The sequence below is a fragment of the Ceratotherium simum genome, chromosome 34 (genome assembly GCF_057802395.1).
Source record: "Ceratotherium simum simum isolate JZ-2026a chromosome 34, ASM5780239v1, whole genome shotgun sequence".
Taxonomy (NCBI): Eukaryota; Metazoa; Chordata; class Mammalia; order Perissodactyla; family Rhinocerotidae; genus Ceratotherium; species Ceratotherium simum.
This window is the reverse complement of record NC_141933.1, coordinates 9,692,933-9,765,021: the sequence shown is the minus strand read 5'-3', so window position 1 is coordinate 9,765,021 and position 72,089 is coordinate 9,692,933. Positions and strand designations below refer to the sequence as shown.

General features: G+C 37.2%; 1 protein-coding gene across 1 annotated transcript; it reads left to right on the top strand.

The window, feature by feature from the left end:
- The first annotated feature begins 35,320 nt into the window (after positions 1 to 35,320).
- LOC101400546 (organic anion transporter 7-like) lies at positions 35,321 to 66,045 on the top strand. Its single transcript, XM_087423225.1, has 10 exons — positions 35,321 to 35,746; positions 36,429 to 36,532; positions 51,953 to 52,107; positions 52,210 to 52,378; positions 53,976 to 54,099; positions 60,567 to 60,682; positions 61,917 to 62,131; positions 63,876 to 63,984; positions 64,473 to 64,676; positions 65,985 to 66,045. The coding sequence occupies exons 1-10, from the start codon at positions 35,345 to 35,347 to the stop codon at positions 66,043 to 66,045; spliced, it is 1,659 nt and encodes a 552-aa protein (XP_087279351.1). The 5' UTR covers positions 35,321 to 35,344.
- Positions 66,046 to 72,089: the final 6,044 nt, after the last annotated feature.

Below are 72,089 nucleotides of genomic sequence, written 5' to 3'. Positions count from 1 at the left end.
TTTCTGCTTTTTTCAGTTATTCAGAAGTGAGTCACTAAGTCCAGCCCATACTCAAGGTCATGCGGGGGCACTCCAACTTTTAAAGGGAAGTTTACCAAACTATGAGTGGATGTATTTCTTGTAAAAACAACAAACTGCCTCAGTGTTCAATTTCTACCTCTGTGTCTCTTATGAGATCACAAGTGTTGGTTCTAGGAACATTCCCTATAAAACTTCCTGTGTATACATTTCTGCCTCAACTCTCTTTCCCAGGGAACTGACAAAAAAATAAAAAATAAAACAAACTATGGCCATGGCTAATGATATGCAGTAACACTTTGGGAAAAAAAAAAAAAAAAAAAAAGGACTGCCAACAAGAGTGTTACTTAATATATACAATCAAAATAAATCAAGACAGGATAATCAACAATTTGAGAGTAGCTGCCCCAATAAAAAATCATTATCCCTTATCTAATTTCCACACAAAAGCTATTTCTCAGATTCCAAAGCCACTAACTAGAGGAGAAGTCTTATCCCCAGACAGAAGAACTCTGAAACACCGCAGTAATTGCATACATTACTGATTGTTCCAGGCCTTGTAAGAGAGTTCTAACACAATTTACTTGGGTGAACATGCACTGGAAACATTTTGTGGACTGTTGGACACAGAGTTCATGGTGACACTAATATTGAGGGAGTGAAAAAGTCATCATGTTGCCCCTCTTAGAGCAGGAGCTTGGGGGGTCAGGTAATTGAGTGCCTTGGCAAAAATCTGACACACAGTAGATCCACAGGGTCCACACTCTCAAAATGATTATGTCTCCACTTCCTGCATGTATAACGGGATTGAGTATACCGAGAGGTTTGCAGAAACCCAACATTGGTTCATTGGCCTGTGTGGTAAGAGCTATCCTAGTGGAAAAAACCAAGTAGCAATTGAAAACTACTGTCTAGCTCCCTCCCAAGGTAGCAAATCAGAAACAACAGCGTGTTCCTGGTGAATAGCAGAAGTTATTCCACCTTTAGAGGCCTAAAGCACACAGGGGTGGTAGTTTCCATCATGTCTCCATTTAATTATTTGCAGGGACAGACTTAATTCCACTTGAGTCAGGCCCTGCAAATAATTGATTGATCTTGGAGGATAGTGGTGGACTATCATAAATGGAACCAAACATTAGACCAAATTAGAGCTTGTTGCCACGTGTGGTATCTTTGCTAGAGCAAATTAACAGATTCAAGTCATGGCACATGGGTACTAATCTGTGGAATTTGTTTTTCATATTCACATGAGATGTGCCACCAGATACACTTACATTCTTGCCCCAAGACTCTGTTATCTCTCTGCCCCTTCTTTATAATATAATCCAAAAGACCGGGACTGTGTGCATATTTTCTAGAATATCGGGTTGGTCCTTTGTACCAATGACATGATATTCATCAGAGTAGATGATCAAGAAATGGCAATATATTGGAGGCTTTGGCAAGACATATGTGATGCTAAGTGGGGGAAATAAACTGCAATGTTTTGGGATCCCAGGGATCCCAATGTTTTGGGATCATCAGGGATAATTTAGAATTCCAGATGGCTGGGGCATGCTATGATATACCCTGCAAAATAAAAGACAAATTATGGTATCTTGTATCTCACCACTAAGAAGGAAGAGCAGTGCCTAAGAGGCCTCATCACTGCTATAGGTAGTATTTGCCCCGCTTGGAGCTCTTTTCAATCCATTTACTGAGTATCATGGGAGACTGCCAGTTCTGAGGATTCCCAGTATATGAAAGGGCTCTGGAGAAAGTGGGAGCAGCCTTGGACATGGGTCATACTACCTAAAAATATATCCTCCAGTAGAAGAGTCATCTGGAATAGGAAAAGATGTTGTATAACGTTTATGGCAAGTATCAATTGGAGAATTACATCATAGGACTTAAAGTTATGGAGAAAGGTCATGCCATCTGAAGCATGACTAAGGACACCAAACTGCCATGTGACCAGAGCACATGATCACAAAGCAAGTTGTCTTAAAGCCACCAAGTCATATTGTCAGATGAGCCAGCAGCAATCCATCCTAACATGGAAGTGGTTCGCTGGGGACAAGCGCAGGTAGGGACATAGGACATGAATAAGCTGCATAAGAGATGGTTCCGAGCCCCCGTCATCTACTAATGTTACACATCTCAGTTCACACCCAGCCCCTGTGGATGTCTGTTGTGACCAGATGACAGAGGAAGAAAATAATTGAGACAGGTTCACATGTGGAGTGAATCAGTGTATGGATACAAGGCACAAATGGACTGCTCCTGAACTACTGGCCCACTCTGGGTGAACTCGATAGTCAATGCTGACAGGAAATTCTCTAAGTGGGCATAGATTCAGGCATTATACCTGATCATACACTTTTCATGGAAAGAAAAGTAGACTGCCATAAGATATATACGGATTAAACATGTTTTCAAATGGCTTAGCTTGTAGGTGTGGGTCTGAAAACTGAAAGATTGGATGATAGCGGGATAGAAGGCCCTGGCAAGAGGTATGTAGAGGCACCTATAGGAGTGGTATGAGGTATGAAGACCTTTGTATATTTGTCAACCGCTTGAGACCATAGACCATAGAAGAGGCATTAAAGCACTGAGTAATCAAAATGACTTAGAGTTGATGTCCACTATCCTCTTTCATCAGCCTCCCAAGTGCAGGCAAAATTGGCTTATGTGTGGAGACAGGGATTGAGACTATGCACAAGTCCCATGGCGTAGGCTCCCGCTCACTACCTCTAAACTATCTGCTATTGCTGCCAAATGTCTAAACTGCAAGCAACAGAGACAAATGCTATGTCACCAATATGGCACCATTCTTCCAGGAAACCAACCAGCACCTTCACGACAAATTGGTTACATTAGAAGCATTTCACCCCCAAAGGGGGAGGGGTTCATACTAAATAGAATCAACATATATTCTGGGTAAAGATTTCTCTTTCTTGCCTTCATGGCCTCAACCAGCATAACTATCCAAATGTATTGAGAGTGGATGATCAACCAATATAGGATCCTTCATAACATTTCATTAAACTGAGAGACACACATGCAAGGAAAAGAGGCATGACATTGGATTCAAGATGATGGGATCTCATATTTCTATCATACACTCTACCACCCAGAAGCTGCCATCCCCAAGAGAGATGGGACAGTCTTGTGAAAGAGCAGATGAGATTCTATTCAGGAGATGATGCTCTGCTAAAATGGGAAATCATTTTCCAGCATGCAATATATGCTCTAAGTCAATGACCAATTTATGGTTGAATAAATTGGTAGAATCCCAGAGGTGGAATAAATACCCTGGGAACAAAATGGTGGAAGTTGAAAAGGCTCCATTTACCAAACTCTCAGTGCCCAACTTGGGGACCTCTTCTTTCTGTCCCTGCAAATCAAGACTCTGTGATTATAGAGATCATGGCGTACAGAATGGAAACATTTCCACCAGCAGAAACAAGGAAGGCCTCAAACATTAAGCTATGCCTACCCCTTAGTCACATCAGATTTCTGGGCTAAGAGGCTAGCAGGCAAGGAAAGGAGTCACCAATTTGACTAGAATAATAGACCCTGGCCATCAGCAGGAGGTAGGGCTGATCTTTTCAGTGTGTCTACATAATATTCTCTGCCATCAGTATTCCATAGGGGCATCTCTTGGTATTACCTTGCCTGATTTTGATAGTAAAGGGCCATGAGAATTTGCCAGGATATGAAAAGGGCATGATGATACCCAGAGATTAGATCTGTGTCACTTCTCCTGGTATGCCACCCAGACCAGGAGACTGAGAGATGCCTAGAATGGATTGTGGAGGAGAGAGATGAAGAGTAACATTTGCCCTGAGATCAGCTATCTTGGTGGGAGTGTATGTAGATCATCACTCATTTCCTCTTTTAAGTTTTCCCTGAAGGAGTTGTTCCCTGGTGAGATGAACTTATACAAATCAAGTGTATCTGTGTAGCACAAATGGTGAGCTGTAATGGAAGCTTGATACCTGTGGTGCACCACCTAGATTTCCCTTTCAGGACCAAAATACTAATTCCCCAATGCTGTGTTTGGGCAAGTTTTGGTTTATAGCTTCCCTTGGAATTGCCTTTCCCTGGAATTGCCCAAGGGAACTACATCCTCCAAGGTTACACCCCTCTACTGAGGAGCAGCAGCCTTTACCCATTTAGTCAATATGGAGTTACAATGGTTCACACTATGGCTTAACTACAGACATATCTTAATGGACATTCCATCTCCACATCTGCCTATGGACTGGCTTAAGGACTATCTATCTTGGCTCAACATGTACCTCTCAATAATCATGCTTCCCTCACACACTTACAGATTGTAGTTCTAAGAGCATGCTCTAATAAACCTCCTGTGTGTAAATTTGTGCCTCAGAGTTTTTTCCCAGGAAAGCAACCTAAGACAAATACTAAAGTATTCATGGGCCTGCAGTGAAGTACCCCAAGGTAGTGTGAATATTATTTCTTCATTTTTGACTGGAACCATATTAAGTCAGGCAATGCTACAGTTTTCCCTCTGGTCTTATTGTGATGATGGAAAGGTATTGAGTACACATACTTGATTGGACTTGGAATTGACTGAAATTTGAGTGAGTGTAAAGGGAGAGTCAAAGGCTATTGTAAAGGCTTTTGACATGGGTAACTGGTGGATGGGAGTACCATTTACAGAAATAGATAAAAGGAGCAAGTGATAGCAAGAGGAGGAGGATCTGAAGGAGATAGTAGCAATGATACATTTCGGTTTCTCCTGTGGTCTTTCCAGCCACTTTTAATATCTACTTTGCTGGCCGCATCTTCTCAATGCTGTATTTATTTTATTTATTTATTTATTTATTTATTTATTTATTTATTTATTTATTTATTTATTTTTTATTTTTTATTTATTATTTTATTTATTTATTTTTTATTTTTTATTTATTATTTATTTATTTATTTTTTAATTTTTTGTTTATTGCAGTAACATTGGTTTATATTCGGTACATGTGTGTGGTGATGGGTTGTAATCAATGCTGTATTTAAAATCAGAGTTCCCAGAGCTCATCTTTAGCACTCTGCTCTTCTCTTTTGACATAAACTTCTTTGGTGCTCCTGACACTAATAGGGACTTAACTTTCATCTATACCTGTGATGTTTGCAGCCCAGACCCTCTATTTTGTCTGGATATATACTTCAAATACCAGCTAGAAAACCCCACTTAGATATCCCCGAGCAAATAATGGAAGGGAAGCATAAATTTGCTCCTCTTATATTTTGAATTTAGAAAATGCAATTCAGATGCACAAGAAAGAAATCTCAGAGTCAATTTGATTTATTCCCTCTCCCTCTCCCTCAATTCAATATTCAAGGATTCACAAAATTCTGGTGATAAAAATATATCACCATATAATATCTCCATAAAATATCTGTGAAAATCATGTCTTTATGTTCATCTCCACTGCCAGAACTTTAAATAAGCCTTCTTCATATCCCACACAAACTATTGCAATATCCTTTCAACTACGTGTCCTTGACTCCAGTCGTATTCTGCTTCCTCTTTCCTTTTCCACTTATCTGCCAGTGACATTTTTTGTAGAACACATGGGAATATGGAACTCTTCTTTTAAAAATCCTTTAGTGGGTCCTTAATGTCTGTGGCAAAGCAGACTTATCCATTAAGCATGGTAGGCACACAGTCTGAGGCACGTAATACTTTTAAAAACATTTTAAAATAAAAATGTTTTATTTTCTTCTAAATTCAGGAGAAAAGGGAATGTTATAATAATAATTAATATTTAATGATGAATCTAACCTGAATAATTATTCATCTTTATATCAAAGCAGTCATAAAATGTAAATTTTAATAATTTTTGGAGGAAGGTGCAGACAAAGGCAAAATTTTTAGGGCCTAAAAAATCATAATCTGGCCATTAAGAAGAGAGGAATAAGAATGCCCCCAAACGACAAATGTCCTTTACACTCTGGATAGAATTAGTTGCCCTCAGCATAGGCTGGGATATTCACACAAGCTGCTCCCTTCCTTCCAGCCTCACGCCAGACACAGAATCTTCTTTCCTGATGTTCTCCTTTAATGCAATCAATGTTGTTACATGTTGTAATGCGCTAAGTGAAAGAACCTAGACACAAAAGACTGAATATTGTATGATTCTACTTCTATGAGAATATGAAAAAGGAAAAACTACATGATAAAAGGCAGATTAGTAGCTTTCCAGAATTTGATGAAGAGTGTGGAGGAAAGGAGTGTGGTGGGGATGGGAACCGAATTCAAAGGGCTCCAGGGAACTTTTTGGGTTGCTATAGAGAATAGAAATATTCTCTATCTTGATTGTAGTAGTAGTTACATGACAGAATACATTTGTCAAAACTCATCAAATGATACACTTAAAATTGATGAATTGTATTTACGTAAATTATAACACGATAGAGCTGACCAAATGAAAGTGGGATGTTTGCCACACGTTTCCAATGTCTCTTGCACATTTTAAATGGACGAACAGAGGGTACCCTGGCTGGGCAATGGTCACATTTCTCCTGACTCATCTCCCTGAGCCCTGGGTGGTTCTAGAGGCCCTGAAGTTTAGGGAGAAGTTGTGATAATTAAAAAAGCCTGCTCTTAAGAAGTGAGAGGAGAATCCTGCTGCACAACACCAGGATCTCATCCCTTCAATTATCTCCTGATAGTTAAGAGACTGTTCAATGGGATCACATACTGGCCCTGAGTTTCACATTGTCCCATGGAATGATCATATCAAAGTTTGACTGTGTTGATCTCTCATTATTAGGAACATGGAGCAGCTAGAATGCACTACCCCACCCCAGAGTCTCCCATTCCTCATCTACTTTACCCTGGGTCTTGACTGTACCTTCTTTCTCACTGAAGACACAACAGACAACCACAAACTGATTCACCACTGTGTGTCACAGGCTACAATTTTCCCAACCAGGATTAAGGAATGGGGGTCTCACTGACTTTTGACTCATCTTGGCCTGAAAACAATTCCTGAAAACCAAACAGGGTTTATGTTTGTTTGAGTCCTTCACACTGCAAGCAACAGAGCCAGCCAGCTTATGTGGAAAAAAAAGGAGCGTTTTGTGAAGGGATATTGGGGCAGCTTAGAAAATCAAAAGAGAACCTGAAGGTCAAGGTCTCAGGCAGGGAGGGACAAGAGCATCTCTGGAGCCTGGACAGCAGGAATCCAGAATCTTTTCTCTGAAGCCATTAAAATGACTCAGCCTCAATTGTTTCCTTTCTCTGCATCTCTTCAGTCAAGTTTCAAACACTCAGGAGAGGGCCGTTCACTGAGAATGATTTTCCAGCAACCTTATATGTGTTTCCCACCCCTGCCTTCCTAGCCATGAGTGATTCATCCAAGGGTGAATTTAAACTAGGTCAGTTTAGGGCCGGCCCTGTGGCTTGGTGGTTAAGTGCGCGCGCTGCGATGCTGGTGGCCCGGGTTCGGATCCCGGGTGCACATTGAGGCACCACTTCTCTGTTCATCCTGAGGCCGAGTCCCGCATGCAGCAACTAGAAGGATGTGCAGCTACGGCATGCAACTATCCGCTGGGGCTTTGGGGGGAGAGAATAAAATAAATAAAATCTTTAAACTAGGTCAGTTTATTCATCCATGGCCAAGGACAAATGGAATTGGCTCTTTCTTCTCTGCATAAATGTTTTTCCCTTACTTCTTGCCTATCAGAAGACTAATGTATTTCTGAGTAGCTATTATGATGAAGGGAATAGCCTCATCTTTCATATACTTGAGTTTCATACAATCTGCATCTTTATGTATTATTACATTAATTCCCCAAATCACTTTTACATGCTGATGTTCAAACACCAATGGATAGAAATTTTGAGCTACCTAGCAATTGTTTTACTGTGCACCAGACTAACAGTCCCATTTTGACAGCAGCACCATCTTTAACTGTATAGAGAGTTTGTGCACTTATACTTGACATCTTTTTATACTTTTATCTATGTAAATAAAATCTACCTTCTGTCTGTATATAAAAACACCACACAAAACTGGTGGATAGGTTCCACTAAATTTTGAGTTTACTTTTAGAATGGTCTGCCTGAAAATATAGACCATTCAGAGCCCCAAAATTTTCTTTGATAGACTTTTGGAAACACCTCAAAGGCATGGGTAGTCACTTTCTAGAACAGCAGGATCTGAAGCCCAAAAGGAAAACAAAGACAAAGAAAACAATGTGCTTTAAAGTATAACTTAAAATATAGAGAATTGCATTGCTTAACAATGGGGTTAAATTTTGAGAAATGCATCTTTAAGCTATTTCATCATTGTGAAAACATCATAGAGTATATTTGCAGAAACCTAGGTGGTATAGCTTACTATACACTGAGGCTATATGGTACTAATCTGATGGAACCACCATTATATATGTGATCTATCATTGATTGAAACATCATTATTCGGTGCATGACTGTAATCTCAAGTTGAAGGGCAGAAAAAAAAAATGCTCTAAATGACAAGTGTTGGAATTTGGAATCCAGCTGCTTTTCACAGGGTAAATCCTGGTATTAAGCTCCAGGTTAAGTAACATCATGGACTGACTTATTAAAGAATAGTTAATGAATTTCTTGAGCAAAGTTGGGAAATCCAGCAAATAATTTTATAAAAGTGAGTGGGAATGTAAAAATGAAAATGCTAGTGTTTGGTTAAAGAAATATAGGGTCTCAGTAAATTATTGCCAAGGAAAGGAAGAAAATCATCTGGCATTCTTGAAAACTAGAAGTATCAACTAATGTAGTTGATACTTCTAAGCATTTAATACAAAGTGAAAGAACGTAATTTGAAATAATATATGGAATGCTAGAACTATATCATCGAAAATGAATTTAAAAGGCCTGGGGTATTTAGCAATATTATGTGTTATATTTTTATGTGGAACAAGATAATATTCTTAAGTAATAACAGATACATTTTATGTTTTCTCCAGCCCCAAATACACACAAACACACACCACTCTTCATTTAATTTCTTCACTTATGCACTAAGGTGATCATACATCATGGTTTGCCCAGGATGGGCCCAGCTTACATCCATTATCTTGGCATAATTATTTAGAGGATTCCCTTTCATTACCAAAAGTGCCACAGTTTCATTTTTTTGATCCCACCTAAGTCCTTTCTTTTCATGCCAAGTATCTGGAAATGAATCATTAAACGTAGTCACAAGTTGTCATGGCACAGGAGGAAAATTGTCGAAGTGAAGCAAGCAAATTGTTTATTTGGGTTCTAAAATCTTTGTCCAAGTGTAATAAAGATTTAAGAAGACATTTAGCTAGTCTTGTCATCCATGCCTTCCTCTCAACCCCAGCACTAGCTAAAGATCTTCTGAGATGGGCAAGGAGTGTCTGAGAGGAAACAATAAAAGAGTAGGAACTGATAAAGAACTTTAATCAGGATATATACCCCACCATCCAAAATGGAGAGAATGAACTCTCCGAATCAGTAGGAAACCAGGGGTATAAGAAGGTACACTTATGTAGAGAATTTGAAAGCACTCATAAAACTTACCAAAAGTCTTTGTTTTGTTATCACCAGACATCAGCAATATTAAACAATGTAAGTGATAAAATCCTCCTAAGCACCCATAAAAATATTTTGTTGGTCTAATTTCTAAAAAACTGGTGTGATTACTGTTAAGCTTTAATAATATATCTGTAGCCTTCAAACTAGCACATCTTAGTTACTTATCACTTAATAAATATTGTATTCTACTTGGACATTGATTCCCTATTATACAATTGGTCCCAGGCATCTGTGGACCCAGCTACACACATTCTTTTCAAGAATAAGTTTGTGAGGGTGATGTCAGCATCATGGTGGAGTGAGTTGTTCCTTTTGTCTCTTCCCTCTAAGTTACAACCAGTAGGATATCCATTGACCAGCAAAAGCTTCCCTGCAAAGCCCACCAGAATGCCTGAGAGATCCATATATCTGTACAACTGAAGTTGGGTTGGCTGTACATCTGGGAGGCAGAGAAACTAGGTAGCATCTCCTCCTCATCTCCTGGTGGCAGCATTCCAAAATGTGGATAACCCTGGCAGTGGTACTGATGCCCTGGCCAGAAGTTTGAAAAAGCACACTGGCATCTGCTGGCAACCAGAAGCTACGGGAGCAACAACAGCATTCCTGGCTCATCTCCTGCCCCTCCCCTCCCCGAGCAGTGTTGGGTAGTGCCCATGACCTGAGGCTTCAGGAAACACAGTGGTGCCAGAGACCCAGCTCCCCCCTCCCCCAGCAGTGGCACCTGTCTCTCCAGCAGCATGGACAGTATCCAAAACATGGATACCCCAGTAAGGGCAGTGGTGTCCTGGGTTGAAGTTTCAAAAAGTACACCAAAGCCAGAGACCAGAGGCTGCAGGAGCAGCAGCTGCACTCATGGGTGCACTTATACTTGACATCTTTTCCCCCAGCAGTGGTGGGTGGCACCTGCCACCGGAAGCTTCAGGAAGCACAGGAGAACCTGTTTTCTACTCCCAAATGGTGGCATCACCAATTCCTATTCTACCAGCAGTGGGGGCTGCATATGAGATCCTGGGCCCCTGACAGTGGCAGCAACACCCATGAACCCAACACCCCTGGCAGCAGTACTGCCAGCACCACTAGTAAACCCAAAGAAGCAGTGCATGTGGTGCATGCGCAGCAGAACCCAAACCCATAACGTGCCCATGAAGAGCCAATTGTGGAACACAAAACCAAGATGACCCTAGAGCACCAGATGTGCTCGCAACATGGTGATCCCATTGGTGACACACATAATTGCAACAACACTGTAAGTAGCAAGGTACCAGAACCCTCAGAGGCCCAGAGAGCACATGGAGGACACTGATGATGCCTCTGGCAGAGGCAGTGGAGGGTGAAAAGTGCAGGCTCACAAATAGAACTACAAGCAGCTCAGAATCAAACTAACCAAGGCTTTACCCAAATAAGAAAGGTGTTTACTCACACAAATGCACTGGCAGAGGATCAATCAAACACCATTAAGAAGTACAGTAACACAGCACAACAGAAAGAAAATGACAACTCTCCAAAAACTGAACTTAAAGTCACAGAAGATTGCAATCTGACAGAGAATTCGAAGTAGTTATCATGAAGAAACTCAACAGGTACAACAAAACTGAGAATGATAGTTTAATGAGCTCAAGAATAAAACTAATGAACAAAAGGAGTATTTCACCAGAGAGACTCAGACTCTAAAAAAAAAATTCTGAAGATGAAGAACACAATTAATGACACGAAAAAATAAAGTCAAAAACACTGGAAATAGAGCAGTCTATATGGAAGAGAGAATTAGGGAGCTCAAAGATAGAAATCTAGAAATGATTGAGGTGGAAGGGAACTAAGATTTTTAAAGAGATATTTAAGAAATGCATAAATTCTATAACAAATATCCAACCCAATTAAGAAAAGCTATGTAAGGATAATGAGTATCCCAAAAGGAGAAAGAGAGAGAAAAGAGCAGAGAGTTTATTCAAATAAATAATAGCTGAGAACTTCCCAAACCTGGGGAATGAACTGGATAAACAGCATATGAAGCACATAGAACTCCTAATTATCTCAATGCAAAAAGCCTTCTCCAAGGCACATTATATTACAGCTGTCAAAAGCCAGTGACAAAGAAAAATATTAACAGTTGCCAGAGACAAGAATCTAACTTACAAAGGAACCCCCATCAGCCTATCAGCAGATTTCGCAGCAGAAACTCTACAGGCTGGGAGAGAGTGGAATGATATATTCAAAATATTGAAAGACAAAAACTATCAGCCAACAATACTCTATCCAGCAAAGTTATCATTCAGATATGAAGGAGAAATAAAGACTTTCCTAGACAAACAAAAGCTGAGGGAGGTCATGGCCACTAGACCTGCCTTATAAGAAATTTTGAAAGGATCCCTCTTACTTATAGCAAAAAGGCAAAGATTTACAAAGCTTTGCGCAATGCGATAAGTAGACAGAATTAGAAAATTACAATTCTGTATCAAAATAAGTCAGTAAAAACTTAAACACAACATAAAAACTAAAGGGAAAGAAATCATCAAAAATAACCATAATGGCTTCACTTTGGTAACAAACTGACAACACAAAAAGGATAACTTGTGACAATAAAAACACAGAAGGGGAAAAGGAAAATGATGAAACCTGCATAGGATAAAGGAGGCAAGAGGTTTTCAGCAGAAAAAGTACTATCTCACCTATGAGATCTTTGTGTGTGTGTGTGTGTGTGTGTGTGTGAGGAAGATTAACCCTGAGCTAACGTACACTGCCAATATTCCTCTTTTTGCTGAGGAAGCTTGGTCCTGAGCTAACATCTGTGCCCATCTTCCTCTATTTTGTATGTGGGATGCCTAGCACAGCATGGCTTGATCAGTGGTGCATAGGTCCATGCCCAGGATCCAAATCTGTGAATCCCAGGCCACAGAAGTGGAGCGTGTGAACTTAACTACTATACCACTAGGACAGCCCCACCTATGAGAACTTTTATACCAACCTCATGGTAACCATAAAACAAAAAATCAAAGCAGAGCCACAAAACATAAAAAAGAGGAAAGTAAAAAAAAAAAAATCTCACAAATAACCATAAACTGAAATGGCAGACAGATACATAATGAAAAATAAACAATGGAAATATAGAAAAACACAGGAAACAAAAGATAAAATGGGGTGTTACACCCTCATCTATCAATAATCACTGTAAATGTAAATAGATTTAATTCACCAATCAAAACACACAGAGTGGCTGGATGGATTAAAAAAACAAGACCCAACAATATTCTGTGTACAGGACACCCATCTCAGCTCTAAAGACAAACATAGGGTCAGAGTGAAGGTATGGAAGATGATACTCCAAGCAAATGGCAACCAAAAGAAAGGAGTGTAGTCATACTTTTATCAGACAAAATGGACTTCAAGCAGAAAAGATGACAAGGACAAAAATAGAGATTCTATCAAAATAAAAGGGACATCCCACCAAGGAGACATAAAACTTATTCATATATATGCACCAAACATAAGAGCACCAAAATTTATAAAGTAACTATTAAGGGAGATATGGATAGCAGCACAATACTAATTGGGACTTTAACACCCAACTTATCTCAATGGAAAGATTATCCAGACAGAAAGTCAACAAGAAAACATTGGCCATAAAGGAAACATTAGACCATATGGACTTAGATATATATATAGAACATTCCATCAAAAGCACTGGAATACACATTCTTCTCAAAGGTATATGGGATATTCTCAAAGATAGACCATATGTTGAGAAACAAAACATGCCTCAATAAATTTAAGAAGATTTAAATCATCTCAAGCATCTTCTCTGACCACAATGGTATGAAACTAAAGTCAACTACAAGAAAAAAGCTGGAAAAGTCACAAATATGTGGACGCTAAGCAACAAGCTACTGAACAACTATTAGATTAATGAACAAATCAAGGAGAACTCAAAAATTCCTGGAGGAAAATGAAAATGAAAACACAACTTACCAAAACTTATGGGATGCAGCAAAAGTGGTACTAAGAGGGAGTATATAGCCATAAAGGCCTACCTCAAGAACCAAGAAAAATCTCAAATAAACAATCTTACACTATACCTAAAAGAATTAGAAAAAGAAGAACAAATGAAGCCCAAAGTAAGCAGAAAAAGGAAATAAGAAAAATCAGAAAAGAAATAAATGAAACAGACTGAAAAACAATAGAAAGGATCAATGAAACTAAGAGCTGGTTCATTGGAAAGATAAACAAAATGGAAAAACTCTTAGCTAGATACTCTAATAAAAAAGAGGGAGACTCAAATAAATAAAAGAGGAGAAATTACAATGGACATCACAAAAATTCAAAGGATTATAAGAGAATGCTATGAAAAGCTATAAACTAATAAACTGGATAACCTGCAAGAAATGGATAAATTATTAGACATACAACTTCCCAAAACTGAATCAAGAAGAAATAGAGAATCTGAATAGGACAATGACAAGAAAAAAGATTGAAACAGTAATGAAAATATCCCAATAAACAAAAGTCCAGGACGAGACATCTTCTCTGGTGAAATTTACCAGATATTCAAGGAAAATTTCAATCCTATCTTTCTCAAGCTATTCTGACAATTCATTAGCCTGAAACTCATCTAGACAAAAACAACATAAAAAGGAAAATTACAGGTCAATATAGCTGATGACCAAAGATGCAAAAATCTACAAAGAAATATAGGCAAACTGAATACAACAATAAATTAAAAGGATCATACACCATGATCAAATGAAGTTTATTACAGGGATGCAGGGATGGTTCATCATCTGCAAATCTACCAATATGATACAACACATTAACAAAAAATTAATAAAAATCACATGATAATCTCAACAGTCACAGAGAAAGCATCTGACAAGATCCAATAACCATTTATGTAAAAACTCTCAAGAAAATGGGTAAAAAACGAAAGTACTTCAACATAATAAAGGTCATATATGACAAACCCATAGTCAACATTATCACATTGATGAAAAACTGAAAGCCATTCTTCTAAGAACAGGAACAAGACAAGGCTGCCACTCTTGTCACTCTTATTCAACATAGTACTGGAAGTTTTAGCCAGATCAATTAGGTAAGAAAGAGAAATAAAAGGGATCCAAACAGGAAAAGAAGAAGTGAAACAGTCAGTATTTGTGGATGACATGATTTTATACAAAGAGAACCCTAAGGAATCCACCAAAAAACTATTAAAAATGCATAATAAATACAGAGAAGTTGCAGAGAACAAAATCAACATACAACAATCAGTCAATTTCTATACATTAACAAAGAAAAAAGAGATAGTGAAATCAAGAATACAATCCCAGGGCCGGCCCCATGGCTTAGTGGTTAAGTGCGTGCACTCCGCTGCTGGCGGCCTGGGTTCGGATCCCGGGCACGCACCGACACACCGCTTCGCCAGCCATGCTGAGGCTGTGTCCCACATACAGCAACTAGAAGGATGTGCAGCTATGACATACAGCTATCTACTGGGGCTTTGGGGGAAAAAATTAATAAATAAAAATTATAAAAAAAAAAGAATACAATCCCATATACAATTGCAACAATCAGAATAAAACACCTACGAGTAAATTTAACCAAGGAGGTGAAAGACCTGCACACTGAAAAATATAAAACATTGTTGATAGAAACCGAAGAAGTCACAAAGAAAAGAAAGACATTCCACGGTAATAGACTGGAAGAGTTAACATAGTTAAAATGTCCATAGTTCCTAAAGCAATCTAAAGATTTAATGCAATCCCCATCAAAGTCCCAACAACATATTTCATGGAAATAGAATAAAGATCTTAAAATTTGTATGGAACAACAAAAGACGCCAAATAGTCAAAGCAATTCTGAGAAGAAAGAACAAAGCTGGGGATATCACACTCCGTGATTTCAAAATGTACTACAAAGATGAAGTGATCAAAACACCATGGTACTGGCAGACAAAAACACACACTATAGGCCCCAAAAACTATAGGCCCTGAAACAATGGAACAGAATTAAGAGCCTTGATCAAGAGCACAATACTTGAGGGTATTGTGCTAAGGAAAAAACCCATTTATCGCTGGACAGATAATTTTCAACAAAGGGGCCATGAAAATACAATGAAGAAAGGAAAGTCTCTTCAATAAATGGTGTTGAGAAAACTGGACAGCCACATGCAAAAGCATGAAAGTAGACCATTCTCTTACATCTTACAAAATAATTAACTCAAAGTGGATTAAAGACTTGGATGTAAGACCTGAAATGATAAAACACTTAGAAGAAAACATAGGCAGTATACTTTCTGACATTAGTCTTAGCAGCATCTTTTTTAATATCATGCCTCCTCAGGAAAGAGAAACAAAAGAAAAAATAAACAAATGGGACTATATCAAACAAAAAATCTTCTGCATGGCAAAGGATCCATCAACAAAATGAAAAGACAATCCAATAACTAGGAGAAAACATCTGTAAATCAAAAATCCAATAAGGGTTTAACATTCAAAATATATAAAGAACTCATATAAGTTAACATAAAAAAAATGAACAACCAGATCAAAAAATGTGCAGAGGATATAAACAGACATTTTTCCAAGGGAAAAATACACAGAAGGTCATCAAACACATGAAAATATATTCAATATCACTAATTTTTAGGGAAATGAAAATCAAAACTACAATGAGAAGTCACCTCATACCCATCAGAATAGCTACTGTTAAAAAGATGAGGAATAAAACGCGTTGGAGAGGATGTGAGAAAATAGAAACACTCATACACTGCTAGTGGGAATGTAAATTGATGCAGCCACTGTGGAAATTAGTATGGAGATTTCTCAAACAATTAAAAATAGAAATTCCATATGATCCAGCTATTCTACTTCTGGGTATTTATCAAAGGACATGAAAACACTAATTCGAAAAGATATACGCACCCCTAGGTTCACTGCAGCATTATTCACAATAGCCAAGTCTGGGAGGGAAACTAAGTGCCAATCAACAGAAGAATGGATAAAGAAGATGTGGTAAATACACACACACACACACACACACACACACACACACACACACAATGGAATACTACTTAGCCATAAAAAAGGTAAAATCATACCATTTGTGACAACATGAGTGGGCCTTGAGGGTATTGTGCTAAGTGAAATAATTCAGATGGAGAAAGACAATTACCATAGGATTTCATTCATATGTGGAAGATAAACAGACAAACACATAGATACAGGAAATAGATTAGTAGTTAACAGAGGGGAATGGGGGGAGGGAGGGTGAAAGGTGGAAAGGGGAACACATGTATGGTGATGGATGAAAACTACGCTTTTGGTGGTGAACACAACGCAGTCTATACTAAGTCAAAGTATAATGAAGTGCGTCTGAAATTTACATAACATTAAAAACCAATGCGACCTCAATAAAATAAATTTTTAAAAAAGAATAGAAAACTATAGGCCCTGATGTGCTTAGATGCAAAAACTCTCAACAAAATACTGGCAAACTGAATGCAACAGCACATTAAATGGATCATTCACCATGATCAAATAGGATTTACCTGTGATACAAAGATGGTTCAACATACACAAATCAATGAATGTGATACATCACATTAATGGAACAAAAGAAAAAAATAAGATGATCATTTCAACAGACATAGAAAAAGCATTTGATAAAATTCCACATCTGCTTATGATTAAAACTCTTAACAAATGAGGTATAAAAAGACTGTAACTCAACTTAACAAAGGCCATATATGACAAGCCCACAGCTAGCACCATACTCAATGGTGAAAAGTTGAAAGCTTTTACTCTAAGATTGGGAACAACACCAGAGTACCCACACTCACCCTCCTATTCAACATACTACTGGAAGTCCTAGCCATAGCAATTAGGCAAGATAAAGAAATAAAAGGCATTAGAATTGGAAAGGAAGAAGTAAAATTATCTCTTTTTGCAGATGACATGATTTTATATATAGAAAATCCTAAATGCTAAATCCAAAAACCCTAGATCTAATCAACAAATTCAGCAAAGTTGTTGGATACAAAATGAAGGTATGAAAAATCAGTAATGTTTCCATACACTAACGCCAAATTATCTGAAAAAGAAATAAAGAAAATGATTCCATTTACAATAGCATCAAAAGCAATAAAAATATTTAGGAACAAATTTAAGCAAGGATGTGAAAAATCTCTATACTGAAAATTTTAAAACTTTGATGAAAGAAATCAAAATAGACACTCAAAAAATTAGAAAGGTATCCCATGTTCATGGATTGGAAAAATTAATGTTGTGAAAATGTCCATACCACCTAAACCCATCTGTAGATTCAATGCAATCTCTATCAAGATTCCAATGGCATTTTTCACAGAAGCGGAGAAAATAATCCTAAGATTTATATAGAACCACAAAAGACCTGGAATAGCTGAAACAATCTTGACAAAGAAGAATCAAGAGCCCAGAAATAAACCCATGCATGTATGGTAGCTAATATTTGACAAGGGAGCCAAGAATGTTCAGTAGAGAAAAGACAATCTCTTCAAAAAATGGTACTGGGAAAATTGGATATTCACATGTAAAAGAATGAAACTAGACACCTATCATACACCACCTAATTTAATTCACAAAAATGAATCAAAATATGTTAAAGACATAAACACAAAATGTAACTTGAAGTCGATTAAAGACTCAAATGCAAAATCTGAAACCATAAAACTCCTAGAAGAAAACAGGAAAAAATCTCCTTGACATGGGTCTTAAGAATGATATTTTGGCTAAAAAATCACCTACAGCAACTAAAGCAAAAATAAACAAGTGGGACTACACCAAACTAAAAGGCTTCTGCACAGCAAAAAATTTGATCATGAAAATGAGAAAGACAACCAACAGAATTTGGAAAAAATATTTACAAATCATACATCTGATAAGGGATAATATCAAAACTATATAAAGAACTCATGGAACTCAAAAGCAAAAAAGCAAATAATCCATTTAAAAATGGGCAAAGAACTTGAACAGGCATTTTTCCAAAGAAGTTAAACAGATGACCAACAGGTCCATGAAAAGGTGTTCAACATCACTGATCCTTAGGGGAATGCAAATCAAAACGACAATGAGGTAACATCTCACACCCGTTAGAATGGGCTGTCACCAAAAAGAGAAGAGATAACAAATTCTGGTGAAGATATGGAGAAAAAGGAACACTTATGCACCATTGATAGTATTGTAAATTGATACAGATACTATGGAAAACAGTATGGCAGTTCCCCCAGAAGTTAAAAATAGAATTACCATATGATCCAGCAATTCCACTTCTGGGTATACATCTGAAGGAAACAAAAACAGTATGTCACAGAGATATCTGCACTCCCATGTTCATTGTAGCATTTTTTACAATAGCCAAGACGTGGAAACAAACTAAGTATTGATCAATGTATGAATGGGTAAAGAAGTTGATTATATATATAATTTAGCCATAAAAAAGAAGGAAATTTGCCATTTGTAGCAACATAAATGGACCTTGAGGGCACTATGCTAAGTGAAATAAGTCAGACAAAGACAAATACTGGATGATCTCACTTAATATGGAATCTATAAATAAAAAAACAAAACAAAACATAAACCCATAGAAGAAGAGATCAGATTTGTGGTGGCCAGAGACAGGGGAGATTAGATAGGTGGTCAAAAGTTAAAACTTCCAGATATAAGATAAACAAGTACAACATGATGATTATAGTTAACGCTGCTGTATGATATACATAAAAGTTGCTAACAGAGTAGATCCAAAAAGTTTTCATTGCAAGGAAAAAATTATTATTTCTTTGTCTTTTTGTATCTATATGAGATGATGGATGTTAACTAAATTCACTTTGGTAATCATTTCACAATATATGAAGTCAAGTCTTGATGCTGTACACCTTAAACCTATACAGCGCTTTTTGTCAATTATATCTCAATAAACTGGGAAAAAAATATATGCACCAAACATCAGAATACATAAATAAATTAAGCACTTGCTAACAGATATGAAGGGAGAAATAGACAACAATGCTATAATAGTAGGGGACAGATTTATACAGAGGATTCCACCCAAAAGCAGCAGAATACCTATTCTTCCTAAGTGTAGGTGGAATATTCTCCAGCATAGGAGACCTATGCTGCATCTGTTAGGTCACAAAAAAAACTCAGAAAATTTAAAAGGATTGAAATCGTGTCAAGTATCTGTTCTGACCACAATAGTGTGAACCTAGAAATCAATAATAGAAGGAAACCTTTCATATCACTTTAGTCTTAGCCTGCAGAGCCCTGGAGTCTCAGAACAGACTTAGATCCACTGTGTTCTAAACACTATACAGACTTTCTACTACGCTAAATTCATCTGTTACTACAAGGGATATTTATGATGTGTTCGAATTTCCAATATTGAAGCCTCTCTTATTTTGTTTCAATTGATGTCAAAGATCTACCAGTAACAGATTAGAGAAGAAGCTTTGTTGTACTCAGTAGCAATTTACAAACAGGGAGGATTGCTTCTGAGAAGATGTATTGTTGATTATCTGTTGATTTCGTAAGGTTTTAAGTTCAAAGTTTCATTTGCTAAAACATTCCCTAAATTTCAAAATGTGCCTTCTTTTTCACACTTATTTTTACAATAGGTTGTTATTGTTCCCTAATCTAACTGCACATGTTTCTCAGGGTTGTGAAGAGGTTAGTACTCAGACGGTATTTTCTCCAGTGACACCTGTGCAGTATTTTGTCCCACGTTCCTCATTTACTGCTCACTATGCTTCTTGGCTGGACTTTCTATCATGACCATCATGTTAAATAGTGTTAGGCTCAGTGGGTCAGCACTTTTGATCTTGTACATTTTCCAATCCTTGACTTTGATTATGACATTCTTCCTTTGTTTAAAGTTAAAATTCTGTTTGTGTTTTCTTTCAGTTCTAGAATGGACAGTGCCCCAATTCCCCTCCTACATCCTATTGGTAGTGTCTATATTAGTCCTTTTCGTGAAGTCATGGCCATGTTGACCTGCCACTTTACAACTAAATACCAGTTTGAAACTTTTATGAAAATGCATCCTGCGTGTGTTCAATGTAAGTTCTCTGTTCTGAAGAGACATGACTGTACTGAAAACCATGCTTCTCTGGAACACTTTCTTCCTTTCTGGAAAAGTTCTTACTGCATTATAATCCTCACCCTGGCTCAAGTAAAACTCACCTTATTTCTCTTATCTATAGAATGGTTATTGGTTATTTGCATTTACAGATCTTGGCATAGTGTGGCAGGATTTCAGAGAAACCCACTGGAGACCACCTGGAATCTACTCTGAACCAGCCCTTGGTACCATTCGGCCCATTGAGCCCCTCTGGCTTCAGGTGCCACCAGTCAATTTATCCTGAAACCTGCACCTCCTTATCTAAGTTGTAAGTCCTGACTTTTACTTGAGCTGTTTCAAGTCTTAAGACTAGGTGTCTTAAAGGGGTATTGGTACCTTTCCTAGGTAAGAGAAAGCTAGGGGAATTTCCTAGGCCAGGCAACCCTAGGGAGAACTTTGGAGCAAACGGTGCAAGCTGACTTTTTAAATTTGTCTTTAAACTTGAAAGAATTGTGTCTATAAAGTCTGAAAAATTTGTTTAATAGCAAAATGAGAGACTGAAAACACATTCAGCTCTGAAGAGAAGGGACACCAGCTCCTCCCAGCTGTAAGGCATTCTCAGGCAACTGAGAACCTAGTGGGAGTGTCTGAGGTGGAGCCTCAATACTTGCAGCAGTCCCACAGGGAATTCAAACATGATCTTTCACTTTAAGTAATTTACAGCTTATCCAGGGATGTGCACATGTGGGTTGGTCATCCACACACCCTGAGCCCCCATGGTAGTTTTAGACTGCCATAAGGAAAAATTGAGACACATAAGAGAGTGCCCATGACTATTTTAGGGAGTTACACAAGCAGCACACTTCTGACGCACTACACTGTCTTTAGATATTGTTCAGAATTTATAGTAAAATGAAACTAAAAGACAATGGGAAACCATACTTCTAAAAGCTGACCAGCTCCTGGATGGGCAGCCTCTGCCTGGAACCGTGGCTGGCTTCATGAGCAATACATCTGGTGGAGTGGATACTTGTAAGCGCTTAGCAAATATATAGTTGGATCTTTGCATCAAGATAACCCAGGATAATTTAAAAATACAGTGGCCACTTTGGGGCTCCTTTGAGCCTCCAAAACTCATACATTGGCTATTAGAAGGAATGTTCCAATTAGGTAAGATTGTTTAAGAGGTGTACTTATTAAGTCATGGCTTTATGGTCACCCCTGTAATCTACCTTCCAAAGAGGGCTCAATATGAGCTCCTCCCAGGGTTAATGAAACTCTGACAGATTCTCCAGGAAACTGCTACCGTAAACAGTCAAAGGGTAAGTAAAATTTAAAAAATTAATGGAATTGTTTAATGCTGTCAGGAATAGTTACTGTTTGTCGCAGCTGAAATCTGACAAGCTATTTGATAAGATTTAGTAACTTATGATCTGAAATCAGCCAAATTGGGAGTTGATATTCAAAGCCTGATAGGATTTTTTTTTTTTAGGCCTTCTTCCCTAAATTAAGATAAAACTAAGTACCTGGAGGGAAAGAAGCAAATTAAGGAAAATGTAACTGGATGGATGTTCCAGTCCTTTGATAAGTAACTAAACTCCCCTCTGTCCCCCCAAAAAACTTGAGGCCTCTCTGGGAGCTATTATCTAGACCATCCCAGATTCATAAGTCTGAAAAAAAAGTGAGTGAGGGGAGAAAGAAGATTTTGGAGGTGGAGACTGCCATGAAAACACCCTTGCCCAAAAATCTAAGGAAAAATTTTAAAACAGAAACTATAAAATCTTTGTTGCATCTGTCTGTGTTTTTATGGATGTGTCTATATATAGGTTATATATGTGATATTTTCCCACCTCCAGATAATTTAAATTCTAAAAGAGCTCTATTTAATTGGCTTAAAGTAAGTCCTTACATAAATTACTTTTAAATGTAATACAAACTAACCCAAATGCTTTTCAAGTCAATGTGATAAAAAATTAACCTTTGGTAAATGAAAGCTTGTTTAAGTTTGTTGGTTTGATTGAAATAGGCATGTCCTCAGAGTTTTCATCATTGGATATGATGTAGTCATGCATCTTGGGTTTATTAGTGAAATAAGTTCATGTATCTCTGTTACAAAATTTGTGAGCAAAATAGCTTAGAATGATAGCTGATTTTGTCTAATGTATCATGAAGTTTTTGTAGGCAGTCTAAACATAATTATTGGAAACAAGTAAACTAAATGTGAAAATACAAATTTGGGGGGTAACTTTTTAACAATAAATATATGTTACACTCTATGTACTTAAAATAACTTACAAAATCTTTTGGTAACTTGAAAACTTAGAGTTTTGTTAAATTAAGTTAAATGATAGAAATTTATTGAGTATCTAGGTCATTTACACATAAGATAAGATATTAGACATTAATTACTAAACATAGGTTTATTTACTTTCGGCTTCTTATTACAGAGAAACTAAAAGATGTTTGGATCTACTAGTAAATAGGTCTTGTATTTTATTAAAAGATTGTACTATGAAGTAGTATGTTTCTAAAAATTATAAAAAGTATTTATAAATTTGCCAAGCCACAGAATGCTAATGTAAAAGATAGTTTATAATTGCTTACTTCTTAGTTTTCATTAAAAATTAAGATTCATAAGGGTTAAGAATTCTAATTAATATATGTGATTACAGCTACTAAAAATTAGTAAGGAAAGTATCGTTATATTCAAGGAAAGTAAGATGTATGTCTTCAGTAAAGAAGATATAAATAATGGAAATATTTCTGTTTGTTTTGTTAAGAAAGATAAATTTGTCTTAAAATACTAAGGAAGGGGTGAGCCCAGTGGTGTAGTGGTTAAGTGCGTGCATTCCACTTCAGCGGCCCAGAGTTTGCACATTCAGATCCCGGGCGCACATCGATGCACCGCTTGTCAAGCCATGCTGTGGCAGCGTCCCATATAAAGTGGAGGAAGATGGGCATGGATGTTAGCCCAGGGCCAGTCTTCCTCAGCAAAACAAGAAAAAAAAAAAGAGGAGGATTGGCAGATGTTAGCTCAGGGCTGATCTTCCTCACAAAAATAAATAAATAAATAAAAAATAAAAAAAAATAAAAGATTATGGATCTAAAGGGCAAAATGACAAGAGATTTTCACCTATTGAGGTATATGGCTTATCTATTTGAGTTCAAAACTGATTTGCCTTGAATGAAAGAAACCTGACTTATGACCTATCAAACACATACTGTACATCTGCTTTAACCATTAAAGTAAAGAATGCACTCTCTTAAGATAAGAATACCTACTTCCCCTCCTACACTCTATCAGTAATGCCTATATTAGTCCCTTTCATGATGTCAGGGTCATATTGATCTGCTACTTTACAACTAAATACCTCTTTGAAACTTTGATGAAAATATATTCTGTGTTCAGCATATACTCTTTGTTCTAAAAATATATGACTGTGCTGAAAACCATGCTTCTCCAGAATAATTTCTTCCTTTCTGTAAAAGACCTTCCCAGGTTATAATCCTCACTCTGGCTCAAGTAAAACTCACATTATTTCTTTTATCTATAGAATGGTTATTGATTATTTGCATCAACAACTGTGAAATTTCTACCTGTCTGAGAGTTCTCTATTTTTAAGTACTAACTGGTAAAATAGAGAACGTCCCATTACATTCAAATTTTTGATAAATAACAGATAATGTTTTAGTATAACTATGTTGCATGGAACATAGTTATACTAAAGAGTTATTCACTGTTTATTTGAATACAAATTTAGCTAGGCACACTGTATTTTTAGTTGACAAAATTGCACTTCCCATGAATAAGGGGGGAGATAATATGACTCCAACTCTCTGTTCCCAGCAGAACAGAGACTTTAATTTAATTATACAATATAATTCTATTCTGACACTATCTACCTTGAGTTGGCATCAGATCTCGCAGGTTAAGGGCTTAGGCCCACAAGACTGCCTCCCTCCTACATCAGATGCCAGTTGCAAGCCCTGGTTATTACCTGTGTTCTGACCAACTGGTTATAGATTGGAGGTTCCAATGACCTCCTCACTGAATTCTATTAATTTGATAAACTGGCTCACAGAACTCAAGGAAACATTTACTTACGTTTACTAGTTTATTAAAGCATATGATAAAGGATACAAATGAACAGCAAGATGAAGAGATACATAGGGTGAAATCCGGGAGGGTTCCCCGACAGGAGCTTCCGTGGCTGTGGAGTTGAGGTGTGTCACCCTCCTGGTGAGGATTTGGTTACCAATCTGGAAGCTCTTCAAACCCAATCCTTTTAGTTTTTTATGGAAGTTTCATTACATAGGCATGATTGATTAAATCTTTAATCATTGACAATTGATTCAACCTCCAGCTCCTCTCTTCTCCCTGGAGACCAGAAAGGTGTGACTGAAAGTTCCAACCCTGAAATCACATGGTTGGTTCTCCTGGCAACCAGCCCCACCCTTGGGTGCAGCCCAAGTCACCTCACTAACATAGTGGAAGATACCTTTTTGGCTTTCACGACTTAGGATACTCCAAGGGTTTTAGAAGCTCTGTGCTGGAAACAGAGACAAAGACTAAATATATATTTCTTATTATAAGTTTCAATATCACAAGGAAGAAAAAAATAATCACACTAGAGAAAACTGAAGCCTCTGTCACCTGCAGCTGGTTTTTTGGGTGGTGATAAAGATGTTCTGTAATGAGATAGTGGTGATGGTTACACAACTCTGTGGTAACTAAAGCCCACTGAATTGTACACTTTAAGTAGGCAAATTAGACGTGTTACAAAGGAAATAATAGGCACAAATGGCCCCCACGACAGCAAACCAAGACTTGATTACAGTTTCAGCCCCTCCCAGGAATGTCACCTTTAAACAGTCAACCTGAAATTACCTGAGTTGCACTAATGAGATAATCTGTATGATAAAACCCATGCCAGTTCCCTTCCACCCAAAATAGAAGATTTCCTGGCACCAAATTACCCTTTCTTTTCTTTTGCTAATGACTTTCTTGCCCCACCCTCCTTCCTATCAAAACCTTCCGTTTTCCCAACCTTCCAACATCTCAACCTTGGGAGTACCCTTCTAGTTGTTAGGTGGGATGCTGCTCAATTCATGAATCACTTAATAAAGCCTATTATATCCTCAAATTTATTCTTTTAAATTTCATTTTTTAACAGATATGGTGACAGTGGTGGGACTAAAGCAAACTTCTGAAGGCATTCTGGGACAACAAGAAACACAGACATGGTGCTCCATGAACCCCATTTTGAGTTCACCATCTTTGTCAGTATTTCTGAGGGCCTTTGGTCAGTTCCTCTCAGTTTGGGCTCTCTCTTTTTACATTCACGCTCCCAATCTAATTGGCTTTCCTTCACAGAGCAGGTCACCTGTAGAGGTGGATGATAAAGAATTCTGGTAAAGAATTTGGCCTGGAGTCAATTGAGCTGGCAGAGGAATCAGCCCAGGGCCAATTGAACTAGCAAAGGGTTCTACCAAGAGCCAAAGACCTACTCTTTCACATAATAATTCCTTCTCTTTCACAGATTCCACATTGGGAACTGCTGATGGTTTAGTCTGCAATTCTCCACTTGTTTGGATTCACCCCCAGATTCCACGCTGGGAACTATTGGTGGCAGCTGCAGTTCTCCATTTTGATTGGAATTGCTCTGGAGTCTCCATTCTTTGGTGTTTGCTGGTTCAATCCTTTTTCTCAGCTTAATCTTCCATGAGAATTCTTAGTGGTTACCAGCTGGAGTTGGACTGGGTCTGATTTAAGCTGGAAAGGGGCCAGTGAGAGGCCTCATGTGAATATTAAATAACGGCTAATTTGTAATAGGCATCTCTGAAAAAAAAGCTGCAAAATTGGTGTTCATGGGTCAAACATTTAAAGGCTGTTAAAGCACTTGCCGCTTCCCCACCCTACAGCAAGTCCCTCTTAAGTATTAGTTTGGCTCAGAGGAACCCACAGGCTAAAAGAAATGAGATCATCAAGCTTCAAAAAATTGAGTGCACCACCTTCTTGCACAACTGTTTATTTTATAACTAAGAACTGTGGTCTCACATGTTGTAAATATCTACAAAAATGGCAAAATTTGTCTAGAGACAACGTAGAATTACAATGTCATTATGAGAAACATTCCAACTAGATAAAATCAATTCACAATGTTAGAAAAGCCTTCAAGATTCAACATTGAAAGATTCACTGCAAAAGATATTAAAAATTAAAGAGATAAGAGGTACATAAACAAAAGACAATAAGACTGATATAACACTGACTTAACTCCTACTGCCTCCTCTATCCTCCTCTACTTGAGTACTTATTCTAATAATCTTCTGGCTAAATTGTTTTTCCACTCTGAAAAGATCAGATGACCATACACAAAAGTTTCCCAAGTTAATAGCCTACAGATACACGCATATCTACCTGTGACAAAGAATCCCAATGTGGGCTCCTATCAATATTAATAAGACTCTGAGGGATTTCCTGGTAAACTGCTTTGTTATAACCTTAAACAGCCAAGAGGAAACTGAAATTATAACTAATAAAGTTACTCAATTCTGCCAGATATATTTACTGTTTCTTCTGGCTGCAAACTCACAAGATATTTCTGAGGATTTAATAACTAAATAAATCAGAAATTTGGCCAAATTGAAATTTGATATTTAGTACCTGATAGGAAATTTTCTGTAGTCCTCCTCCACTAAGCTAAAATGAAACTATAACTCAGAGGGAAAGAAACATTCCAACAATAGGTGAAAGGGTGTGTCAGTCCTTTGTGTCAATCACAAAACTTTCTCTATTTATGTCAAAATAATTGTATATATTGTAATGTTAGAAACAGAATAGTCCTGCAAATATACCCCAAAATCCACATCATGAAGAAAACTTGGATATATGCTCTGTACCTTTGTGATGTAGATTTTCTACCCACATATTCTCTAGGAGCTAAGAGTCGTTTTTTGAAATGCAATGTTTCTCATCAGAAGCAAAAAAAAAAAAAATGGAGAAATTATTTGCAAATTGGGCTAACGAGAAATCTTACAAATCTTCTACACAGAAATTAGTAACTATAAGTTCTCTATGTCTATGTATTTTGTTGTAAATAATATATATAAATCGTAGATTTGTGCTAATTTCTATGTCCAGATGGTATTGCTGAAATTAATTTGTAGAAGAGCTCTATTTAGTTGAGTTAAAGGTCAAACACTTGTAAGAACTGGGCATTTTAAAGTTCTTAGAAATATAATGCAATCTAACCCAAATTCTTTTCAAGTTCAAGTGATCTAGGAAAATATTAGATATGAAAGTGAGCTTAAATTTCTTGGTTTAATTAAACAGATATATCTCTAAAGTTACCAACATTGAATATAATGCAGATAAACAACTTTTGTTCTACCTAGTTTTACCTGTCAAATTTATGTTATCTCTGTTGCAAAATTTGTCAACAAAACATAACTTCAAATGATGGCTGATTTTGTCCAATGTCTCATGAAGTTTTTGTGGGTAATCTAAATGTAATTTTTGTGAGTTAAGTACCTTAGATAGATGTAATTGGGATGAGAATTAATAGATAAACTTTTTGGCAACATTATATTTTATGGCATGTTTACTTAAAAATAGCTTCCAAAATGTTTTTGGTAACTTGAAACTTAAGTTTTGCAAAGTTAAATTAAATGATAAGAAATTTATTAAACATCTAGATCATTTTCATATAAGATAACATAGTGAAACATTAATTATTGAACATAGGTTTCTCAACTTTTGGCTTCCTATTGCAGAGAAACTAAAGATAAATTTGGGTCTATTAGTAAACATGTTTTATGCCACACTGAGAAATTTTCTATGAAAAAACATATGTTCTTAGAAATTATAAAAAACATTTATAAATCTCCCAATCCACAGGATGCTAATATAAAAGACAGTTCATAATTGTTTATTGCCTTATTTTTCACTTAGAAATGAAGGTTTTTAAAGGTTAAAAATTCTACTGTGAAGGTGCATGCAGTTAAGGGATGTGAGAGTAATTTTGTTTCAGAATGAGAAGGAGAAGAATGACAGACAAACTAAATATATATGGAAAGAAAGAGAGAAAGAGGGTTATCAATTGTGTGATCAGGCAGACAAAAATTAAATTATTATAAAGGTTTTAAATTAACCTATAGTATCATGGTGTACTTATGCAAAATTGACCTTAATTTTCTTTTATCTGCTAAAGAACAAGGTTTTCTTGGACTATTAGGTCTGCTCCTGATAAGACATTATGAAAGAAAAACAAGGAATTAATATTGTATCAAAATAATCTTCTTTAGTTTATCAGGCCTTTGATTATGAAGGAAAAACAGTCTTCTTAATATTTAAAGAACCAAAATTTGCTAATAGGAAACTAAATGTTAAGTTTCATATTGATTTGTGATACAATTTAGTCTAGTGGCCAAACTTTTTGATATCTTTGACAAGCTTCCCAAAATCAAATTCTAAAAATGAAGTCTTTTTGACTTGGAAGAAATTGGGAATTTCCAGATGGAACATTTCAAAAGATTTGTTAAACTACTTATGCTTATTTGTTATGTTAAATTACATAGGAAGCATTGTCAGATAAGGGGTAATATTATGCCTTTTTTATGTTGTATTTGCATACATATATGTGTTCAAGAAATTGTGTGAAATTCCTGGAAATCTGATATGTCCTGGTGTAATGTTTTTACTTGTAATTCTAGCTATTATCTTAAATGTTGTAGGACATCCTCTGGGACCCCAATCAAAAACAGGCAACAAGGATATGATCTCCTTATTGTTATTCTCTTACCTTATGAAATAGCTGTCATCAAAATTGAGGCCCAGATTAAAAGGAGTGAACCCGAGTATCAGGAAAATGCCCCAGTTGACTTTCAGACAGAGGCAGCAGCAACACAATCTATAAAGAGAGTGGCACATGTGGATGAAGTGCATCCTTCTTATGCCAAAAAATGACCCCTCATTGCTAGTCTTTTGCCATCCTGATGTCCTTGTAATATTGCAACAGGCTGCTCCTGAATCAGAAAAATTAAGATGGGTAAACACCGGCTGTAAATTAAACCAACAGTTGAGACTATAGGAAACACAAGCTGGCCTCTTGGTTATTCCTAGCTCCCTGGCAAACCCCACAGTTTGGTTTTTACATTCCTTCATACACCATTCTACACTTAAGAAAAAATTGTTTTTATCCCCAGAGGTTTCAGATCTCCTCCTTCTGGACCATTTGAACATCCACAGCTGGACTTCACTCAAGTGCCACTTAGTATGAGTTATCAATATGTTCTTGTTAACATATGTATGGTTTCTGGATGGTTTGAAGACTTCCCATGCCACAAGGATGATGACTTCACAGTGGCAAAGAAACTGTTAGAAAGTGTCTTTTCCCACAAAGAAGTGGAAAGAGATTCTCTGTTCTTGGATTGGAAGAATTAACATAGTTAAGATGTCCATACTTCCTAGAGCAATCTATAGATTCAATGCAATCCCTATCAAAGTTCTAACAACGTTTTTCACAGAAATATAATAAAGAATCCTAAAATTTATATGGAACAACAGAAGACCCTGAATAGCCAAAGGATTCCTGAGAAAAACGAACAATGCTGGAGGTATCATCACACTTCCTGATTTCAAAATATGCTACAAAGCTATAGTAACCAAAACAGCGTGGTACTAGCACAAAAAAAGACACATAGGTCAATGGAACAGAATCAGAAGCCCAGAAATAAACACACACATCTATGGACAGCTAATTTTTGACAAAGGAGCCAAGAACATACAATGGAGAAAGGAAAGTCTCTTCAACAAATGGTGTTGGGAAAACTGGACAGCCACATGCAAAAGAATGAAAGTAGACCATTATCTTACACCATACACCAAAATTAACCCAAAATCGATTAAAGACTTGAATGTAAGACCTGAAACCATGAAACTTCTAGAAGAAAACATAGGAAGTATGCTCTTTTACATTGGTCTTAGCAACATATTTTCAAGTACCATGTCTGACTGGGCAAGAGAAACAATAGAAAAAATAAATAAATGGGACTACATCAAACTAAAAATCTTCTGCACTGCAAAGGAAACCATCAACAAAATGAAAAGACAACCTAACACTTGTGAGAAGATATTTGCAAACCATACATCTGATGAGGGGTTAATCTCAAAAATATATAAAGAACTCATACATCTCAACAACAAAAAAACCAATAAACCAATTAAAAAATGGACAAAACCCCTGAACAGACATTTCTCCAAAGAAGATATACAGATGGTCAACAGGCATATGAAAAGATGTTCAACATCATTACCTATCAGGGAAATGCAAATCAAAACTACAATGAGATATCACCTCATGCCCATCAGAATGGCTATAATTAACGACACAGGAAACAAAAAGTTTTGGAGAGGACGTGGAGAGAAGGGAACTCTCATATACTGCTGGTGGGAGTGCAAACTGGTGCATCCACTATGGAAATAAGTATGGACATTCCTCAAAAAATTAAGAATAGAACTACCATATGATCAGGTTATCCCACTGCTGGGTATTTATCCAAAGAACATGAAAACACCAATGTGTAAAGATATATGCACCCCTCTGTTCATTACAGCATTATTCACAATAGCCAAGACTTGGAAGCAACCTAAGTGCCGATCAAGGGACAAATGGATAACGATGATGTTGTATAGATACACAATGGACTACTACTCAGCCATAAGAAATGATGAAATCTGGCCATTTGTGACAACATGGATAGACATTGAGGGTATTATGCTAAGCAAAATAAGTAAGAGGGAGAAAGTCAAATATCATATGATTTCACTCATAAGTAGAAGATAAACACAACAACAAAAACCCAGAGACAGAGATTGGATTGGTAGTTACCAGAGGGGAATGGGGGAGGGAGGAGGGCAAAAGGGATGATTAGGCACATGGGTGTGGTGTTGGATTGTAATTAGTATTTGGGTGGTGAACATGATGTAATCTATACAGAAATAGAAGTACAATGATGTACTAAATTTATACAATGCTGTAAACCAATGCAACCACAATAAAATAGGTAGGTAGGTAGATAGATAAAAATAAAATATAAATCTGGCATAAAAAAAGGAAAGTCTTTTCCACTTGAGGTACATCTTCCACAATCTCCAGTGATTGAGGCACCCACTTCACTGGGCAAAACATACAAGGATCAATGAAAAACTTGCAAACTTCTTGGAACTAGCACTGCTCCTATCACCCATTATTATCAGGCAAGGTCTGGAGAACTAACGGCTTTAATATCTTTCCAGATTTAAAGAAATCTCTTCATTTAAGCTATCAACAATTTGGTAAGATATACTTTTGACAAAAAAGATAAAACATGACTTTTTCTCTCTACTTTATCCCTCAGAATTCGGAAACCCTCAGTCAATGTTCTTAATTCACTTATATAAACAATCAGGCCAAGTTTTAATATAAAAAAATTAGTTTTACTGCAATCACCTTTAGTAAACGGCAGAGGTAATTGTAGAAAGAAAGATTATGATTGCACCTTTGCAGATTTTAGAATCTAGTCCTATTAATTTTATATGAGGTTTTGTTATACACCCATAGACTGGACTCCTCTGGCCTAAGGGATTTCCTTTGGTCATGTTGACTGTTTGCAGTACCCCCGTTAGAAAACATAAACTTACTCTATATGAGATAGTCACTGGCAGAACAATGTCTATTGGTATACAACCTTCTGCTGATCCCTTGTTGTCTCATGCTACTATGACCAGATACTGAAGTCTCTAATGTCTTATGCTCAAACCTATCATCAACAGATTAAAGAACCTTTCCCAGAACCCCATTTAAAGCATCCTGTTAGTCACACTCTAGAGCCTGGTGAATGGGTATTCTGGAAGCATCATCAGAGGAAGACAGCCCTCAAACCCCATTGGAAGAGACCATACCAAGTTCTCCTGACCACCGACACTGCTGCAAATCTTGAAGACATTGTATAGGTCTGACATCTGATCATGTACAAATACTGGAGACCTCCAAATCAAATTGAATAGGAAGAGCAGTAGCTGACATAAATGTAGACTGCTTCTACCCAAGATGCCAGATCAAGACTTCCTACTTTAGCTAAATACGAAACCCTTTTCTTCTTTTCTCTCTTTCTTTCCTTTACTCTGGCATGAACCTGGAAAGATGATGTCTTCACCTGTATTGCCCAGGCCATTCCTAAGGGGGGTAAACTATGGAATTTAGAACAAATTTTTATTTCAGGCTAGGAGAAAATTCTAACTGGCTCCTGGCTTGAACAGGCAAGAGCAACAATTCTTCTGAATGAATCCAATAATGGTGCCACCTTAGTGGAAGTAGTTTGTGACTCAACAGGATGTATCTATGTGTGTGATGGTTATCATTTGCCTTGGACTTAAGAATGCCTAGTGGCTGGCACACAGCTGGGCAATGCCTCTTAGGTTATCTAACTATGCCCATAACTATTCTAGATAGGGCCTACCAGGATGCATTCATTAATTCAAAATTAGCTCCTTTCAACAGGTCCCTATTTCTCTAGCTAGAAGTGAATTTAAATGAGGCAGTGATTAGAAACCTCTCCTTAGCTCTCGAAAATATTACTGAATCTGCTGTTAAAGCAATAGTTGCTCAACAAAAATTCTTAGAGTCTCTGGTTGCTCTTGATAATATATTAGCCCTTGATTTTCTTTTAGCTGAGCAAGATGTCTTTGCTGTGGCTGACACCACCTGCTATACCTGGAACAACACTCTTGGGGAAGTTGAAACTCAATTACATGTGATCATTGAGGGAGCTACTTGGCTTTAGTTGGTCACTCCTTCAATGAGTTCTTTCTTTCTTTTTTTTTTTTTTTTTAATTTTTTGTTTATTGCAGTAACATTGGTTTATAACATTGTAAAAATTTCAGGTGTACTTTCTTTAATGGGTTTGGTCTCAGAGACCATGGCTCCAAAGTGCACTCCAAACATTGAGAATTATCCTGCTTATTGTAATTATAATAATCTCTCTGGCATGTTATGTTCTGTCAAGGGCTTTAAATGCATGTTTGCAGGTACTAACAACCATGCAAATGATTTCCCTGAGACTGGAATGTCAGAGAAGGAACAAAGAATAACCAACTTAAGGACTCTGAAAGTGAAGATATGTCCTATAAATATCACAGGGATTAAGCAAAAACATCATGACTTGCAAATATCACACAGATGATCAGAAAAAGCCATGAGAACTATGGAGCGGTGGCTGAGAATGGCACTAATGCCTTCATTTTTTATCACATCTCTCACTTCGATTGACAGTTTTAATCAACTGAAGATAATTGGTAAAAGTAAGAAAAATCAAACATAAAATGGCCCCCATGACAGCAAGCCAAGACCTAATTACACTTTCAACCCTCCCAGGAATGTGACCTTTAAACAGTCACTCTGAAATTTCCTGAGTTACACAAGTAAGGTAATCTGCATGATAAAACCCATGCCAGTTCCCTTTCCCCCAGTAAAGAAGACGTTCTCACCCAAAATAACCCTTTCTTTTCTGTTCCTAGAGATTTACTTACATTATAAAAACTTTAGATTCTGTAGAACTCTTCATAGTGCCCTTCTAGTAGCTGGATGGGATCCTGCTTGATTTATGAATTCCTTAGGGAAGCCAATTACCACTTCAAATTTACTCAGTTGAATTCTGCTTTATAACAGATGGTATGTGAATTACATCTCAATAAAGCTGTAAACAAAGAAATTTTTAAAAGATGATTTAGTGCTAATCCATAGTGCTATGACATTTGATCCCATATTTTCTCCTCAATTCTTCTCTAGCACATTGTGCATGTACCAAATAGTAATTTTATGACATCAGAGTGTAATTATTTATCTGCTTCTCCCTTACTCACTGGAGTAGAAGCCATGAAGTCCTTGTCTGAAACATTGTTTTTATTCCTTGACTTAGCACAGACATGGTCCTCACAAATGTTGTCTGGATGAATCAATAAACCACTACAAATACGCCTCTATATGAGCTTACCATTGGTTTAACCTTCTGCCCTCCATCACTGCCCAATCTACCCCGATTTCAAGTAACATAATTTCTGTGTGAATTTGTGGTATGATTTTTAACTAAAGCAGAATGTCAGTTATGAAAAGGAAAGGATTGCCCCATATTTCACTTGCTTTATTTAACTCATGACTGTTTTCATTAACTCTATTAATCAAAATTCAGTAGTAAACAAGTAAAATGCTTTCTCATCTTTTCAAAGGAAAATCAAAAAGCATTTCCTTTTGAGTCTCACCAGTTAAATTTTCTGGGAAGAATTTCATACTGTAGCAGGTTCATTTTAGGTTGTTTACTAAGATTCTATAGATTAAAGTCCAATGCTGACTTTGAAGCATTGCTGAGGACAAGAATTTTACAAAGTAGATCTTTAACAGATTTAATTGTCAACTGTTGGAAGTACTTCAGCAAAATATTTCTCTCTGTGACTAATGAAAACAGCTATCTACCTGACCCTAACACAATTTGGAGAAACATCTTCCACGACCCTGCTTTGAAGATGAGATAGGGCCAATTGAGGAGAAAGTGTTGTCATCACACATTTAGTGTGACATGTAAAAGGAAATATTTTCTCTCCTTGAACTTTTATAGAGACAGTCATTTTGCCTCATCTTTGGGATCACCTCTTCAGCCTCAATGGTTTTTAAGGACCTCCTGGATCAAGTTGGAGGCCTGGGGAGATTCCAGATCATTCAGATGGTTTTCATTTGTATCTCCAACATCATAGTATACCCTCATATACTATTGGAGAACTTCACTGCAGCAGTCCCTGGTCACCGCTGCTGGGTCCACATACTCGACAATGGCACTGTCTCTGCTGATGCTACTGGGATCCTCAGCCAAGACACCCTCCTGAGAATCTCCATCCCACTGGATTCAAGCCTGATGCCAGAGAAGTGTCGTCGTTTCCGCCACCCCCAGTGGCAGCTCCTTCACCTGAATGGGACCTTCCCTAATATGAGTGAACCAGACACAGAGCCCTGTGTGAATGGCTGGGTGTATGACCGAAGCTCCTACTCCTCCACCACTGTGACTGAGGTAAGAGTCCCCATGGAAGTCCTGTGAGTACATGGTGTGGATGTTTATAGGTAGAACACATAATGAAGATGTTTCAAGTCTTTAGTCACTACATAGGTGCTCATTCTTCATTCTTTCAGCAAATAGTAATTGCTTCTCTATTAAATGCTTCACATTTAAATAAATGATGACACTATTGAATTCAAAATAGACACGAACCCTGTTATTCTAGTGCTTTCATTCTAGGAAAGAACCCAGTTTAAGCAAGTAATTGAGGTAATGTGTTAAAAATGTTTTGCTAAGTCAGTAATGCTTACCATTGGTTGCAAATTATAAATATTTGGGAGATTGATGAAAACCTACCAGCTCAGACTGTACCCCAGAGAAGTCATGTAAGAAGGTCTGTGATTAAATTCAGGCATGAATAACATTTTAAAACTCAAGTAATTGTGCTCTATGGCCAAGATTAAGAACAAGTTATCATGGAATAAAACAGAGCATTAGTAAAACCTACAGTTTTAGAGGAGGCGTCCAGAAAAAAGTTATCTTTAACTAAATGAGAATGTCAGGTAATGTAGAAAGGGAAGCTGGAAAAGAAGATAGGGGTCTGATGTACTAAAATTTGCAAGTAATGCTAAAGGGTTCCAATGAGGGGTTATAAGCTGCCATGGAGCTCTCCTTTGCAAATTTCCTTCTCTTCCAGTGGGACCTGGTATGCGAATTTCAGTCACTGATCTCAGTGTCTAAATTCTTATTCGTGGCTGGAATGCTGGTGGGAGGCATCATATATGGCCATTTATCAGACAGGTGAGTGTCTCTGGATCACAGCTCTCTTTCCCGAGTATTTTCATCATTTCATGAATAATTCTTTCCTTCAGCAATAAACATTGTAAGATACACTGCCTTGGTCTCCAGTGTTCCAGAAATACAAGTGGGGAATTAATCAGTGTGGTGAGTGCTATTTTTTCAACACTGAGCTTGATGTACAGGACACAGCAATGACATTGCCATCAAATCTGAAACCACATCAGAACAAGATATACAGAGGAGGTTCTGTAACATGTGGTTTGGAAACATGAGAAAGTGTTACCTATGGGAATGCTGAGGAAAAAGTTTCATGGATGAGATTCAGCCTGTTTGAGATACAGGTATGGAAATCTTCTGTGTTGGCCTTGACCACGTGTGCCGTGTTGAGTCCTCCCTGGAGCCTGTGAGCTGAATGGTTGTGGCTTCCCGGAGAATAGTCATCACAGTCTACTTGCCCTAGTGTGATGAGTAGATTTTGCTATAAAACCTGTCAGGTATAGAGCAATGTGTCCTTGGTGGTGTGTTGAAAAATTATGTCAGGAACCTTGATTTTTGTGTTTGCAAAAACAGGTTTTTAAAGGTAAGTTTTGCAATAGTGTAATGTAATTAATCGAATCACAACTTCTGTCACAGTTTGTCATGTGAGAAGTTCGGGGTATTCTGTGCCAGACAGTACCTCTTCTGAAAGAGACCTTTTCTGAAATCATTGCCAACACCAACCATGTCTCTCCTGAGAGAGCTGGAGGGTATGAGTTGTCTCTTGCCATTTGCCAGCATAATACTAACTGCTGTCTCAACTGAGAAATGTGAACACTAAATATATCACAGTAAATGTAACATATAAATGAGTTCAGAGTCAGAGTGTTCATTTTTAGCCACTCAGTAACCCAGCCTTCTGTGACAGTGTCTTGAGAAATTCTTGATATATCAATTTTTATGGATCACAGGGTAGTAAAGGCAGGGGATGGGAAAGGTCTAGTAGCAGATTACAGTGGAGAACTGGCTGAAATTGAGGGGGAAAAACAATGTAAGGATTTATTTACTTTGTTTTATTTTATTTTTTGTGAGGAAGACCAGCCCTGAGCTAACATCCATGCCAATCCTCCTCTTTTTGCTGAGGAAGACCGGCCCTGAGCTAACATCTATTGCCAATACTCCTTTTTTTTTTTTCCATTTTTCTCTCCAAAGGCCCAGTAGATAGTTGTATGTTATAGTTGCACATCCTGCTAGTTGCTGTATGTGGGAGGCTGCCACGGCATGGCCGGAGAAGCGGTGCGTCAGTGCACGCCTGGGATCCGAATCAGGGCCGCCAGTAGAGGATTTTGAATTTCATCAGAAACCTGAGAGGAATAACTAAAGGATTATGTGTAGGAGAGGGGCATGAACAAATTGATACTTTTAAAATAACACCCTCAACTCTTCATAATATCCAAATACTTGAAAAAATCTAGGGTCTATTAATAATAGAATAAGCTGCAGGATATTAACATAAAGAATTAATATACAGCAAATGGAATGAACAAACTACTTTATTCAGTAACATGAATGAATATCAAAACTATGTAGTTGAGCAGAACAGCAAAATACAAATGATTGCATACTGGACGATTACATTTTGGTAGAGTTGAAAACAGGCAATCTCTACCATGTTGTTGGAAGTCAGAAAATTGGTTCTCTTTAGAATTTTATCAGGTTTGCCTTGACTCTACAGAGCAGTTTGAATTAAACAGCCATTTTTAACATATTGAATTTTCTGATCGATGACTATTATGGAGCTCTCTTTTTATTTAGATTTTCTTTAATTTCCTTTTTCAACATTTATAGTTTGTAGAAACAGTCATGCATTTTTTCCATTAAATTTATTTCTAATTAACTTTCTAATTAACTGGTTTTTGAGGCTATGTAGTTGTTTCTTGTAACTTTAATTTCTAATTATTCATTGCTGTTATTTAACAATGAAATTGACTTTTACATACTGACTTTACCAACTGCCATCATGATAAATTTACTTTTTAGTTCTTGTAGCTTTATTCTAAATTCCTTGTAGTTTTCTACAGCACTACCTTTTCATTTGCCAGTAAGGATACTTTTACTTATTATTTTCTTATCTTTTTCCTTTTACTCTTTTTCTGTCAACAACTAGAACATTCACTATCATGTTTAATGAAAGTGGTGAGAGATGGTAATGTCTTGTCCTTTTCTGAACTTAGGTAGAATGCATTGATCCTTTCAAACTTGAGTATAATGTGAGCTATAGGATTATAGTCGATGCCCTTAATGAGATTTAAGAAATTTTCTTCTATTTCTGGTTTTCTGAGTATTTTATTTAAAAAGATTTTGACATGCAATAAGCACTGCTGAACACATACTATAGACCACCTAAGACCTGAAAGAGAAGCTTGGTTGAGACCCTTTGGGAAATTAAGACTTTCAAAAACAGCCATACATAAGGGGGAATTTAGAAAGCCATGTAGAAGGCCAGGCAAAGCACATGCTCAGCAAAGACATGGGAACGACTAAGGCTTTTACCTCAGGTTGATAGCTACCCACAGTGCAAGCCTAGCTAAGTCTTTAAGGAGTGTCTAAAAACAGATGCAATCTAGAAACACTGGGAGACCCCTGGGCACTCAACAAAATCTAAGTGCAAACTTCATTGAACATAAGCTAATAGTTTTGCAATGTAGTTTGGACATGTCTGAAAAAAAAATAGACTACTAAACCCTTCAAAAATTTAAAAAAGAATGAGCAAACCATGGGGAAGAAAGGATACATGATTTCCAGAGTTACCACATTACAAATTTCAAATGCTCAATTTTCAACAACAACAACAAAGTATCAGAAGGCATGCAAAGAGACAGGGAAATATGGCCCTTAAAAGGGAAAAAACGACTTGAAAGAGACTGTTCATGAGTAAGCCCAGAAGTCAGACATTCAGACAAAGGCTATAAAATAACTGTCCTAAATATGTTCAAAAAATTGAAGTAAAACACGGAAAAGGAGCTAAAATAACTCAGAAAAATACTACAGGAACAAAAAGAGAATATCAACAAAGTGATAGAAATTCTAAAAATGGAAGCAAATAGAGTTTTTGGAGCTGAAAAGTATAACAAATTGAAATTTTCTTTAAAGGGATTCAACAACAGTTTTGAGCAGGCAGAAGAAATAGGGAACATGAAGATAGTACCATTGACATTATTGACTGTGATGAACAGACAGAAAAAAGAATGAGGAAAAGTGAACATGGCCTAAAGGACTTAGGGAACACAGCAAGCAACCCAGGTACTAATTATGGGAGTCTCAAAAAAAGAAGAGAGAGAAAAAGGGGCAGAGACGTTATGTGAGAAACAATGTAGAAAACTTCCCAAGTTTGATGAAAGATATCAATTTACAAATCACAGAGCCTCCAGGAAATCCAGGTAGGATGAACTCAAACAGACCCACACTAAGACCCAATATAATCAAAACATCAAAAACCAAAGACAAAGAGAGAACCTTTGTTTTGTTTTGTTTTGTTTTTGCTGAGGAAGATTCACCCTGAGCTAACATCTGTTGCCAGTCTTCCTCAATTTTGTATGTGGGCTGCCACCGCAGCATGACCACATATTGACATGTGACGTAAGTCCATGCCTGGGAACCGAACACAGGCCACCAATGTGGAGTACACCCAACTTAACCACTAGACCACTGGGGCTGGCCCAAAGAGAAAATCTTATAAGCAGCAAGAAAGAAGCAACTTGTCACATACAAGGGATCCTCAATGAAATCATTTGTTAATTTCTCATTAGAAACTTTGGAGGCCAGAAGGCAGTGGGATGATATTTTTAAAGTGTTGAAAGAAAAAAAATGTCAAACAAGAGTTCTATATCTGGCAAATGGATCATTTAAATATAAGTTAAATTTAAGACACTTACAGATAAACAAAAGATGGTGGAGATCAATATCACTATAATTACTCTACAAGTAATGCTAAAAGTGGTCCTTCAGCTTGCAATTAAAGGGCACTAGACAGCAGCTCAAAGAAGAAATAGATATAAAGAAAAAAGTCATCTGATAATGGTAAATACATAGGCAAATATAAAACCAAGTATTATTGTGATTTTGGTGTGAAAATTTACTTTTTATTTTCTAAAGAACTTAAATGCATTAAAAATAATTTTAAATCTATGTTTAAGTATATAAAGATGTAACTCATGATATCAATATCATAAACAGGGGGAACATATAGCTGTGTAAATGTAGAGACTTTAATGCAATTCAAATTAAGTTGGTATCAATTCAAATTAGACTGCTATAACTTTAGGATGTTATACAGTAACTACAGAGAAAATATCTATAGAGTATACATAAAAGGAAGTGATAAAGGAAACAAAGCATGTCACTGCAAAAACATCAACTAAACAAAAAAGAAGTCAATAATAGAGGGAATGAAAAGCAAAAAAGCTGTAAGACATTCAGAAAACATAACAAAATGGCAGAATTAAGTCCCTCCTTATCATTAATTACCTTAAATGTAACTAAATTACACTCTCCAGTCAAAAGGCAAAGATTGGCAGAACGGGTTAAAAAAATAGGATCCAACTATATGCTATCTATAACAGACTTATTTTGGACCTAAAGACACAAATAACTTAAAAATGAAAGAATGGAAAAAGATATTTCATGTAAATAGTCACCAAAAGAAAACTTGGTTGACTATTCCTAATATCGGATAAAATAGATTTTAACTGAAAAACTGTTGTAAGGGCCAAAGAAGGAATTCATATGTTGATTTTAACAAAGTCAATTAAACAAGAATATATAACAATGATAAACATAGATGCACAAAACAACAGAGCCCAAAACATGTGAGGCAAGCACTGACAGAGTTGATGGGTGAAATGGACAGTTCTATAATGACAGTTACATAATTCACTAATGCACTTTCAATAATGCACAGAACTGCTAGACCAAAGAGCAACAAGAAATAGAAGACTATAACACTATTAAAACAACTAGACCTAGCACACATATATAGAACCCAACAATAGCAGAACACAAAATTCTCACATGCACTTGGAATAGTCTCCTGGGTAAATGACACTTTGGACCCAAACAAATCTCATGTGAAGTAAGACAGGCACAAAAGGACAAATATTTTATAATTCCACTTACATGATTACACAAATTCATAGAGAAAAAATGTAGATTAGAGGTGACCAGAGACTAGGGGGAAGGTAGGAAAGGGGAGTTATTGCTTTATTGAGCACAGAATTTCTGTTGGGAGTGATGAAAAAATTTTAGCAATAGATAGTAATGATATTTGCAGATACTGTGAATATAATTAATATCACCTGTTTATACCTTTAAACATGATTAAAATGTCAAATTTAATTTTATATGTATTTAACTATAATTAAAAAAGAAACAAATATTAATATAAAAAGACAAAACAATTATGAACATTGATAGATAATGTAAGTGGCTCAAAAAGCATAAAATATTAATTATCTGGTCTTTACTGGAGACATTTGCTAACTCCTGGTGTAAGAGTATACTGAAGCTCTGCGTTGATTTTTTTTAAGCGTTGTTTCTCTTGGTTCTTCAACTTCTATAATTCCTATTGCTCTATCTTCAAGTTTACGTAGTCTCTCTGTTGTGTCCACATGGCTGTGCAGTATATATAGTGAATTTTTATATCAGAAACTATACTTTTTCAGTTCTAGAATTCCAATTATTGTGGTTTGTGTCAATTTATCTGCAGAGAGTGCCTATTTCTCAGCTGTTATTTTCGTGCAATATTAAATCATATTTTATTTACATCTTTTAGGGTACTTATACTACTTCCTTAAAACAATTAATAGTTAATTCAAAATTTGTCTCATCTCAGGAGAAGATTTGAATGATTTCCATTCTCTTGAAAATGGGTTTCATTTTCTTGGTTCTTCACATATCAGGAAATATTGAATTCTATCTTTAAGAATATAAATATTAAGTTGTGGAGATTCTGGATTCCATTATTATTTATCAGTAATATTGATTCTTTCATTTTAGTATGTAATGTTCATGCCTGGGGTTGAACTAAAAACTGTTTACTAGGCAGTGGCCTCAGTTCAGATCTTTGTCTTCAGCTGACTGTCTTTGAGCTTATTCTGCACATGCATGTTTCAGGGGTCAGTCAGGGATGCAATAGACACACTCTAGAGATCCTCTCTTTGACACTTTCTGTTACTGGAACTCTCACTCTCTTCAGTGTTCCCAGTCTCCCACAGTCAGTCAACTGGTTTTGCAGGCTACAAGAGGGCAGGTTTTGCACATGCACCCCAGTCACTGTACTTACTGTGTGAATTGCGCCTTACTCCAATTTAAAGCCATGGAAACAGGATCTTCGTTACATTGTTCCCTATCTGCTCTCCTCTGAGGGGGCCGTACACTCCCCACCAACAGACTACTTGCTTCTGTTCATTCTCAAACACACCAATACTCTCTTTAGGTAGCTGCTTTTTTTTTTTTTTTTTTTTTTGCCAGGAAGATTAGCCCTGAGCTAACATCTGTTGCCAATCCTCTTCTTTTTGCTGAGGAAGATTGGCCCTGGGCTAACATCCGTGCTCATCTTCCTCTCCTTTATATGGGATGCTGCCACAGCATGGCTTGATAAGTGATGTGTGGTCTGCGCCCAGGATCTGAACCTGCAAACCCTGGGCCTCTGAAGCAGAGCATGTGAACTTAACTGCTACGCCACTGGGCCAGCCCCCAAGTAGCTGCTTTTTGTGTTATGCACAGGCTTCATACATTTTTTCCAAGGGACTGGAGGGCAGGTTGTAGAGTTAAAGTCCTTTATCCCTGGAATCTGAAATGCACCCATCAAAGGCTTTTAAGAAAGGTATTATGATAGAATTTTAATCCACATTATTAGTACTTCATTGATAATTAACTGGGGGAGCAAAGTGGTGGTAGTGATATTATTTAAGAGACTACCAAATAATTCTAAGGAAAAATGATGGAAATCTTAATTAGGAAAGTGACCATGGACATGCTAACAAGAAGCTGCATTAGGAAGCTATCTGTAGAAAAATGCAATAAGACTTCCTGATGGTTTCAAATTTTTAAGAAGAAGTCTTTGATATGGCTAATGGAAGATCAAGGATGATGTCTATAACTTCAGCGTGAGCAAATGGATGAATGCTGATACCACTAAATAAGATGAGGGAAGACAGGAGAAAGAACCCATATGTAGGAGAGAGTCAAGACTTCTGTCTTGCACATAATAAATTGGAAGCGCCTATTGGTCATGCAGCAAGAGAAGTCAGGTAGGGGAAAGCAGTACTAAGAATATGACCTTCTTGGAAAAAACCAACCCCAAATATAAACCTCAGCCAGACTGATATTCAGCTCATAAATACCCAAGCAACCATCTCCCCATTACCCATTCACTAAAGGGGAAATATATGGCCCAGCAGGCAACTCTATGTGAACACTTCAAGTGTTAGGGCCAATGTCCATTACTAATGGTCAATGATCCTCATATACTGGTTGTTATACCTCTGGAATATTCTTTCTTCCCATTAGAACATCCCTCTCAGGCAAAATTTTAAAATATGCAGTCCCATACGTTTCTCTGGAGGCCTCATTTCTTTCAAATGTTGAATATCTTACTGTTCAGTTGTAAATAAAGAAACTAAAATCTTCATGGTTTGAATTTCTCAAACAAACCAGACCTCACCTTTGTTCCATTGCAGGGGCAAGAGCCATGCTTGTGCCCTTGTAGAAACAAGTTATAAAAACTTTTGATGAGGGTGACACAGGGTACAGACGTGGACTTCTGGTACTCAGACAGCTACCTTAGTGATTACAGTCTTGTACTGATTGAACACTAGTCTGAGCTTAGACAAAACTACTCAGCATCAGTGCCTAGAATCCCTTCCTTTTGCATATCCAATGCAATAGCCCAACTTCCCTTATCCTTTGGGTGACCAGTCATCCCATGTGCCCAGGCATGCTAGGCTTAATTATGAATAACAGCCTTTTTTGGTCTCAAAAGTATCCCTTTGAGGATAAAAATTTTAGGTCACTCTATGCATTCATGATAGAAAGAAGAGAGGACTCCTATAGTTCAGAGTTTGGAGAAAGGCAGTCATGGCTAATGCGTTCAAGCCTTTTGATAGTGATGGAGAAGTTATTATGAACCTTGATGTAGGACACTGACTTGGAAAATATAGAGAATGTCATCAGATTCTTTTCTGCCTAGGCTCTTTCAGAATCATAGAAGCATTAAATAATTGAGGTAAAGAGGAGGAAGTGATAAGCCATGCTCACTGTCATAGAATAGAAACTGTTTACTGGCGGCTCTTTGCATAATGTCAAGGAGAAAAGCCTTTCCCTATTTCTACTGTATATTAAAAGGACTCCCAAGATGTCACTTCTTCCCAACTTGATCTATAGTTTCAATGCAATCGAAATCAAAATCCCAGCAAATTATTTTGTGGATATCAACAACTAATTCTAAAGTTCATATGGAGAGGCACAAGACCCAGAATTGCCAACACAATATTGAAGAGGAAGAACAAAGTTGGAGGACTGACTTCAAGACTTACTATAAACCTCCAGTAATTAAGACAGTGTGGTATTGGTGAAAGAATAGACAAATCAATAAATGGAGCAGTATAGAGTGCTCTGAAATAGACCCACATAAATAGAGTCAATTGATCTTTGACAAAGGAGCAGAGGCAATATAATGGAGCAAAGATAGTCTTATTAACAAATGGTAGTAAAACAACTACACGTACACATGCAAAAAAGTGAATTTAGACAGAGACCTTACACCCTTCACAAAAATGAATTCAAAATGGATCACAGACCTAAATATAAAATACAACACTATAAAAATCCAGGAAGATAACATAGGAGAAAATCTAGATAACCTTGGGATTGATTATGACTTTTAGATACAACACCAAAGTCATAATCCATGGAAGAAAAAATTATAAGCTGGACTTCATTAAAATTAAATTTTCTGCTCTAGAAAATGTACCGCGTAGAGAATGAAGAGACAAACCACAGATGGGGAGAAAATATTTGCAAAGAAACATATCTAATAAAGAATTGTTAGGTAAAAAATACAAAGAACTCTTAAAACTCAACAATAAGAAAACTAAACTAATAAGCTGAATGCAAAATTGGCCAAAGACCTTAACAGAGACCTCACCAAAGAAGATATACAGATGGCAATGAAACATATGAAAAGATCCTCAACATCATATGTTATCACAGAAATGCAAATGAAAACAACAATGAAATACCACCACATATCTCTTAGAAAGGCCAAAATCTAGAACACTGACAACACCAAATGCTGGTGAGAATATGGAGAAATAAAAACTCTCATTCATTCCTGGAGGGAATGCAAAATGGTACAGTGACTTTGGACAGTTTGGTGGTTTCTTACAATATTAAACCTACTCTTACCATATGATCTAGCAATTATGCTTCTTGGTATTTACCCAAAGGAGTTGAAAAGTTATGTCCACACAAATACCTGTACATGGATGTTTTTATAGCACCTGTATTTATAATTGACAAATTTTGGAAGCAACCAAGATGTCCTTCAGTGGACGAATTGATACATAAACTGTGGTACATAAGACAATGAAATATTATTCAGTGCTAAAAAGAAATGAGCCATCAAGCCATGAAAAGACACGGAGGAAACTTAATGCATGTTACTAAGTGAAAGAAGCCAATCTGGAAAGGACATATACTGTATGATTCCAACTATACGACATTCTAGAAAAGGCAAAGCTATGGAGACTATAAAAATTCAGTGGTTTCCACGGGTTGGGTTGGAGGGTAGGAAAAGTGAATAGACAGAGCGGGGAGGATTTTTATGGCAGAGAAAATACTCTGTATGACGCTAGAATGATGAGTACATATCATTATACATTTTTCCAATCCCATAAAATGCACAACACCAAGAGTGAACCCTAAGGTAAAATATGGATTTAGGATTATTACAATGCCTCAGTGTAGGTTTTTCAGTTTAAAAAATGGACCACTCTGGTGGGGGATGTGATAATGAGGGAGGATATGCATGTGGGGGTGGGAGGGCAGGAGGGGTATGGGAAATCTCTGTATCTTCTGCTCAATTTTGCTTTGAACCTAAATCTACTCTAAAAATTAATCTATATTTTAAAAAAGCACTCTCAAAGCCATCAACAAGGAAAATGCAAATATATTTTTTAACATTTTGTTATTTTCTGGACAAAACTGCATCATGTAAAAGTTAGAATATAGATAAAAATTAAAAATACATTTTAAATTGTCCTTATTTCACATTCTATAAGACAACTGACCTGGAGTCTTCAAAAAGATGATGTCATGCAAAAATTAAGTGAAGTAATCATTCTAGATTTAAAAAGACTAACAAAACACATCAGTAAAAAGCAATGTGTAAACCCCAACTACATTACGGATGGAATAAAGAAAAATAACAGCTAGAAAGAGATTTTGAAGACTTTTGTGGCAATTTGAATATGGTCTAATAGCTGATACGTTGGAATTGTTGTTAGCATTCTTAGGTGTGACAAAAGAATTGTAATAATATTGGAAACTATCCTTAATACGTCGTTTAAAACTTTAGGCGTGATGTGTCGTATGATTTGTAACTGCCTTTCAAATGATTAAACAACAACAAAAAAGAAAAAAACAGTGTGCGTGTGTTCACATACATACAAAGAATTAAAAGCAATGTAGCAAAATGACATCTATTGGTGAAACCAGTTGAGTTTTATACCTTGATTCACTATTGTATTCATTTAAACTGTCTTTCATCGTTTCTTATGGCTGAGTAGTATTCCATTGTGTCTACTCAGCCATAAGAAACGACGAAATCCAGCCATTTGTGACAACATGGATGGACATTGAGGGTATAATGCAAAGTGAAATAAGTCAGAGGGAGAAGGTCAAATACCGTATGATTTCCTTCATTAAGTAGTAGATAATAACAACAATAAACAAACACATAGGGACAGAGATTGGATTGGTGGTTACCAGAGGGGAAGGGGGGAGGGAGGAGGGTGAAAGGGAGAATTCGGTACATGTGTGTGGTGATGGGTTGTAATTAGTATTTTGGTGGTGAACATGATGTAGTCCATGCAGAAATAGAAGTACAATGATGTACACCTGAAATTTTTACAATGTTATAAACCAATGTTACTGCAATAAAAAATTTAAAAAAAAATAAAAAAAAATAAACTGTCTTTCATATTTGAAAATTTTCAAAATAAAGAGATGTTGGGAATAAATCCACCCACGTGGGAGGCAACATGAACATCATTTTGTTTTATTTACATACATCACAAGTACATTTTTAATTAAAATTAGGATATGTGTGATATGTGTATGTGTAATTGTATAACTTCTTTTGACATATTTCTTTATAGATACATACTATCTTTTCTTTTCAAATAAAATATTTTTTCAAATAAATTTCATAACTTAGAGAAAAAGAAATACACACTAAGTTTCTTTAGTTATCATCTTTATAATTTTTTATTTATTTATTTTTCCCCCAAAGCCCCAGTAGATACTTGTATGTCATAGGTGCACATCCTTCTAGTTGTTGTATGTGGGACGCGGCCTCAGCATGGCCGGAGAAGCGGCATGTCAGTGCGTGCCCGGGATCCCAACCCAGCCGCCAGTAGCAGAGTGCATGCACTTAACCGCTAAGCCACGGGGCCCGCCCCTAGTTATCGTCTTTAAACATCACTATAATCACAGCATTACTGTATTAGCCAAGGTAACTGGTTTCAGTAAAAAATCCAGAATCATAATTTGTTACCTCAATAAAAGAATGATTCTCACTGATGTCATGATTTGGTGTCAGCCAAGTAGCCGTCCAGGCCCCCAACTTCTAGGCAATGACTCAGGAAACAACTCCTTCTGTTATGTGACTTTTTCATCAAAAATTTCTTTGTTTCCAGCCACATTGTCAATTAGAATGTGTAGAATCAAAATAGATCTTGTACGGACTGGCCTGGAAGTGGCCTATGTCACTTCTGTCCACAGTCCATGGTCAACCCAAATGTGCATAGACCCTACTTAATTATAAGACTGGGAAGTATAGTCTTCCTCTACGTCCAGAAAAGAAGATGAGGAATGGAGCACGTCTAGCCAGATAATGCAATAATTAATAACGAAACAAATAGACAATCAATAAGAAAAAGGAGAATTTGAACAACATTAAGGACAAAATGGACATAACAGACATACACAGAACATTAATCGAACAACAGCAGCATACACATTCTTCTCATGTGCACATGGAGCGTTTTCTAGTATAGAACACATTTTAGGCCCCAAAACAGGACTTAGCAAATTCAAGAAGATAGAAAGCATCTTGTCTGACAACAATGGTATGAAACTTGAAATCAATAAAAGGTGAAAAACTGAAAAACTCACACATACAGGGAAATTAAGCACCACTCTCCTCAATAACCAATGGATCAAAGAAGAAATTAAAGGGGAAATAAAAAAGTATCTTGAGAGAAATGAAAGTGGAATCACAACATACTAAAATTTATGGGACGCAGCAAAAGCAGTTCTAAGAGAGAAGTTCACGGCAGTAAATGCCTACATTAAGAAATAAGAAACATCTCAAATACAAAATCTTTTAATTCAATGCCTCAAGGAACAAGAAAAAGAAAAACAAATTAAGCCCAAACTTAGCAGAAGGAAGGATATAATAAATGAAATAGAGAACAGGAAAACAATAAAAAAGAGTAACAAAACTAAGCGTTGGTTCTTTGAAAAAATAAACAAAATTGATAAGCCTGTAGCTAGAGTAACCAAGGAAAAAAAGAGAGGGCCCAAATCAACAAAATTTTAAATGAAAGAGGAAACATTACAACTGATGCCACAGAAATACAAGAGTCCACCATAAACAACGGTATGCCAACAAACTGGACAACCAAGAAGAAACGGAAAAATTCCTAGAAGCAAACAGCCTACCCAGACTGAATCAGGAAGAAATAGAAAATCTGAACACTCTAATTACTAGGAAGGAGATTGACTCAGTAATCAATAATCTATGAACAAAGAAAAGACCAACACCAGATGGCTTCACTGGTGAATTTTACCAAAGATTTAAAGAATAATTAACACCAATTCTTTCCAAACTCTTCCATGAAATCAAAAAGCAAGGAGCATTTCCAAACTCGTTTTGTGAGGCCAGCATTAACCTGATACCAAGTCCAGAAAAGAACACTAAAAGAAAAGAAAACTAGAGGAGTGCCATCACCATCATGGCAGGGTGAGTTATTCCCCTTTCTCTCCCCTGTAAGTTGCAAGAGGTAGGACATCCATTAGCCAACAAATGACTCCCTGCAGAGCACATCAGAATGTCTGAAAGATCCATGCATCTGTACATCTGAAGGTAGGTGGACTGGACCTCTGGAAGGCAGTGGAACTAGGGGAGCAGCCCCAACCTCTCCAGTGGTGGTAGTGATCCAAAATGCAGAGACCCCCAGCAGTGGCAGTAGTGCCCTGACCTAAGGTTCAAAAATGGCAGTGGCACCAGAGACCAGAGGCTGCAAGAGGAGGAACAGCAGACACGGCTTACCTCTTGCCCTCCCCCTGATGGCAAAGTGTGCCCACAATCTGAGGCTTCAGGAAAACAACAGTGCTGATGGCCCAGCTCTCTCCCTCTTCCCCGGTGGTGACAAACCAAAACGTGGAAACCCCCAGCAGAGACAATGTTGCCCTGATCTGAGGTTTCAAAAAGTGCACCAGCGCTGGAGGCAGAGTCTGCAGGAGCAGCAGCAGCACTCATGGCTGAGCCCCTCCACCTCCCACAGCAGTGGCTTGTAGCACTTGTGACATGAGGCTTCACAAACCACAGCAGAACCTGTGACCCAGCCCCTAGTTGTAGCACCACCAACAGCAGCCCTATCAGCAGCAGGTGAAGCATACAAGACCCCAAGCCCCTGGCAGCAGCTGCAACATCTATTAACACAGCCCCCAGCAGCAGTACCATCAGCACACCCAGGTAACCCAGAAGAAGCACTAGCCCAGGTAGTGCATGGGAAAGCAGCACCCGAGCCCATGGGGAACCCAAAGAGAGCCAGTTGGGGAACATGAGAAGGCTACCCCAGAAGCAGCAGAGATGCTCACAGCCTGGTGACCCAGGTGGCAACACTCAAGACTGAAGCCACATCATAAGCAGCAAGGCACCAGCAACCTTGGAAGCACAAACAGCACAAGGAGGGCACTGACAATGCCTGCAGAGGGCAGAAAGTGCAGAATCTCAAATACAACCAGAAGCATATTAGAATTAAAGTAACCAAAGCCTTACCCAAATAAGAGAGATGTGTACTTCCACAAATGCTCTGGCAGAGGATAAACTCATCAAGCACCGTGAATAATTTCGGTAACATGGTAAAAGAGACAGAAAATGACAACTCTCCAGAAACCAAACTTGAAGTCACAGAAGATTGCAGTCTAACTGACAGAGAATTCAAAACAGCTGTCATGAAGAAACTCAATGAGTACAAGAAAATTCGGAAAAACAGTTCAATGAGTTCAGGAAGAAAACTAATGAACAAAAGAGGTACTTCACCAAAGAGATTGAAACTCTAAAAAAGAAAACCAACAAACAGAAATTCTGGAGATGAAGAACACAATTAATGAGATGAAAAAACAAAGTAGAAAGCATTGGAAATAGAAGAGGCCATATGGAAGAGAGAATTAGTGAGCTCAAAGATGGAAATCTAGAAATGATTCAGGTGGAAGAGGAGAGAAAACTAAGATTTTTTAGAAGTGAAGAAATTCTATGAGAAGTATCCAAATCAATTAGGAAAAGCAACATAAGAATGCACATTCTTCTGAAGTGCACATGGAATATTCTCTACCATAGATCATACGTTAGTTCGCAAAAAACTCTTAGAAAATTTTAGATAATTGAAATCATATCAAGTATCTGTTCTGACCACAATTGTATGAAACTAGAAATCAATAGCAGTAGAAAAGGTTTCACATCACTTTAGCCTTAGCCTGCAGGGCCCTAGAGTCCCATGTAGAGACTAAAATCCACTGTATTCTAGACACTATACAGACTTTCTATGGTGCTAATTGCATCTGATAGTAAAAGGAATATTTACAATGTTATAAAATTTCCAGTTTAGCAGCCTGTCTTATTTCATTTCAATTGGTGTCAAAGATTGACGGGCAACCGATTAGAGAAGAAGCTTTGTCATACTCAGGATCTATTTACAAACAGGGTGGGTTGCTTCTGAGATCTATTGTTGATTATCTGTTGATGCTTTAAGGTTTTAAGTGTAAAGTTTCACATGTAAAAACATTCCCTAAATTTCAAAATGTGCCCCATTTTTCACACTTATTTTTACAATAGGTTGTTCTTGTTCCCTAATCTAATCTGTACCTGTTTCTCAGGTTTGGGAGGAGGTTAATACTCAGGTGGTGTTTGCTCCAGTGTGCCATCGCTGACACCTGTGTAGCCTTTGCTCCCACCTTCCTCATTTACTGCTCACTGCGCTTCTTGGCTGGCCTTTCTGTCACGAACATCATGATAAATAGCACTATGCTCAGTAAGTCAACACTTTTGATCTTGTACATTTTCCAAGCCTTGACTTTGATGTTGACATTCCACCTCTGTTTAAAGTCAAAATCCCGTTTGTGTTTTCTTTCAGTTTTAGAATGGACAGTGCCCCAATTCCAAGCCTTGGGAACGACACTGACATCTTGTTCCTATAGTGTTGGACAGATAATATTAGGAGGTCTGGCTTACGCCATTAGAGACTGGCGCACCCTCCAGCTGGTGTTTTCTGTGCCAGTATTTGCCATCCTTCTGTCTTCAAGGTATAAGCTCTCTCTCTCAGTCTTAGAGGATCCTGGAATGAAAGATGCATGGATTCAGGAGACATTGATTCTGTTTTGTCCTTGGTCAATACTTGAGCACGTGTTCTACTAATCTGTGCAATTCCAGGAGCTGAACAGTTAAGGTTGCCAGATAACATCATGGACACTAAATTAAATGTGAACTGCAAATAAGCAACACATATTTTTGTATAATACCATCCCAAATGTTATACGTCATATAGTTACACCAAAAATTATTCATGGTTTATGTGAAATTTCTATTTATCTGAGAGTTCTATATTTTTATGTGTTAACTGGATGAAATACAGAATGTCACATTAAATTCAAATTTTCAACAAATAACAAATAATACTTTAGTATAAGTGTGTACCTAATATTGTCTGGAACATAGTTATACTAAGGAGCTACTCACTGTTTATTTGAATACACATTTAGGCACACGGTACTTTTAGTTTACACAATTGGCATTTCTCCTGAATAAGAGGGGAGCCAATATGACACTAAGTCTGTGTTCCCAGCAGACAAAGTGCATTGCATTAGCATGGCGTCCTCATATTTTCCTATTTATAGAAAAAAGAAAGTAAATTTATATTTTTTGGTATAATCAGTGGTACTTATTAAATAGGATGGGAAAAGCATCTGCAGAAGAGGAAAATTTTCCTCTACCCTCTTAGGTTCTGTGAATGGCCTAAGAATTAAACTGACATAAGAAAGATTAACAGAATAAACACATACAAATTTATTATTATTTTTTGTGTGTGTGAGGAAGATGAGCCCTGAGCTAACATCCATGCTAATCTTCCTCTTTTTGCTGAGGAAGACCAGCTCTGAGCTAACATCTATTGTCAATCCTCCTCCTTTTTTTTCCCCAAAGCCCCAGTAAATAGTTGTATGTCATAGTTGCACATCCCTCTAGTTGCCGTATGTGGGACGCGGCCTCAGCCTGGCTGGAGAAGAGGTGCATCAGTGCGCGCCCAGGATCCGAACTCAGGCTGCCAGTAGCGAAGCATGCACCTAACCACTAAGCCATGGGGCCGGCCCACAAATTTATTTACTGTTTGTACACGAGAGTCCTCAGAAGGAAAATGAAGACTCAAAAAAGACATTAGGCCCAAAAGCTCATATACATTTTTACACACAAAAAACCCCCCATAAATTATGGGGATGTGACTAGACAAAGTGGCTTGCACCAGGGGCATTAATTTGTGGAATAGTTACTAGGAAATATACAGGGAAACTAAGAGAAAATGAGTTATTTTAGTAAGTTTGTTTATACAAGTCCATTTCAATGTCAACTCCCAGTCTCTGGTGATAAGAATTTTCTTCTCTTCCTGGCCCTGGATGGGCATTTTTAATATGGGAAATGTTATGACCTACTTGTAGGTAGAAAGGGAGAGGTCAGAGAGATCTTTCTGCATCTGCAGTTTCTCAAGTGCCTTCAGCTCAATATTATCAATATGTCAAATCAACATATTTTCAGTGGCATATTCTAAACCCCTTCACATCTCTAGACAAAGATTATGTGAAAAATGGGCAAGTGAGAGTTAACTGCACCTCTGTTCTGTTCTTTGATCAGGTGGCTGGCAGAGTCTGCTCGGTGGCTTATCATAGCCAACAAACCCGAGGAGGGCTTAAAGAAACTTAGACAAGTAGCACACAGAAATGGAAGGAAGAATGCTGGAGATGCCCTAACCCTGGAGGTGAGGAGGATGGAAGATGGTAATGGGATGTATGAAAAACATGACCTAACATTTTATCAGTCAGTATCCATAACAGGAATGGAAGGTAAGATCTCAGGAGTGGTTGTGGGTCCTCTGAGCTCACTGTCCTCATTCTCAATGAGTGTCAACATTGTTTGGGTTAACATTAGGAAAGGACATGCTATTGCTGAAAGTATTGGACACATATTTTACTCAATGATGGCAGAAAGCACTGAGTATTTACAGTTACAAAGTCTGTAAACTCACTAAGAAAAAAGAGAAAAGACTCAAATAAATGAAATCAGAAGAGAAAGAGGAGAATATACAGCATACACCAGGACATACAAAGAATTATAAGAGATAACTATGAAAAACTTTATGCCAAAACATTGGATATTCTAGAAGAGATGGATAATTCTTAGAATTATACAACTTTTCAAAACTGAATCAAGAAAAATAGGGAATCTGAACAGAACAATCCCTAGTAAGGAAACTGAAAAGGCAGGCAAAAACCTCCAAAAACACAAAAAGTCCAGGAGCAGATGGCTTCCCCTGTAAATTATACCAAATAGTCAAAGAAGATTTAATACTTATCCCTTTCACTCTTCCAAAAAATTGAAGAGGAAGAGATGCTTCCTAAGTCAGTCTGTGAGGGCAACATTACCCTGATGCCAAAACCAGACAAGGACAACACAAAAAGGAAATTATAGGCCAATATCACTGATGAACATAGATACAAAAAATTGTCAACAAAATATTAGCAAATCAAATACAGCAATACATTAAAAGGATCATACATCATGATCAAGTGGGATTTATTCCAGAGAGGCAAGGATTGTTCAACATCTTCAAACTGATCAACATGGTTTACCACATTAACAAAAGGAAGGATGAAAAACGCATGACCATCTCAAGAGATGCAGAGAAAGCATTCAACAAGATACAGCATCTGTTTATGATAAAAACTCTGAATAAAATGGGTATAAAAGGAAAGTATCTCAACAGATGACTTTTTCATGTCATAGAAAACCCTAAAGAATACACAAAAATCTATTAGAAATAATCCACAAAAACAGTAAAGTTGCAGGGTATAAAATCAACATACAGAAATCACTTGCATTTCTATACACTAACAATGAAATAGGAGAAAGAGAAATCAAGAATATGACTCCAGCTACAATCAAAACAAAAAGAATAACATACCTAGGAATAAATTCAACCGAGGATGTGAAAGACCTGTACCCTAAAACCTATAAAACATTGTTGAAAGAAATTGAAGAACACATGAAGAAATGGAAAGATACTCTGTGCTTATAGATTGGAAGAATTATCATACTTAATATATCCATTCTTCCTAAAGCAAGCAACAGATTCAATCCAATCCCTATCAAAGTCTCAACAATATTTTTTGTGGAAAGAGCACAAAGATCCTAAAATTTACGTGGAGTAACAAAATATCCCAAATAGCCAGAGCAATCCTGAGAAAAAAGAACAAAGCTGGAGGTATTACACTCCCTGATTTCAATATATACTACAAAGCTATAGTAATCAAAACAGCGTGATACTGGAAGAAAACAACACACACAGAATCAAGAGGCCAAAAATAAACCCACACATCTGCAGACAGCTAATTTTTCACAGAGGAGTGAAAAATTACAATGGAGAAAGGAAGTCTATTCAATAAAAGGTGTTTGGAAACCCGGGCAGCCACATGCAAAAGAATGAAAGTAGACCATTATCTTATGCCATACATAAAAATTAACTCACAATGGATTAATGACTTGAAGGTAAGGCTTGAAGCCATGAAAGTCATAAAAGAAAATAAAGCTATTACACTCTTTGACATCAGTCTTAGCAGTATCTCTTTGAATATCATGTCTCCTCAGGGAAGGGAAACAAAAGAAAAAATAAACAAGTGGGACTACATCAATCTAAAAAACTTCTGCACAGCAAGGGAAATCATCAACAAAAAGAAAAGACAACATAACAATTGGGAGAAGACATTTTCAAATCGTATATCTGATAAGGGGTTAATATCCAAAAAATATAAAGACTCATACAACTCAACAACAAAAAAACAAACAACCCAATTAAAAAATGGGCAAAGGATCTGAACAGACATTTTTCCAAGTAAGATATACAGATGGCTGTGAGAAACATGAAAAGATACACAATAGCACTAATTATTAGGGAAATGCAAATTAAAACCTGAATGAAATATCACCTCACACCTGTCAGAATGGCTATTCTTAAAAAGACAAAAATAACAAGTGCTGGACAGGATATGGAGAAAAGGGAACTCTCACATACTGCTTGTGTAAATGTAAACTGGTGCAGACACTATGGAAAACAGTATGGAGATTTCTCAAAAAATTAAGCATAGACCTGCCATATGATCCAGCTAATCCACTTCTGGGTATTTATCCAAAAAACATGAAAACACTAATTTGTAAAGATATGTGCATCACTATATTCATTGCAGCTTTATTCATAATAGCCAATATTTGAAAACAACTAAGTGGCTATCAAGAGAAGAATGGATAAAAAGATGTGTGTATATATATACAATGGAATACTACTCAGCCATAAAAAATGAAATCTTGCTATATACAACAACATGGATGGACTTTGAGGACATCATGCTAAGTGAAATAAGTCAGACAGAGAAGGGCAAATACCATATGATTTCAATCTTATATGGAAGATAAAACAATAACAACAACAAACAAACACATAGACACAGAGAATAGATTGGTGGTTACCCAAGGGGAAGGGGGATGGGGGAGGGCAAAAGGAGTAACAGAGCACAGGGGTCTGGTGACAGATGGCAATTAGACTTTGGGTGGTGAACACAGTGTAGTATACACAGAAGTCGAAATATAATGATATACACCTGAAACTTACATAATGTCATACACCAAAGTTACCTCAAAAATTAATTAAATGAAAATAATTATTTAAAAGAAGATTGTATATTGGTCTCACTCTGTGTAAGTGAAAGTAATTAAAAGTAATCCATTTCTTTCCGACTAATGTTCAGATGGCCATTTTTCAGAACAGTGATGCCAGTAGAAGGATTAGTGACCATGCAGAATAGAGCGTAAGGAGGTTCTCCTATTCGTTGATTCCCCCATACACTTTCTTTCATGTTATATTTAATGAGTGCCGACCGGTGGCAGGTTTTGTTCCATCCCTGGAAACATGGCAGTGACCACAACAGTCCAAACCCATGTTGTGTGGAGTTTACATTCTCCTTATTACAAGTTCCAAGAGCATGACTGAGTGGAAATGCCCCAGAGAAGTCTTTCTCCTTCTTATTTTCCATCCCAGGTGTGGAAGGCAGATATTGCTGTGCGTCCTTAGGTAAATCATTCTTCATGTCATGCACATGCATAAAGCATTTATTGAAAAGTTATATTGTGCCAGGCATGGCGCTAGATCATGTATAATAGAACAAGTCAGAGTCTCAGCCTTCAAGGAGCTTTCACATTAATATGAGAGAGAAAAACTCATAGACATTTTTAAATCCAAATGTTTAAAATGATAAGAGAATGTAAAGAATACTAACGGAGATAAGAAAAAAAATCTGCCTTCCTTGTATTGGTAAAGGAGAGGATTACAAGTTGACCACTCAAAAAGGAGAAATAGAAAATTTCTGGAAACATGCACAGTGGCATATCTGATGGAAGATTTTACAGTCCCAGAAAAAGCAGAGGTCCTTTAGAAGATTTCAAATAATGCTCCTGAGAATTCAGATCCCTCTGAAGATGGCTGGAGGAAATCAGGTTTTCCTCAGAGGTGAAACATTATGCAGACAATGGCATTGAGGATTCCTGATATGATGGGGAGAACATTGCCTCATGCTTAAAAAAAAAAGGATGGAGGTGGACCTTGAAATTTAGGTGGAGCTCTATGGCACTTCAATATTGTGTCAATATTTGCCTAAATTATATAAAATTCTTTTGGCCAAACTAACTTCTCAGAAGTTATATTTGGTTCCAAGCCCATATCTAGTATTTTGCCTACCAGACTGGCCCAATCCAGAGAAGGAAAGCTTAAAGATTTACAGGGGCCAGGAGGATACAAAAGTAAGTGATACTAGCTGAAAGCAGGGAAAAAACAATGCGTAATCAAAGTGAATGACAGCTGACAATCACCTCATGCCAGTGGAAGGAATAGAGCATGGCACACGGGTAGCAGTTAAAATGTGGTCTAAGCAAGAGATTCTATCCATGAATGGCCAGCTAATATGCTTTCACTTGATACATATTTTTGAGTTCTGTAAAGATAATACACAAATTTGTGGTCTTAGTCATGTTTTCACCTCCATCTGATGGATGGCCAAACAATTCTCCTAACAAAGCTGCTCCACTTTATATCAATACCAACCTGTTGATTGCTCTAGACCTCTGGGTAGAGTGGCCTTTCATTTTTCTCAATTCCCTTCATCATGAAATTTTCTCTAAGCAGCTTCATGGTAATGTTTCATTTGTGAAGATGGGATGAGAATGGAGTTAATATTATTTAAATAATTAATAAATCAATAACTGCTCACCTGTGCTAGCTACAATTCCACAGGCACATTTGTGACCTCATGTATGCCTTGGAAATCCTTGTGAGAGAGACATTATTTTTTTTCTCCTACTCCTTCTTCTCTTGATCTTGATTTTCTTCTCTTTTTTTTTTGAGGTATAATTGACATATAACATTATATTAGTTTCAGGTGTACAAAAGAATGATTCAATATTAGTATATATCGTAAAATGGATCAACATAGTAAGTCTAGTTAACATCCATCACCACGCATGGTTACAAAATTTATTTTTCTTGAGATAAGAACGTTTAAGATCTACTCTCTTAGCAACTTTCTAATATATGATAAGGTATTATTAACTATAGTCACTATACTGTACACTACTTCCCCGTGACTTATTTTATAACTCAAAGTTTATACTTTTTGACCCCCTTCTCCCATTGCCAACCCCCTATCCCACACACATGGTGACCACCAATCTGTTCTTTGTATCTATGAGCTTGGTTTTGTTTCATTTTGTTTTGTTTTGGTAAAGAAGATTGGCCCTGAGCTAACATCTGTGCCAATATTCTTTTATTTTGCATGTGGGATGCCACCACAGCATGTGTAGGTCTGTGCTCAGGGTCTGAATCCGTAAACCCTGGGCTTCTGAAGTGGAGCGCGTGAACTTAACCACTATGACACTGGGCCTGCCATGTTTTGTTTTTGTAGATTCCAAATATAAGTGAGATCATACAGTATTTGTCTTTCTCTGTCTGACTTATTTCACTTAGTATAATGTCTTCAAGGTCCATCCGTGTTATCTCACATGGCAGGATTTCTTTTTTGTTGTTCAATAATATTCCATTGTACATATATGTACCACGTTTTCTTTATCCACTCATCTATCAATGGACACTTAGGTTATTTCTGTATGATGGATATTGTAAACAAATCTGCAATGAACATGGAGGTGCATATATCTTTTGAAGTTAGTGTTTTCATTTTCTTCAGATGAATACCCAGAAGTGGAATTGCTAGATCATATAGTAGTTTTATTTTTAATTTTTTGAGGAACTTCCATACTGCTTTCCAAAGTGACTGCACTAATTTACATTCCCACCAACAGTGCATAAGGCTTTCCTTTTCTCCACATCCTCATCAACACTTGTTATTTCTTGTTGTTTTGAGGATAGCCATTCTAACAATGTGAGGGAATATCTCATTGTGGTTTTGATTTGCATTTCCCTAATTATTAGTGATTTTGAGCAACATCTTCTTATTCTTATTCATCTTTTTAATGACAAGGAAATGGAGGCTTAGAGATGTCCTGTTACCTTCCTCAAGGTACACACCTAGCGTGTGGCAGAGCCATTGTATAACATTGGGTTATAAAGTTTGGGTATAAATCATACTACACTAAGGTCTCCCGATTCCATCCTCAGATTTAATTATTGGCATCTCATTCATGGAGGCACAACATATGCTAAGATTTCCCTGAAAGAGGCTGACCCAAGAACCAGAATAAAAGCTGTCAGGAAATTATTCTCCTTCCTGAAAAATAACTGTTTTTCTACTAAGAGCAGCCAGCTGAGAACCAAACTCAGTTGCCAAATGTTTCGTGCCCCTCTGATATAAATAAAGCTTTGGACCATAATCCAAGCAAATCCCCTCAATTTGGCTGTAGGACATCAAAACCAGCTGGGTAGGTTAGAGATTTATATCAGGTTTTGATGCCCTACAGCCAAATTGAGTCTCATGTTAAAATGTCTTTGTCACTTGAAAATTTCCCTCAGGCCCCTATGACTCCCTAATTCACCATTCATACCACTTTTACACCTGTCTTGCATCTTCCATGGCTATGTTTTCCAGTGGACAAAAAGAGAAGTTATCTGTCTTGTCCTCTACTGGGGCTTCATAATGTCTGAACAGTTTGCTGTTGTTGTTGTTGAAGGTTTTGAGATCCACCATGCAGGAGGAGCTGGAGGCAGCACAGAACAAACCTTCTGTGTATGACTTGTTGCGAACACCCAACATGCGTAAAAGGATCTGTATACTATCCTTTATGAGGTAGGCTTCACATAGTACACGAGGAACATTAAAATAGTGGAGACATTAATCTATTTCTTATTTCAAAGTTATAACGTGCTATAGGGACAGACTTGAGATAAAACATGAACAAGTAATAAAGATAACAGTTGTTTGGAGGTAGTGAAAGCGTTATAAAAGACTAACATGGAGCTAATTGTACAGTTAGGTGTTTTGTTATCACATCCCTCTACCAGGCTCATCACTGGAGATGAGGCTGAGAACTTCAATCACGGTACAGACTTTGGCTTTACGTTTCTTCACTTGTTTGTTTTCATTTTAACTGAGGTAAAATTACAAACAGTCAAGTGTTCAAATATATGCAGCTCAATGAATATTTCCACATGTAAATATATAACCATCACCCAGATCGGAATATAGAAAAAACTCTAAAACTCGAGAAGGCTACCTCATGCATCCTCCACAAAAACACTCCCCACCCCCCAAATAACTTAGCAACAATTATAAGCTCCATTATCATAACATTATTTTATGATAGTTTTTAAATCATTAACTTGCAAGGAAATTGTGTTTAAAATGTTCCCAAGATTTGTTTAATCATATAAGTTAAGACACACAGACTCAGGAATGACCATCATCAAGGAAGTTTACACTCACAAATCCCTAGAATGTGGAGGCATGAAACAGCCCACAAGGCTGTACAGGAAGATGCTGGGGCCAATCGGAAGGACCAAGATAGAAGAAAAGGAAGAGTATGGCCCAGAGCCTTTATTGGGGTTTTTGTGGGAAGGAATAGGAGAGGAGGGTAGGTAACATGAGTAAGCTTAGGATTCAATAATTTGAACGTTCAGTGGACTCTGGGCTATAGTGATGGTCCATAGTTGTCCAGTAGCTGGCCCTGGAGTGATTTAGTGCAGGGGGAGTATTGGCTTGGTGTGTGAGTTTGATAAGGGAGATGGTTGGGAGTGTGGACTCTGGATTGGTGGCTTGTATAAGAAAGATACACTCACAAGGGAGTCATTTGCTTTCTCTAGGGATTAGCTAGCCCTGGGAAAGGCAAACTATCCAGGATCAAGGCCCTAAATGTCAGAGTATCAAAAATAAAGAAAATAAGAAGATATAATCAACACAGAAATATTCTACAAATCACACCATGCATTTATTCTTTACTCCTGGTTTTCTGGCTCAATATTATCATTTGTAGGACACAGAATCAAAACCTGATAACATCTTTCTTTCCTCTTCTTCACCACAGATTTACCACCTTCATTCCTGTTTTGGGCCTGAGTCTCCACATCCAGCACTTGGGTGAAAATATTTTCCTTTCCCAGATTATTTTTGGCATAGCAACACTTCCAAGCAATTATGTTGCACTTTTGGCACTCAATCACCTGGGCCGTCGAATTAGCCAGATGCTTTTCCTGTTGCTGCTGGGAATCTCTATTCTGACCACCACATTTGTTCCTCAAGGTGAGAAAATAACACAAGTTGAAGAAAGAAGATGTGTTCCTCCCATTCCTCATGAATTGTACTGGTCACACCTATTCAAAGCCAAAAGTAAACGCAGATTGGGTTCTAACAATATTCTGAAACCAATCTGAAAGTTTAGTACATATTCTGCCATTAAGTTGGTGGGAAAAGAGCTTAAGGCCAGTTAAAGTTGACGCTGAGATATGATGTATTCATTATATCTGAGAAGTGTCTGGAAACTGGTGCCATCTTTTACTGGTAGTTTCTCTACGACAGCAATTGCTCACTTACTTTTGGCCAATCATAGTTAACATAGCAAGCATGAAGGGTCTAGACCTTGTCATTGTATCCCATGTGAGGACACAATACTGTCACTCCCCCTGTCTGGGGTCTCACTTATTACTACAGCTTCAGTGACAATTTATTCTCTGATCTCTATGTATCCACTCATGTGTCTCATATCAGGTATCCATAGCTGAAATTCTAGTTTAGAGGAATCAACTTGACTTCAAGAAACAAAAATTCCTTCTCTTCAGACAGAGAAATGACAGCAGGAACAAGGCACTAAGCAGTTAAGAGCCTCTCTCAGAATCTATGGATGGACATTGAGGGTATTATGCAAAGTGAAATAAGTCAGAGGGAGAACGTCAAATACCATATGATTTCCCTCATTAAGTAGTAGATAATAACAACAACAAACAAACACATAGAGACAGAGATTGGATTGGTGGTTATCAGAGGAGAAGGGGGTAGGGAAGAGGGCCAAAGGGATAATTCGGCACAAGTTTGTGGTGATGGGTTGTAATTAGTATTTGGGTGGTGAACATGATGTAATGTATGCAGAAATAGAAGTATAATGATGTACACCTGAAATTTATACAATGTTATAAACAAATGTTACTGCAATAAACAAAAAATAAAAATAAATTTAAAAAAAAGAATCTATTTTACTAAATTGAATGATCATATGTAATGAATAGCAGAACCCAGGTGGTCACCATGCTTCACCTAACTCCCAGCATAGTTATGTATTTAACAAGATCCCAGATTGGCGGGCTCCACTTCTCATCTTGAATATTGGCAATGATGCAAGTTTCCTGCTTTACAACAGAGCCCACTCCAGTGTTGTAATGCTTATAATGAAATTTTGGTCGGGGGAAGGAGGGAAAGTAGGAAATAGAAAACTGACTCCCTGAAATTCCTAATAGAGGTCCTTGTAGTTGATTATTGAAATATTATTCTTGATCAAGCTGCTTTCCAGCTTATCTACTAACATAGGAGTTATGTTTTTTTACTAGTCTCTTCTGCATGGTTAACCCAATGTCAATATTGTGTAAGCTCCTAGGTTTTAAAATCTCAAAGACATGGATGAGTCTTATACCCCTCAGTAATTGCCCACATAATAGTCTTATATTCTATGTTAAGGGCAAAAAGACACAGAACAGAATTAATGGAAGAGAGTATCTGCTGGACTCAACTACCCCTCTCCTTTTCTGGCAAATCTCATATATGCAGGGAGAGTTGATGAAATAACTCAATCTTTTTATTCACCATAAGCCATATTACGCAGATAAGTCACATTTCTCACCTGATTACACACTGCGCATTTTCTGCCTCCATGCAGTTTCTCTACAATATATTTTATACTTGCAAACACCTCCAATAGGGTCTTCTTCATTTGCAAATTGAGGGATGCTGATTTCTTCAGCTCCAATTTACTGAGTCTCCCTGGTCTTCTCTCCAGAAATGCAGATCCTGCGTGTGCTTTTGGCAGCTTTGGGAATAGGAGTTTCTTCTGCTGCTGTCACCAGTTCTGCTACCCATGGAAATGAACTAATCCCCACTGTAGTCAGGTACAAATCTTGTGGATTATCTGTTAGGATCAAAACAGGCCTTTCCCAGATAACTGACACTTACTGGGGGAAGAAAACCAAGACTAGTTAGCTATCAAAAGTAGTTAATTACAATAGTAATAAAAATAAAAATTATAGCCAAATGTTATCAAAAGCTGATTTTTTAATCAAAAGCTGACTTTTTGCCAAGTCCTGAGTTAATCCCTTTAATGTTTCTTCTCACGTAATCTTCTGAACCACACGAAGGGTAAATGCTATGGGTAACAGTATTTTTTCGATGATCTAATTGTGCCTTAATGCACAGGTGAAATTGAAAAAAATTGTTAGCAAATAAGAGAGAGAAAATGTCCAAAACAAAAGTATGTCATCAATCTCCATGTTTAAACACATTGATGTGCTATCTTCCATAACCAAAGAAAATTAATAAATGACAAATTATATGTCTGGATTTTTACTGGGTTTTTATGTATTATTTTTTCCACCCCAAGAGCAATAGCTTTAGGAATCGTTGGAGTTGCTGCTAATATTGGGGCTGCCATGGCTCCTCTCTTGATGATCCTAACGGTGTATTCCCCACATCTGCCCTGGATCATATATGGAGTCTCCCCCAACCTCACTGCACTTGTTGTCCCACTCCTTCCTGAAACCAGGAATCAGCCTCTGCCTGACTCCATCCAGGATGTGGAAAATGAGTGAGTAAACTCTCTAACTGTTCCTTACGGTTGCTGTGCACTATAGGCCTGTGATGAGGAGGGGAGAACACCATCCAGGATCATTGTCTCCAGGGGAAGGTTTAGACCTAGACTATCTTCATATGGTCAGTGACTTTGGTTTAGCCACAGCATCATTGTTCAGTGATAGTGACCTAAGACTCACCCAAGGCTCCCTAGATCACACAGATCCACGCTGCCCAGCCTGCATGAGTGGATTTAGTGGTGAAGAGGCCAAAATTAGGTGCCCTACTGTAAGATTCACAGACCTGAATATATTTCACTATCATGCAGAGATTCAAACACCATATTCTCATCTCTTGTCCCTGTCAGCTCTCAGCACAGGGAGTGCAGGTAAGTTCACTGAAAGTGCTGGATACTGTAGACCTGTATAATCTGATTCTGATTCTCCAGAGAAACAGAATGAATAGGATTGTGTATATACAGCAAGAGAGATTTAGCTTAAGGAATTGGCTCACAGTATTGTGGGGGCTTCCAAGTCTGAAATCTGCAAACAGGCAGCAGCCTGGACCCCAGGGAATATTTGAAGGAAGAAAAGAGTTCTCCAGTCTAACAGCAATCTGGAGGCAGAATTCCTTCTTCCTCTTGGGACTTGTCATTTTCCCCTAAGACCTTCAACTGATTGGATGAGGCCCCCCGCCCTCCCCCATTATGTGCTTTACTCAAAGTCTAGTGATTTAAATACTAATAACATCTAAAAAATACCTTCACAGAAACATCTAGACTGGTGTTTGACCAAACATCTGGGCACTGTGGCCTAGCCAAGTTGACATATAAGATTAAGCACCATGAGATCTGAGGACTTCCCTGGTCACTGAAGAATCTGAGGGAGGTCAGGGAGAGGACAAGAGCCCCTCCCACAGATGACAACATTTCTCAGGGGAAGGAGTCCTTTTGTGCTGCCTGTGAGATTCAGACCATCTTGTTTTCACTGGGAAGGAAAGTATTGAGAACAGAGATTTTAAAGTGATAAAGAATGGAAAAGGATTCTCAAACTTTTCTGTACCTCCCTTGCCTTTTCCAAAATCTCTCTTTCCAATGCCATGGTGTCCAAGGGTGAGAATAGAAACTGTCAAATCTGCCTTCCCAGACCCTGCAATGGGAGCTAGGACTTTTTCTTCACAAGATTTACTCAAACTCTTGGAGGAGCAGTCATGGTGTATACCAACTCTGGTTGGTGAAGGATAAGCTTGCTCCAGGACATATACGGTTATACTATGTCTTCTCATTTTTTGTGTTTGTCTTTTGGTGTCATTGTGTTTTTACCAGGAGAAAAGACTCAAGAAATGCAAAGCAGGAAGATATTTCCGTGAAAGTGACCCCATTTTAAGGAATTCCAGGAACTAACTGCTGATTCAAGTGCAAAATATATGGGAAAATGAGATAATTTCTCATCAGGGAAAATTTGTAAAATAAGCAAATAAAAATGTATAATGGAAAAAATGGAATTTTTTTACAATTGCAGTATTAAATTACTAAAATACCTATAATTAATCATAATAGAAATGTGAGGAAAACCATAATGTTTTAAAAGACCTTAGAACATTGGTATAATTATGGATAACCAGCTTTCTGGATAGGAGGTTTGATTAGTACTAAAAATAACAATTATTCCCATAGTTAACTGTTAGAATAATTGATGTCATTATAATGAAAAACTACATACTTTTAGACGAATTTAAAAAATAGTTACACGTTTATCTAAAAATTACAAATAAACAATGTGATTCCAAAAGGGAGGATCATGGCATGAGGGGAGGAAGGCCAGCATACGGGGTAGCATAAACTGGTCTTTATTATAGCTGCAATGGTCAAAATAGCAGTAGCAGATACAGTCACACATCAAAGGAAGTCCAGAAACAGACCATAGCAAAGGTAACACTTAATATATAACTTTGGCATCCTAAGTCACACACCAAAAGAAAGGACTATGAAACAAATAGCATAAATAACTATTTAAAAATAAATGACTAATAATATGACCTCATATCCTACACTGAAAAATATTCTGCTTTAATAAAAAGTTAAATGGAATAAAAAAACCTAAACTTTTCATTAGAAAATGTGGGTACAAAATACTGGGATAAAAAAAGATTTGAATAGTAAAGAAAATATCAGAAATTTATTTTTTTTTTATCTGTATTGTGAATATTTTTATTTGGCTTGTGGCTTCCCTTTTAATTTTCGTTGTTTCTCTTTTTTTTTCTTTTTTCTTTCTTGTTTATTGCAGTAACATTGGTTTATATCATTGTATAAATTTCAGGTGTACATCTTTATACTTCTATTTCTGCATAGATTACATCATGTTCACCACCCAAACACTGATTACAGCCCATCACCAGAAATTTAAAGATGGGTAGATTTGAATAATACCCCTTTAAATCCTCTGTAGGGCTAAATCTTAAAACTTGTCAAAGAAAACTAGAAATATATTTGCCAAAAAGATAAAAGCATTAAACTTTTGCTGGTGGACTTTAAAGTGATTGTTACTTCCTTCATTGTAAGTTTCTCTATTCAAAGTTTAACCAAAGAATATGTAAAATTGCAGAATATATAAGATGTCAAAAATGAAAGAGCAAATGACAAAATAAGCAGTTTTCAAAATGTACTTTTAATATGTAGAATTCTCAAATTATGTACCCAAAGGTAATAAATAAATCAATAGAAAAAGGATAAAAGGCAGAAAATATCATTTTCAAGAGAAAAAAGCCACATAGGCAATAAATTTGTGAAAAGCTATGCAAACCCAGTGGAAAATAAAGACACAGAATCTCAAAAGAAAAACCAACTTAATTAAAGTGAGCTCAAGTCAAGGTTGGTGAGAGTGCAGTGAAATAGAAACTCGATTGATGGTGGAATTATCAGATAATTTATGCAAGAGAGCTGCTAAAACACAGTTTGGCATCATTACCAAAAGCTTTGAGATAAACACTCGTGAATTCAGTAGCCATTTATTGAGCATCTAGTAACTACCAAGCAGTGTGGTAAGCACTCTGCACATTAATATGAAATGAAAAAATAGGCATAAAACAGATGTAACAGGTACCTATCTTAGTACACAAGTGCAAGTGTGGTCTCACATTTTTATATTATACAGGTCAACATAATTTTAATTTAAGTTTCCATTTCCTCCGGGTTGGCAGTAAATCACAAGTCAGTTACCTTCAGGGATTATTTCCACAATCCTTCCCTACCAGAAATATCTATGATCCCATGGGCTTATGTAATGCCACAGTGATGAGGTGAGAACTAGAGAGGGCAGCCACTGGCTATCAGTTATCTGTTCAAAGAGATTATCAGGTTAATACTGGCCCTGTACACACTTGGTTGCTACAACTTCCCATTCACCACACGAGGCATTGGAATCTGGAGCTTCCAGTCTGACTGTTCAGCTCCCTATGCAGCCACTCTGTTTGGGTCTTCTGCTTCCCTGGGGCACTACCATTGGTCAGGACTGTGTCACTCTCCTCCATAACCTGCAGACCATCCCCTGATTTCACCTCTTCCTGAACACTCAATGTCCTTCCTTTTACAGAGAATCCTCTAGTCCTCCTATGGACTTTAGATTTTGCAAACAAAGTCAATCAATCTTACAAGCTTCTTCTGTTTTTATCCTTCAAAATATGACCCAAGATACAAAGAAGCACAAAAACGACAAACTATAGAATATGGGCAAGACACAAGAGAAATTTTGAGGAATTATCCATAATGAATGTCATTGGCTTATCCAGCCACATTCTTCCTCCTAATGAAATATTTGAGATCCTATCACGAAAAGGACCAGGTAGAATCTATTGTTGTTCACCTTGAAGGATGGTGGCCAGTCCATAGATTCTGGTGTTGCTGGGGGAGATTGTCTCACAATTCTTCATGGGCATTTGATGTTGTAAACCAGCAGCTGTGTTCCATGAGATGGTCAGTGGTGCAACGATTGAAAAAGAGTGAGGTGGGGAGTGACATCAGGGAACAGTTGGAAGGACCAGAAATCCATCTTTTCACGTGGGCAAGATAAGTACTGGGAGAAAACTTTCTGGTTAACTATTCTAGAAATATGCAGTCTATTCAAAGCCAGCAGCTCCCAGGTGAAGGGTTGGCTGATAAATGGTGATTAATTTCAGTCAATTTCAATCAACACCGCAGTAGTGGCTAACATCCACACACACGCATCCCTACATCAGGAAACCATACCCACATTCCTGGAGCAGATTGAGGGAGCCAGTGGGGGACAAAAGGACCTTGTCCTTCAAACATCAAGGATCCATGTTCTGAGTGCTGCTTCTGATCACAGAGTTACCTACATAGAGGCAGGTGGCCATTGTTGCAAACCCCACAGCCTGAAGCAGCTCCAGAGATGCAAAGATAAGCACTTTTTTCTTCTTTTTCCCATTTTCTTCTTTTGGGAGTTGTATATTTAAGGACTGGGACAATCAAAAGCAACCACATATACAGGGAAATTTAGAAGTCACCACCAATGCTCAGGTAAAGATTTAGGCTCAGAAAGGAACTGAGAAGACCTTAAGATTACATCTTAGGCTGATCTCTGGCACAGAGACACCCAGTAACAACTCTTTTAAGAAAGAACAAAAATCTTGGGAAAGGCAGAAAATCTGACTTCCATTTTTACCACATTAAGATTCAAATGTCAAGTTTTCAACAAAAAATCATGAGACACACAGAAAGAGAAATATATGACCCACTAAAAGGAAGAATATAAATCAAGAAAAACCATCCCTGAGGAAGCCCAGAGGGTGTATTTACTAGATCAAGCCTTTACAGCAAATGTCTTAAAGATATGCAAAGTTATGAACAAAATATAAATATCAATAAAAAGCTTAAAAATATAAGAAGGAACTAAAAATAAATGATAGAGGTGTAAGGTAAAATAACTGAAGTGAAAACTTCAATACAGGAGTTCAAAAGCAAATTTCTGCAGGCTGCAGAAAGAATCAGTGAACGTAAAGATAAAACCATTGAAATGATCAAGTCTGGGAAACAGAAAGACAAAATATTGAAAAAACAGAGAAAAAGCCTAAGAGATCTGTTCAATACCTTCAAGATAACCAGCAAATGCATTGTGAGAATCCCAAAAAGAGTGACAGAAAAGGGGGCAAAAAAAAAATATTTGAAGAAATAATGGCTGAAAATTTCCCAAATTTGATGAAAGACATGAATCTACAAATCCAAGAAGTTCAACAAACTCCAAGTATAATAAACCTAATAAGACCCACACAAAGACACATTATAACCAAACTGTCAAAAGACAAAGACAAAGAGAGACTCATGAAAGCATTAAGAGAGAAGCAACTTATCACATACAGAGATCCTCACTATTATCAGCCAACTACTTCTGTTTCTTGGAGGTAAGAAGGCAGTGGGTTGATATATTCAAAGTGCTGAAAGAAAAAAATTATCAGCTGAGAATTCTACCTCTGAAAACTGTCCTTCAAAAATGAGAGATAACTTAAGATATGTCTAGATAAAGGAAAGCTCAGAGAGTCCATTACCACTAGATCTGCCCTGCAAGAAATGCTAAAGGTAGTTTTCAGGCTCAAATAAAAGAACACTAGACAGCAATTCAAAGCTCCAGCTATATGCTGTGTACAAGAGGCTCACTTTAGAGGCAAAGACACAAATAAGTTGAAAGTGAAAGGATTGAAAAAGATATTTCATGCAAATAATTTTCAAAAGGGATCTGGTTGGCTATACTAGTATCAGACAAAATAGACTTGAAATCAAAAAGGTTACAAAAGAGAAAGAGAACATTATCTATTAATAAAAGTTTTAATACAGCAAGAATATCTAACAATTATACACATTTACACATTTAATAACAGACCCTTGAAATATATTAAGTAAGAGAGAGAAAGATGGCAAGCTCGGAAACACAAGGCACTTATTGCCCTATGGCAACACTAATAAAAAAACTAGAGACAAAATAAAGTAACTTTATATGAGTTCTGGAATACAACCAAAGCACTACAGCAAGCAAGCAAATACCAATCGAGAAAAAGGCACATTGAAAAAGGTAAGAAATTTTTATTCACTCTTGCCCCACCCTTTCCCCAGTGCAGTACAGTAATGGTCTAGAGGAAGCAGCAGCCCAGCTCCCAATCCCTTCTGTACAACTGAAGGGAGCAGAGAAGACCTTATTTGCAATATTCTAAACTCTCTGGCAGCTGCATGAAGTACTGGTCTCTGTTTTGCCTAAGACCTCAGAGCAGAAGAAGTAGCAAAACTCAGATCTCAGGCTGGAAAAAGAGACTGAAAGTGTTGGGCAATGGTTGTAAAGGCTGGGAGGGACTATAGTCACGTGCCACATAATGACGTGTTGGTCAACAGCAGATCATGTGTACGATCATGGTCCCAAAAGATTATAATGGACTTGAAAATTTCTGAAAAGAGTGATACCTCCTCAAGAAGAGCCCCAGGAAGTTCTTTCAAGACGTACTTCACAGGAGGACATTGTTATCATAGGAGATGACAGCTCCACACATGTTATTGCTCCTAAAGACCTTCCAGCGGGACAAGAAGTGGAGATGAAAGACAGTGATATTGATGTAGGTCCTGTGTAGGTCTAGGATAATATGTGTTTGTGTCTTAGCATTTAACGAAAAAGTTTAAAAACTAAAAAAAATTAAAAATTTAAAAAATAGAGAAAAGCGTATAGAATAAGGATATAAAGAAAGAGAATATTTTTTACAGCTGTACAATATGTTTGTATTTTAACCTAAGCGTTATTATGAGTTAAAAAGTTTAAAAAAATAAAAGTTTATAAGGTAAAAAAGTTACAGTAAATGAAGATTACTTTCTTATTGAAGAAAGAAAAATATTTTTTATAAATTTAGTGTAGCCTAAGTGTGCAGTGTTTATAAAGTCTGAGGGAGTGTACAGTAATGTCCTATGTCTTCACATGCACTCACCGCTCACTCACTAGAGTAACTTTCAGTCCCACAAGCTCCATTCATGGTAAGTACCCTATAGAGGTGTACTGTATTTTGTGTTTTATAATGTATTTTTACTGTACCTTTTCTATGTTTAGATATGACTAGATACACAAATACCATTGTGTTACAATTGCCTACTGTATTCAGTAGAGTAACAGGCTGTACAGGTTTGTAGCCTAAAAGCAATAGGCTATAACACATAGCCTACGTGTGTAGTACGCTATACTATCTAAATTTCTATAAGTACACTCTAAGATATTTGCACAACAAGAAAATTGCCTAATGATGCATTTCTCAGGAAATATCCCCATTGTTAAGCAACACATGACTGTATAGATCTATAGAAGCCTGAGGCAGAGATTTCTAGTGGAGAAATGCAATAGACCATCTAAAGCCCCAAGAGGAAGCTGTGGCAAGACTCTTTGCAAAA

Bases quoted from the DNA above. Each gene is read 5' to 3' on its own strand.
- LOC101400546 (XM_087423225.1), top strand. From the start codon at position 35,345: ATGGTTTTTAAGGACCTCCTGGATCAAGTTGGAGGCCTGGGGAGATTC. The intron at 60,683-61,916 runs GTAGGCTTCACA...TCTTCACCACAG, and splicing joins TGTATACTATCCTTTATGAG to ATTTACCACCTTCATTCCTG. The intron at 64,677-65,984 runs GTGAGTAAACTC...TGTTTTTACCAG, and splicing joins ATCCAGGATGTGGAAAATGA to GAGAAAAGACTCAAGAAATG.